Source organism: Bufo gargarizans, chromosome 2 (genome assembly GCF_014858855.1).
Source record: "Bufo gargarizans isolate SCDJY-AF-19 chromosome 2, ASM1485885v1, whole genome shotgun sequence".
Classification (NCBI taxonomy): domain Eukaryota; kingdom Metazoa; phylum Chordata; class Amphibia; order Anura; family Bufonidae; genus Bufo; species Bufo gargarizans.
Genome location: NC_058081.1, coordinates 704,289,681 through 704,361,769, shown reverse-complemented (window position 1 = coordinate 704,361,769; position 72,089 = coordinate 704,289,681). Strand labels below are relative to the sequence as shown.

Genomic DNA, 72,089 nt, shown 5'->3' with positions numbered 1-72,089 from the left:
GCAGGCGCCATTGCGCCCAGCATGTAAAGGGTTAAATAGCCCAGATCGGCACTGGGGAGCAGTGTGGCGGCCCAGCCTAAGGCCCCTTAGTGACCGCCGTAAAAAGGCGTATGGGTGGTCACTAAGGGGTTAATGAATGAATTTTGTATGCACAGTAGGCTGTGTGCTCTCAGAAAATGTAATCGCCTTGCTCCTTGTCAGAATTTTTGAACACACTCTTGTCGATATACTCTTGTGATACACCTTTTTGTGTATACACTTGCAATACATGAGCCTTCACACGATGATGGGTTACTTTCACACTTGCGTTTTAGTTTTCCGATATTGAGATCAGTCATAGGGGCTCAATACTGGAAAAAAAATGCTTCAATTTTGTCCCCATTCATTATCAATGGGGACAAAACTGAACCGAACAGAACGGAGCGCTCCAAAATGCATTCCGTTCCTTTTAGTTGCGTTCCCATACCAGAGAGAAAACCACAACATGTTGTAGTTTACTTTCCATCCTGGGATGCGGAGCTAGACTGATCCGGCATGACCTCCAATGCAAGTCAATGAGGATGGATCCGTTTTCTCTGCCACAATAGAAAACGGATCCGTCCTCCACTGACTTTCAATGGAGTTCATGACGGATCCGTCTTGGCAATGTTACAGATAATACAGCCGGCTCCGTTCATAACAGATGCAGATGGTTGTATTATCAGTAACGGAAGCAGGAAAGTGCGAGTGGCATTTTGAAAAAAAACTTAAATTATAATATTGTGATAAAATGTATGGAAAGGTTGTGGAAGGGGTGTATATCTCACTGGGTGAGATAAGTAAAATCCAGAAAAGCTAAAGTGGTTTCAGAAAGGTATAGCTTGCGGAGACAGTTTTGCTAACTGTTCAAGGGCTGGATTTTATTTGGACTGGGAAGGTAGGTTTGGTAGTGGGACCTCCCCAGTCCACCCCTATTCCAGGGCACGTTTTTCTCCTAACCTGAGGGATCCTCAGCTGTAGCCAGCTGGGATCATTAGGGGGAAATAAAAGCACATCACAGGCTGTCAGTCAGAGCGTTATGCCTGGAAGAAGTCTAGGAAGCCGGCTGCCTGGCTGGCTAGAGATGCTGGCGTCTGTGTGTGACTTGGGCTCAATAGGTGAGCTAGAAACTAATATGTATTAGTTAGAGCCTAGAAGGGCAGGAATTTATTTTGTTTCGTTTTTGTTTTGTGGTGATGGAACTTCACCATACCCAGTGAATTATAACTGGGTTTGCCTGTAAATTGCCAGAATGTCATAAAAATAAAGCAACAATTTGGACTTGAATCCTGTTGTCTGCAAACAAATATGTCACCGCCGCCCTGCTTGAGAGGGCAACACCTTACATTGTGTATATATATATATGTTACATATTGGTGGGGGGGAGAATACATTATTTATTTTTTTTGTTTATGGTTTTATTTATACAAAAGTGCAAAAAACTTCTTTTGTCTACAAGAGATGGACAATGTCCAAAAACCCCTGACAGCAAACAGCTTAAAGACTATGGACACCTTATGGGCATTTTATTTTATTTTTTTGTAATAGTCTTCATTAAAAATAGCCTACTATTTAACTCCTGCAGTGTATCTACATCCTCCCCTAGTTTCTGGTGCCATTGAATAAATCCATCAGAGCTCTGCTCTTGTTTCTGACATCTCTCTGTGCTCTCCCCCTCCCTTCTCTCACCCTGGGTTCAGACCTGAGCGTACTGAATGGAGCGCTCTGTATGCGCGATTGTACGGGCGTTTGCAATCGCGCATACAGAGACAAGCGAACGCCCATTGTCGCGCGTTCCCGCTGAAGTCTATGTACGGGAACGCGCAACAAGACGCCCCAAAGAAGCTCCTGTACTTCTTGGGGCGTCGGGCGTTTTACAGCGCGATCGTACGCGCTGTAAAACGCTCAGATGAGAACCATTCCCATAGGGAATCATTGGTTCTTGCCTGTTGAGCGTTTTACAGCGCGTAGGAACGCGCTGTAAAACGCTCAGGTCTGAACCCAGCCTCAGTGTTAGGCCTCATGCACACGACCATTGTGTGCACCCGTGGCCGTTGTTCCATTTTCCGTGATTTTCTGCGGACCCATTTACTTTCAATGGGTCAGTTGAAAACTCGGAAAATGCACCGTTTGTCATACGCCTCCATGATCCGTGTATCCTGTCCATAAAAAAAATAGGACCTGTCCTATTTTTTTGACGGACAACGGTTCAATGGGTCCGTGAAAAAACACAGATGCACACAAGTTCGGATCACGGACACAGATGCCATAGGCTACTTTCATACAGACGGATCCGAAGATCCGTCTGCATAAAAGCTTTTTCAGAGCTGAGTTTTCACTTCGTGAAAACTCAGATCCGGCCGGGAGCTCCTCCTACTGGTAAGTGACAGATCATTAAGCAATGCGCCGCACAGACCTGTCACTTACCAGTAGGAGGAGCTCCCGGCCGGTCACAGACAGCGCAGCAGGTAAGTATGATGCTTCTAATATTGCTAAGTAACCATGGCAACCAGGACTGCAGTAGCGTCCTGGTTGCCATGGTTACCGATCGGAGCCCCGGACTCCGATCGGAACTCTCCGCTGCCACCAATGAACGGGGGGGGGGGGAGGAGAGGGGAGGCCGCACACTGGCCACCAATGATATTAATACAATAGAGGGCGGGGGATCACAGCCCCCTGTAAGAGATCAGGGGCTGCCAGGCAGCAGTCATGTACACAGTTCGTAGTATATTCTAACTTGAAGCGTCCCCATCACCATGGGAACGCCTCTGTGTTAGAATATACTGTCGGATATGAGTTTTCACGATGTAACTCAAATCCGATGGTATATTCTAACAGAGGCGTTCCCATGGTGATGGGGACTCTAAGTTGAAATATACCATCGGATTGGAGAAAACGCCGATCCGATGGTATAATAGGGACTCCTGACTTTACATTGAAAGTCAATGGGGACGGATCAGTTTGCAATTGCACCATATTGTGTCAACGTCAAACGGATCCGTACTCATTGACTTGCATTGTAAGTCAGGACGGATCCGTTTGGCTCCGCACGGCCAGGCGGACACCAAAACGACTTTTTCCTTCATGTCCGTGGATCCTCCAAAAATCAAGGAAGACCCATGGAAGGAAAAACGGACACGGATCACAGAACTACGGAACCCGTTTTTGCGGACCGCAAAAAAAACATAACGGTCGTGTGCATGAGGCCTTAGGCTACTTTCACACTTGCGGCAGTGTGATCCGGCAGGCAGTTCCGTCGTCTGAACTGCCCGCCGATCTGCTGCTGACTGAAAGCATTTGTGAGACGGATCCGGATCCGTCTCACAAATGCATTGCAAGGACGGATCCGTCTCTCCGCTTGTCATGCGGACCGACGGATCCGTCTTGTACATTTTTACCGATCTGCGCATGCCGGATCCGGCGTTCAGGCAAGTCTTCCGTTTTTTTCGCCGGAGAGAAAACCGTAGCATGCTGCGGTTTTCTCTTTTGCCTGATCAGTCAAAATGACTGAACTGAAGACATCCTGATGCAAACTGAACGGATTACTCTCCATTTAGAATGCATGGGGATATGCCTGATCAGTTCTTTTCCGGTATAGAGCCCCTGTGACGGAACTCTATGCCGGAAAAGAAAACGACTAGTGTGAAAGCACCCTTAGAGATAGCAGCAAGGAGGGGGAGGAGGTTGTACAGGGCAGATGTGTGTGGAGAGGGAGGATAGCATCCAAACGATGGCAGATCACATAGGCTGTCGATAGGGAGGGAGGACAGCACACACAAGGTAGGTTTACAGGGGCAAACAGCAACATCCTGGACACACAGATCCAGCATGTAATACTGGGAGGGACAAGTCCACCAACTAAACCAAGAGCAGGCTCTAAAAGGAATATTAGGGGGTCTGAATATTAAAGAAGAAATAAAGGTTTTTCTTTTATTTAAAAGGGGTTATTGAATGATTAATGTAAAAAAAATTTTAGTACATGACAGTCACTTTCTAAGAAACTTAAAACCAGCCCTGCACCTCACATGGATCCAGAGATCTCCCCATTCATTGCTCCAGTTCTGCTAGATTTATTTCACGTTGGCAGCTTAGGGGACGTCTCCTTTCTACTGCAACTGGTGGTAGTTGAGCAGGTGCTTCTATTGCAGCGAGCCGGACAGCAAAATTAGAAAAAGAGCAAACAGCAGGTGGCGCTATGCAGATAGATTTCAGCACAACTCAGAGGTTATACTACATTTTTAATTACATTAATAGAATAATGTAGAACATTTTTCGTGGGACAAGTCCTTGAGGTAAGTACAATAATTTCTCCATGGGAGAGGTAGCACAAGTTTGTCAAGGTTGAGTTTTTTTAATACTGGGCACAAAAATTGTAAGTTAAGTGCGGCAGATTATGTCAAACACTCCATATACATATAACCTTAACATGTTTTCAGGGTGGAAGTAACGCACACAACATGGACGCTCCAGATTTACACACATTCACTGCAATAAAAAAAAAAAACACAAGAGTTGAAGAATTTTTGGCATTTATTCAAAGTTTTTTTTTTCTCGTTTTGTTTCTGTTAACAAGAAATAAAAGAAAACCTCCTAATCAAATCAGGTCCCTGCCCTGGAGGGAACCGGGGGTATCGCTCAGCAATAGCACGCAGCCCCTCCGGAAGAACATACATTACATGACGATGGTTTTGTAGTTAGAAGGAATACAGAGAGGCCTCAGAAGAGACCACAGGGATACATAATAAATGGCAAGAACCCGATACAAAGGGAAAATAATAATAATACAAGAACTGTACAAAAATCCCAACCCCACAAAGTAAAATCAGGACTAAACATGGTCATACATAATACACAGTCCATTTGGCTTTTGGGGCGGTGTCCTCCAGCTAAACAGTTCTGCCACAAGTGGAATGTGCAGTAACATCTCCCCCAATTGCTTATTTCCGTTGCTTTACACCCACCTACAAATACCAGACATATTGAAAAACACAGTAATTGGCTGGTTCAAAAAATACCCCGAGGACAGGAGGACCTTAGCCGCCTATTGCTACTGTAAATTTTAGCTTAATCATCACCGCCACCTTGTAGTCGGTGCAAACACAAAATGAGACAGCCACACGTATCCGACAAATGATAAAATCATCGATAACAGGTCTTACATTCTCCAGTGTCAGTCTACAAATATTTGGATGTAAAAGCAGTGAAAAGTGGTCATGGCCAATACAGTTTTTTCACATTTTTTTTTTTGCTGTTTTCACCACCATTTTACACTAGGTGGCGCTGGTGTACAAAAAAATATATATTTTCCCTGGAAATAAATTTTCTTAATCGTGTTCAATCATTCTCAGGGACAAATATATAGCCACAGGGACCATCAACCTCTGGCACTCCAGCTGTGGTGAAACTACAACTCCCATCATGCACACACGCTTGGCTGTTCTGAGAAGTCCCATAGCAGTGAATGAAGAATGCTGAGAGTTGCAGTTCCACCACGGCTAAAGTGCTGGAGGTAGCCGACCCCCGACATAGCAGATTCTACACGTGAAGGGTATTTGTTCTAAAATCGCTAGTAAAAGTTACTGGAGCGGACATGTCGATTTCATTAAATTCTCGCCGTTCTGAGCTATAAATCTGCCCTAGTCATGCATCAGATACTGGCGGGAGGAATACTGAATAGAGAGAAGAATTGGATTCCACAATTTTAATATTTTTTTTTATTTTTATTTTTTAAATGTTTGTTCATAAAAATAGAATCTACAATATTTCCTTTATAAATAGATTAGGGAGAATCTCCTGGACTACAATTACGGATCACGGCCTCTTCTACCCGCCTTCAGCTAAAGCCAATAAATCTGCTCTTAACATGCACTAAAAACCTCCACCACCCATACCCTATATACACACTCCACCCGCCGCTTTACAGGAGCCTCCGCTATAGGGGGAGCTTTATGGACACTGACTTCTAGAAATACTAGGGATCCCTTCAAAAAGGGGGGCAAGTAATGATTTTGGAGGGGGACGCAAGCTTAAAGAGGAGCGGTCGTGTCTCTTTTACTAAATGCTTGCCCCCCATGTAATAATTCTGGATCATCTATTCTTGTAACTTCATGTGGGACTAGTCTATTATTCCTGCTAGAAGTTATGAACGAATTGCTAGTCCAGATGGGTGTTACCAGTTGCACGGTGATGCCAATCAGTGCAGCCACACAGCCCCAGTATGTAACACCCCATCTGGACCTTCATTGCAAACGGTTAACAATGCATTCATAATTTCTAGTAGGAATAAGAGTAGATTTTTCCAGAAATGCCATTACATGGAGCATGCAAGTAGTTACTAAAACAAGCATGTCACAAGAGGGGACAGCTCCTCTTTAAGGGAACCCGTCACATTGAAAATTCAATCCAGTCTGCAGGCACCATGTCCTAGAGCAGGAGGAGCTGAGCAGAGATATGGGGAAGGATTCTGGACAACCTGTATGTTAAGGATTGAAACCTCTGTGCATTCTGGTCTTAGGAGTCCAGTGGGCAGTCCCGTCAGGGCCATCCCTGTGACAGTTACTGGTTAGGAATATCAATCTGCTCTGTAACCTGTATCTGCTGCCTACAGACTGGATTGAATTTTCAATGAGCCAGGTTCCCATTGACAAAAAGTTTGAGTCTTTTTAAAGGGCACCTATCACTGGCAAAGGTCTGAAGTGGCATAAACGGCGATGAAAGCTCCGTACTGGAGGAGAAGGGGACTTGCCATGTGCCAGCTTCGCCTTCTGGTACACTATACCCTGGGTGGAGTTCTGCCAGTTTGTCTGGCCTCGGCAGGCGTCTTACTGGTGACAGGTTCCTTTAAATATAAAATACATTTTGCCAGCAAAATTCTATTTTAAAACAAATATTACATCGAATGAAACACTTCTGGTGCAAAAATCGCAGATGTGCAGTCACCGGAGGCAACACTGTTACTGCACTTTTAGTCTGTAAAGGGGTTATCCCATGAAAAGTATTACTATGCAATGAATAGGGCTTTTCAAAATCAATAATTATTGCAACAGACATGCAATAAAAAAAATTCTAAACATTCCGTTTTCCTCTCTGGTAGCGCCCCCTGCTGTTTCTCCTTCTGGTCCACTTTCTCCTGCATTCAGTGGTGGACGGACATGCTCAGTAGCTTCCCTGCTCCCTTCCTCCTCATAATGAGGTAGCACAGACACCTTTCGTTCCTCCCTACTTCTGAATTCATAGAAATAGATGGCTATATTTCTCTGTAGACAGGGGAGAAGGAAATGCTGGGGGCGTTACATACCGTATTCATGTCTGGGGTTATATGCGAGGGTCTGTCTGGGGTTTTATGCAAGGTAAAAAAGGGGTGAACAAGAGCTACATGCAATGCATCCTGGGAGATGCACATGCTTGATGAGCTGCTGCCCTCCCACGGAAAGGGAAGAAAGTCTTCCAAACAAGTAAGAAACTATATTAAAATTCGTGGGATAACCTCCTTTTAATGGAATGTCTACATGCTGCAGATTTACTGCAAAAATAATCCATAGCGTAAACTGACCTGTAGTAGATTTTAAATGAGCGACATGTCAGTTTATACTATGGATCCCACCTTTTGCAAATTTGCTGTAATTCCACAGCAGATTCGCTGCAAAATCCGTAGCGGAAATTCCATTCTTTGTGGCCGTAGCACAAAAGAAATCATTTATTTGCAAATAGTATATTGCAATAAATACTCAAACTGGGATCCTTCCACTTTAAGATAAAAAAAAAAAAAAAGGGGTTGAAGCAGAAACTTTAGGATGCTATCACACATATCAAGTGTCTCCATCGGTTAAAATAGTCAAGTGAAAGAAAAACCCATCCAACCCCCAATAATAATAAAAAAATAAAGTATAATAAAACAGTCCTTACAATAGGCTATAAAATATATGTCAATATGACACATCTATCAGAGTATAAAATACAAAAGTATTTACAGGAAAGATCTGCAGCATTTTCTCATAATGACTTGCAACCCAGCAGGTATTTGGTACGATTGGTAACCTACAAGAGGAAGTAGAAAAGAGGTCGTCGGTGCTTATATACAAGTCCTTCTCAAAAAATTTGCATATTGTGATAAAGTTCATTATTTTCTGTAATGTACTGATAAACATTAGACTTTCATATATTTTAGATTCATTACACACAACTGAAGTAGTTCAAGCCTTTTATTGTTTTAATATTGATGATTTTGGCATACAGCTCATGAAAACCCAAAATTCCTATCTAAAAAAATTAGCATATCATGAAAAGGTTCTCTAAACGAGCTATTAACCTAATCATCTGAATCAACTAATTAACTCTAAACACCTGCAAAAGATTCCTGAGGCTTTTAAAAACTCCCAGCCTGGTTCATTACTCCAAACCGCAATCATGGGTAAGACTGCCGACCTGACTGCCGTCCAGAAGGCCATCATTGACACCCTCAAGCAAGAGGGTAAGACACAGAAAGAAATTTCTGACCGAATAGGCTGTTCCCAGAGTGCTGTATCAAGGCACCTCAGTGGGAAGTCTGTGGGAAGGAAAAAGTGTGGCAGAAAACGCTGCACAACGAGAAGAGGTGACCGGACCCTGAGGAAGATTGTGGAGAAGGACCGATTCCAGACCTTGGGGGACCTGCGGAAGCAGTGGACTGAGTCTGGAGTAGAAACATCCAGAGCCCCCGTGTACAGGCGTGTGCAGGAAATGGGCCACAGGTGCCGCATTCCCCAGAAACAGCGGCAGAAGCGCCTGACCTGGGCTACAGAGAAGCAGCACTGGACTGTTGCATGTCATTCGGAAATCAAGGTGCCAGAGTCTGGAGGAAGACTGGGGAGAGGGAAATGCCAAAATGCCTGAAGTCCAGTGTCAAGTACCCACAGTCAGTGATGGTCTCGGGTGCCATGTCAGCTGCTGGTGTTGGTCCACTGTGTTTTATCAAGGGCAGGGTCAATGCAGCTAGCTATCAGGAGATTTTGGAGCACTTCATGCTTCCATCTGCTGAAAAGCTTTATGGAGATGAAGATTTCATTTTTCAGCACGACCTGGCACCTGCTCACAGCGCCAACACCACTGGTAGATGGTTTACTGACCATGGTATTACTGTGCTCAATTGGCCTGCCAACTCTCCTGACCTGAACCCCATAGAGAATCTGTGGGATATTGGGAAGAGAAAGTTGAGAGACGCAAGACCCAACACTCTGGATGAGCTTAAGGCCGCTATTGAAGCATCCTGGGCCTCCATAACACCTCAGCAGTGCCACAGGCTGATTGCCTCCATGCCACGCCGCATTGAAGCCTCCTGGGCCTCCATAACACCTCAGCAGTGCCACAGGCTGATGCCTCCATGCCACGCCGCACTGAAGCATCCTGGGCCTCCATAACACCTCAGCAGTGCCACAGGCTGATTGCCTCCATGCCACGCCGCATTGAAGCATCCTGGGCCTCCATAACACCTCAGCAGTGCCACAGGCTGATTGCCTCCATGCCACGCCGCATTGAAGCAGTCATTTCTGCAAAAGGATTCCCGACCAAGTATTGAGTGCAGAACTGAACATAATTATTTGAAGGTTGACTTTTTTTGTATTAAAAACACTTTTCTTTTATTGGTCGGATGAAATATGCTAATTTTTTTAGATAGGAATTTTGGGTTTTCATGAGCTGTATGCCAAAATCATCAATATTAAAACAATAAAAGGCTTGAACTACTTCAGTTGGTGTGTAATGAATCTAAAATATATGAAAGTCTAATGTTTATCAGTACATTACAGAAAATAATGAACTTTATCACAATATGCTAATTTTTTTAGAAGGACCTGTACATGGGAGGGAGTCTCACCTGCAAGCTGTGGAATTCAGAGCAGCAATTACACCCTTCGCCACTAGAGGGGGCTGTGGGTGCAGGGGAATAGCACAGGAGAGATTTTGGTTGTAAACTGCCTCCATGGTCACTGCAGGGGAATAGACGCTTACACCGGCTCAGCTCCATATCTGCACGTTGGTTTATAGGATATATCTACCTAATTTCCACTGCATTACCCACAACTCACCACAAGATGGCGCAGTCTCTGCAGACATTGGATCAGCAGCGAGAGGCGAGCTCCTGCATAATATACCTGATAGCTGTGTTGCCCCCTACTCCTTATATGTGCATGCTTGGCCGAGTGTGCATGTGTTCTGAAAAAGCAAAAAACAAAGTTACCTGCTGCCAGACACCGCTGAAGTAGAGAAAAACCCTCATCACACCTATCGGTAGAGAGTTTGGAGGCCCGTTATACACATTAGGCGTTTTGAAATTGGCGGGTTTGCTCAATTGCTAGCAGGAAGCCAACAAGAACTGCAGCTCTAGCTGCGACTGGAGACCTCTTACTCTAGACACCCCTAGAGCTGCGTGAAGTACCGCAATGCAAGCAAAAAGATTTGGACCGGAGCAACTCTGCATGTCAGAATTATGCAACGTGAGCCGGCACTACATAATGGGGTCTACATTGTAGCCCACCGGACTTCCAGTGCCCCCCCAGAGGTAATATCAATGCTTTATTAAACTTGCAGAATTGCCCCTCCAGTGACCGTGGACGAGCAGAACACAATCATGCGACGTCGCGCCAGCCTCCCAGGTTTCCTGCAATACTATGCAATGCAGAGCAAGGGGAGGGCAAATGCAACCTGCAAACTAAGGCAACGCAAAAAAAAAAGTCACTAGAAATCGTATGATACAAGAAGTCAGAAGGCCACCAAGGTACGAATAAATTAACAAATACTCCGACCGCTCGGCCGGACTCCTCTATATACAGAAAAGGCTTTAAAGATTTACAATACATGAACACCCGCTGGATGGGAGGCGGACCCAGATGGCAGCTGTGCCCAATGTAGATGGAGCGCCAAACCACGGCACTGCGACCTCTGCAGCCTTTAGACCTAAACCTTTCCCTTACCAGCTGATGGAAAACTACAAGTCCCAGCAAAGGCAGACCTGACATGCTGAAGAGTCACAGGTTACTCATCGGTGCACTAGACACATTGGGGGGGGGGGGTGTCATCTTTGATGCCGGAGGACGTACCTAATTTATAAGGAGGTGTGCTCCCCTTTTTAAATGAGGCGCCTCCTCTGGCAGTCCATGCGCCTGGCGTGAAATCTACTCCAGTCCCCGATTGGAGTAGATTTCTGAGGTCATTTACGCCTGGAAATAGGCATAAATGTTAGTGAATTTGCCGTCCTTTGGACACCGTCTACGTCACTGAGGAGAGGTTGTGGGGGTTACTCCTCACTGGAGAGGATGGCATAAAAACACCAGTGCGGCTTTTTTTTTTTTTTTTGGAGTCCTAAGGCCGGGTTTCCACACCGTGCAAAACTGGGCAGCCACCCGCCACCGCGGGTGACTGGAGATACGGCCACAGTTTGTAAACCTGGCCTAAGGGTCAACATTTCTGAGTTGGATATAGAGAAGAGGCAGATTGTGGGGGGGGTTCTGTCCCTCCACATATGAATGGATAGGCGGTCAAGCATATGTGCCACTGCTCCATTCATCTCTATGGGAATGTAGTACTCTGCATCTCGTCAGAGAATGAATGGTGGAGCAGCCAAAATGGGTGAGGTGGGCGTACATGGGGCCCCCATTTTTATGATGGGTTAGGGTCCCAATGACCATACCCTTATTCTCCTATGCTTTGGGCAGAGGATCAGTGTCCCTTTAAGGGTCTATTCACACGTCCGTTGTTTCTTTCCTGATCTGTTCCGTTTTTTGCTGAACAGATCTGGACCAGTTCTGGACCCATTCATTTTCAATGGGTCCTGAAAAAAAATCTGACATTGTGCTGTCCGATTTTTTTTCAGGACCCATTGAAGATTAATGGGTCCAGATCTAGTCCAGATCTGTTTAGCAAAAAACGGAACAGATCAGGAAAGAAACAACAGACGTGTGAATGGACCCTTAGTCTACATCTTAAAGGGAACCTGTCACCGGGATTTTGGGTATAGAACTGAGCGCACATCCGCAATATCCAGTTCCCATAGCCCTGTGTGGTTTTATGGTGTTAAAAAAACAGATTTGATACATATGCAAATTAACATAAGAGTCATATCTTCCTTGTGTGACCAGAGTATTTTCAAGCTGACTCATCTCAGGTTAATTTGCATATGTATCAAATCAGGTTTTTTACACAATAAAAGCACACAGAGCTATGGGGGACTGGGTATTGCGGATGTGCTAGCGGCGATCTAGCAACCCATGGCCTCAGCTCTATACACAAAATCCCGGTGACCGGTTCCCTTTAATGACTTGTTGGTGATCGGCACAATGACGAGCGGCTCTAAAATCCATTCTGAATAAGGCAAACATATTGCATAGTCCCATACCCCGTGCCGCCTTCTCTAGCTGCTGCGTCACCCCCGGCGTCCATAAAGACACGCCGCCATCTTCGCCAACAATGAAACTAAGAACATTTTGGTTTGTCGCTCAGTTTTAACAAGTGCTATAAATAAACCCCAGAGCCGCGACTTCAGACGGCGGGCCCTGGAGAAAAGTGATCCCACACATTAAATCGGCTGCCCTAAGCGCCCTGAATTAAAGCGCACCCCAATCTCCACGCACAACGCGAAGCGGCAGACCACAGCATCACTGGGGACTTCAAAGGCTGCAGTGTGCGGGCAATGGGTGCGCCCAAGCCAGAATGTGGGATCCGTGGAGTAATCCAGGTGGCTCAGAAGCGGGGAAGGCACATTTCAAACAGCGTGGTTTTTTTTTCCGTTTTTTTTTAGTCCCTCTATTTACAGGGTTTTCTGTAGAAGAATAGACATTTACAGCACCAAATCAGGAGGGGTATCTGGAGGGGGGTCTTGGAAAGCCTCCAGTCAAAGTCTCTGGTTCATCCACTCAGTCGCGTCCAAAACAAAAAGGTCCACGAGTGTCACTTATCAACTGATGGCGCTGTCTCCGTCTGCGTCCTTCTCAAACTCATCCTGCATCTCGTCGGAGTTCCCTGAGTCGCTGCTGGCCACGGAACTGGTGGACGGAGAGTTCCTGCTGGAAAACGAAGAGGAGCAAATTGTAAGAAGCCAAATAAATAAAAAATTATATATAATATGTATTACTGTAATGATGATATACTGTATGTAAGTGATTACAATATTACAGCAAAAAGAGAAGTTTATTGGGGAAAACTATACAACTGAAAGGCGGCTCTATGATCCTGTCGGGCGCCCCCTAGGCCGGAGGCTAGATGACGGGGCGGCCCCCTAGGCCGGAGGCTAGATGACGGGGCGGCCCCCTAGGCCGGAGGCTAGATGACGGGGCGGCCCCCTAGGCCGGAGGCTAGATGACGGGGCGGCCCCCTAGGCCGGAGGCTAGATGACGGGGCGGCCCCCTAGGCCGGAGGCTAGATGACGGGGCGGCCCCCTAGGCCGGAGGCTAGATGACGGGGCGGCCCCCTAGGCCGGAGGCTAGATGACGGGGCGGCCCCCTAGGCCAGAGGCTAGATGACGGGGCGGCCCCCTAGGCCGGAGGCTAGATGACGGGGCGGCCCCCTAGGCCGGAGGCTAGATGACGGGGCGGCCCCCTAGGCCGGAGGCTAGATGACGGGGCGGCCCCCTAGGCCGGAGGCTAGATGACGGGGCGGCCCCCTAGGCCGGAGGCTAGATGACGGGGCGGCCCCCTAGGCCGGAGGCTAGATGACGGGGCGGCCCCTAGTGTCCTTCGTATTACTAGTAGGGGTGACCAACCGACGTTTGCGATGGCTCCCCAGTTCATCACACAAGTTGGGGCAGTGTGTTTGCTCCACAGCAAAGGCAGGGCTGAAGTGCTTGCCACGAGGCCTCCATACTCAAATGAGACCATTGTCCGATCCCAAACAGAACCTGGACTAGTCGCTAAAGAGGATGCGGTCCCAGTCCCTAGCAGTCCAAGTTTCTTGTTCTCGACACCACAGCAAATGAAGGCAACAGTGGCAGGACACATAATGGACGCGGTGATACTATGTTTCCTTCTGCTAAGTACCTAGAAATGGTCTGGGCAGAGACAGGGGTGTAATGAAGGGGCCACCTGTGTCTGGATGATGGACAATGAAACTGTGGGAGCTGCTCATGTTTGTTGGCGGATCAATGATCCTCTCTCCTGCTGGTCTGTCTGGGTCATACGGAGCCCGCTTTCCACGTGTGTGTTCTCACATAACCACTGCTCCTAACTGTTAGCTCAGAACGGCCAACATAGCGGACAATTAGTTGAAATGTCTTTTCTGCTTCTCTCAGTCCAATGATTCTCCCCCTCTGAAAGTGTGTCAGCCAAAATGTCTTCCAGGGTGTCGTAGAGACACGTCTAGCAGTCAATGATCTATCATCAAGAGGTACACTGCACAAAAGTAGCTTCTGAGAGAATTTTTAAAGGGCAGCGGGGAAGCACTTACGTCCCTTTCTTTGGCAAAACCCAGCGTCTAAACCAGACCACAACCTATAATCATTTCCATATCTGTCTGAGACATAACAGCAGGACGAGATTTGCAGCAATCTGACATTTCTATCTGGGTACGGTATATATATTTTTGGGGGCAATGAATGTAATTTGCATTGTAATCACTTGTTCACCAGATCCCTGCTTGTTGTCATTGAACAGGAACAAAACTTCTTTGCATCCAGAGTCTGAATGCCCTTCCTGATGCGTCTCAAAGCCAAACATTCTGATACAAAGTATCTACAGTAAGAAGCCTGGATACAATGTATCGATGTGGAGTCCAGGCTTCACCTCGCAGATACATTATGGGCTACATAAAACATCAATTCCTCACCTGTTCTGTGGATTTTCTACAGGCGGATGATATATACCAGTGGCTCCCAACCAGAGGCTCAGGAGCTACATGTGGCCCCCCAAGAGCTGCCGCAGGGCCACAAGCACTGGTTACAATACATCTGTTCTGACGATATTGCAGACATATCTTAACCCCTGAACAGTGCAAATATGAATGGTACAATACAATTATCTCAAATTCCACACCGAAATGCCTGCTAGCCCACGATTTCCACGTTTAATACGTCTCGCCCCATGGTTATTTTTCACTAAAAAAAATAAAAAAACGTTTCTCCTGACTACTACTCAAAGTTAATCAAGGTACAGAGGGGGGGGGGGGGGACGACACCTCTGAGCTACAATGACCAGAATTGAATAATACCGAGTGTGAACAGGACTAGGTCATAACTAGCTTTTAGACTCAAGGTGTATGAAAGAATGGCTCCATTCACTGACTGCAAGCAGAGATCTTGATATAACTTTTCTTCATGCAGTGCTAGAATGTACGCTGCACATTTATAATCTGCCATACAGGGCAATTTCCGCTGCTGATTTTTCTTCTTTTTGTATCCACAGTTTTCCAGTATAGGTGCCGTATATATCCTTAAAAGGGGTTGGAGACCTTTTTTAGAAGTTTTTGGCAAATGCCCCCTCTTGGCCTATTAAGGAAAGCATATTGGGTCGCCCACTGCCAACATCCACTTTGACACCGCTGCTGCCAATCGCTCACCACAGCAGTGACCCGTTTCCCTTGGTCACATAACACAAGGGGAGCAGGTCACCGTTAAGGCCAGTGAGTGGCTGCAGCAGTGAAATCCGGAGGAGTCAGCCAAGGCCAGGGAGCGAAGGAGCTGGGACCCAGCCCAAAGTAGCAGGTAAGTATGCTTTCCTCTTGGAGGTCTAGCCATAACGACAAAAGGTTTCAATCAGTGGAGGTGTCAGTGCCAAGACCCCCACAGATCACTAGAAAGAGGAGAGCGAGGGGCTTGTATATTGTGCTCTCTCCTTGCTGCAGGACACGGGCTAAAATGAGTTAACGGGCCGCCCCAATTCAGTCTCCTGCCTTCCTCTCTACTCGTTCTACCAATCAGTGGGGGGGGGGAAGGTCTCAGCACTCGGAGCCCCATTGACCGAAAACATTTGATATGTCTCTATAACATGAGAAAGCTCTGAGACGCTTTAGGGCTTCTGTACTTTACATGCAGTGTATGAATGCAGCCGAATTCCGGTTCCCATGAGCTCCTGACATGCCACACGTCATGGACAAGTGAAGGGGCACCCCGGCTCTCCGCTCTGGCTGACTGGGAGCACCCCTATGACGTTCACATGCCACAGTCAGTGTCCAGGTGCAGTAAGGTGAGGCTGGTGATGTCATTCAGGTTGGAGAATTCTCGAGCTGGTGATTATTTGTTCTGTCAATACTGATGTCCCTGATCCTGCGCTATTAATATGTAGCAGTATTTGGTTTAGTAAGGGCCACGCCCGCAGTATTCGCCTCACCTGTTATTAATAGCCATCCCATGTGTGGGTGCAATCACTGAAGACGCCCCAAAATATATAAAGCAGCAGGTAAACATACACCTCCCCCGATCACCTACACATAGCGACCCACCTGCCAGCCGATCCTTTGATAAGTCTTCGACACGTCTCCATCTGTACGTCCAGACCCCTCTTCATGCTGCACATTTCCATGTACTCGTGCAGATGCCGGTTCATGTCGCTCTTTGCGTTTGCCAATTCCAGCTACAGAAGAAGTGAAATAGCGTCAAGTCATTGCCTACAGGCTATGCTGCAAGTTCAGTGTATTAAAGGGGTTGGCCCATCTGGGACATTGATGGCATATGGCTAAGAAAATGCCCCAAAGTGAAGGGCAGCACACTGCGCATGCGCAACACCTTCTCCATTCATTTCCATGGGCGCCCCGGAATTTTTTCGGAAGTCCTATAGCAGTGAATGGAGAGAGCACCAAGCAAGCGAGGCCACCTCTCCATTCAATGGAGGGAGTCCGCCCATGCGCGGCGGCTCTCTGTTCACTTTGGGCGTCACAGTCTGGAGATAGGGGAGGGTCCCACCTCTTAGGGTCCATTCACACATCAGTGTGTGTTTTGCGGATCCATAGAATGTGCGTTCTGCATTTTGCGGACCGCACATTGCCGGCACTAAGAGAATATGCCTATTTTTGTCCGCTATTGCGGACAAGAATAGGACATGTTCTATTTTTTTCAGGATCGGAATTGCGGACACGGAAGTGCGGGTCCGCAATTCCGAATCGGGGCTGCGCGTTGTGCGGCCTCATAAAAATGTATGGGTCCGCAATTCTGTTCTGCAAAATGCGGAATGGAATTGTGGATCTGTGATTGGTGCCTTAGTGTTCCAAAATGGGCCAACCCTGTTAAAAGGGATTTCCATGATTTAAAGAGGCTCTTTGGGTTCTAGATATTGAGGACTTATCCTTAGGATACCGGTATTGTAAGGGTATTTTTTTTTATGTACTGATTGGTTCTGTCCCCTTTTATTACCACCATTATGTGTAATGTTGCGCCGTGTAATCTAGTACCCATCCCCATTGTGCTGATAAGACCACATTCCTGAGGGATCTCAACATGCATGATGCAGACTGGAGGAGGGGCTGATGGGAATAACTGGTCTGCACTAACAATTAATTGGGATTCAACCAGGCGCTTCATCCTAGGTAGGATGCAAGTATTGATTTGCCCTATCTCTCGTACACCCTGGGGTGTCGGTCATGTCTTATAACGTGGTAGACAGACAGAGTCGCCACCGAATTTAGGCTAGTGATGGATCAGGTTCTGATTTTTTTGTGTTATTGTATATTTTAAATCACATTTATTCACCAAGCCTGCGTAAGCCTATTTATTCTCAGATCTTTTGAATTCACGTTACAATGCCACACCAATATAAGATTGATGGGGATCTGGCACCCGGTAACGCCTCCACTCTGCAGGCACCAGAAGCAGACAGCGCCATACACTGTAGTGGCCGTGCGGGTGTACTGTAGCTCAGTTTCCATTCACTTGAATGGGCCTGAGCTGAACAAAGGCCTTTTTAATGATGGACATGATGTTGCAAGCCGAGGAAGAGGCTGCAGCTGATCCAATAGCTGATCAGTGCTTTGCTGGGAGACAGATCCCCACCGATCATATTAATGATCTATCCTGAAATTAGGTCAGCGATATTTATCAGGGTTATCCCACGATAAGTATTACTATGTAATGAACAGGGCATTTAAGTGAAGTATTACTGGCAATATACATGCAATAAACATTGTTCTATTTTTTTATGTCCATTACTTTTCCCTCTCTGGTAGCGCCCCCTGCTGTTTATCCATCTGCAATCAGTGGTGGACGGACATGCTCATTAGCTTCCCTTCTTCCCTGGACACCTTTTATTCCCATTTGTTTGTCATCTGGATCGCAGTAGATTTTGGGCCTCTTTTGTGAAGGTAAGTGCATGTAGGTGGCATTTCTGAACTTTAGTTTTACGCTTCATACATCTCAGGCTTCGTTGGAGACCGACTTTAGCCACAAATATGAATTTTTAGCAAACATTACAAGAGTGAATGAAGAGCGCCCACAAGTGTGATGTGCTGGGTGCTACTCTTGAATGGGTGCGAGGGTTAATCATGCACATGAATGTATTTTTTTAGTGTCCGTTCAGTTTTTTTTTTTTGCGGACCGTATGCGGAACCATTCATTTCAATGGGTCCGCAAAAAACTGAAGTTTCTGTGTGCATTCAGTTTCTGTTCCGCAAAAAAAATAAAAAAAATAATAGAACATGTCCTATTATTGTTTCGCATTACGGACAAGAATAGGACTGTTCTATTAAGCCCCAGCTGTTCCGTTCCACAAAATACTTCATCCGTATATTTTGCAAATCAGTTTTTGGCAAAATACTTACGGTCGTGTGCATGAGCCCTTATAATTTTTTTTTTTTTTTTTTATATATATTTTTGGTTTTATTTGCACTAGTCAGAACTATGAAGTTTTTTTTAAAGGTTGTAAGTACCCAGCACCACCTGCAGGGGGCACTACATGCTAGCTGGATTCGCCAGTAATTTATGTCCTTGTTACGTCATCCAGCATTTCAGAACCTCGTCTCGGAAAATAAATCAGTAAATTATTGCCGACTTCTGGACGGTTTGATCACTTTAATATCACAGACAGCGTTATATTTCTTTATAGATTTAGTACAAGGCGGAATAAAATAATATGACCTCGGCAGAATTTGATCTGTCCTCTTTATCCTGGTCTTCTAATTGCTGCAGTCGTGCCTGCTCTGGGGTTACCATGGTAACATCAACTGGATACCTCAGCATGGACTTCCCCATCATGTGACCTCAGTCTACTCAAAAGAACACATTCATGGAAGAGAGTATCACACAGGCAGGAAGGCCATGCAGAGTCCTCTTGTTCATGTTACCATGGTAACCCCAGAGCAAGCGCAAGTTTTCATGACTACAGCAGCGAGAACAGAACAAGGCCCGATAGGTTCAGTCTCGTATGCTGAGGTCAGTTCTTCATGCGACGCCCCAAAATCTCTGATTCTGATGACAGACACGTCACTGCTCACCCCCCTTACCTCTATCTGGTCAATGGTTTCCTGGTATTCTTTGTCTCGCGTCTTCAGAAAAGTTTCCGTCTCCTGAATCAGACTGCCCAGACTTTCATCCTGTGAGAGACGGATGATGGGGAATCAGCGACTTAAAACGCGTGAGCACCAGTGTATGCGACAGGCTTGGGATAGTAACTCCGTACAGCAAAACGTAATAGGACAGAAACCTCCGACTGTTCTCAAACTACAACTCCCAGAATCCCCCCCCCCCTTCTGGAATTACTAGAACAGCTGAGCAAGTGTGCATGCTGGGAGTTGTAGTTTCACAGCTGGAGTGCCAAAGGTTGTTGACCCCGGTACTAAAATCTGATGGATGCTGGATTATCAGATGCTCTGGATTACTGAACAGCCATAGGAAGCCCCCCCAAAAAAGGGGGGTGTTCGCTGGGTCCCAGCTCCTTCCCTCCCTGGCCTGGGATTCCTTGCTTGGGTAGGAGGTCCCCCCTCTGTCAACATCCGCTTTGACACTGCTGCAGCCAATCGCTGGTTTCAGCGGTGACCTGCTCCACTTGAGTCAAGTCAACTGGTCTTGTGACGCAAGGGGCTCAGGCCACCGCTGCAGCCAGCAATTGGCTGCGGAAGTGTCAAAGCAGATGTTGACAGCGGGGGACCCAAGCAAAGCAGCCGAAGACAGGGAAGGAAGGTGCCACGACCCAGCGGCAGGGAGTAGGTAAGTACCCATCCCCCCCCCCCCCTGCCCAAGGGTAAACGTAACATAAAGCCTGCTACACCAATACAAGGCTGATGCTCTGCAGTACTGACCTCTTTCTGGACCTCAATGGGGGGATTACAGTTGGAAAAATCTTCCCACAGTAACAAGGTGTCCTCATTTTCTTCCCAGGTCAGACTGTCACAATCGTCGTCAAAATCGTACGTCTCCCGCCTGCGAAAGACAATGGAGAAGAATATTGAACAAGATCCATTTGGTAGAGGTGGACTGTAAGGAATAAAACTGAGGACTCTGGCTATTCTAGATCTGGCCACCTGGTGGCGCTATGACATTAAATGTACTGCAATGCATCCAATATACGTAATGTCTTCTCAACCCCTGAGCGAGATGCGGTGTATCCTGGGTGGGATGCGACATGACAGAGGAATGCGATGACGTCGCCGAGCAAATGTTCATCCCCTCTTAGGCTGCTAAAGTTAACAAAGCCCATCCCAGCAGTCTGTGAAAACCTGGCCTATACCTCATTCAGCTTGCACAGCTGATGGGTTGTTACAATGTGATCAGTCTCCCTTGGGATTAAAATAAATGCAACACAAAGCTCTCTTCTGCCCCGACAGTTCGCTACAAGGCAGCAGTGTCGTCGCAATGTGTCAGCAAACCTTAATTTGTAATAATACAACAGTTTTTCAATGCATTTGACGATTTCATAAAAGTGGAAACGCCCTTTAAATATGGAGTCTGCATAGAAAAGGTCTGTTATCCGTGTCTTGTACATCAGAGGAAGCCATTCACACGACCGTATTTTTGTTCCGCATCCAACCTGCATTTTTTTTTGCGGCTAGGATGCGGATGAAGGACTTATGTATTATTTCAACCGTATTAACTATGTAACTGAAAAAGCGGACAGAACACTGTGTGCTGTCCGCATCCGTATGTCCGTTCCATAGCCCCGCAAAAAAAAAAGACAGAACATGTCCTATTCTTGTCCGTTTTGCAGACAAGGCTAGGCATTGTTACAATGGATCCACACAAAAAAAAAAAAGTAAACGTATTTTTAGCGTGTGAATGCACCCTTATGCACAACATCAGCGCTATTTTGTCACATCATCATAAATCTGGTTACGAATAGGGCGGCACTGCGTGAAGGTATAGGTGCGCGGTTAGCTGCTGCTCACATTGTTTTGATAAAGGCACTTGCATGTGTCGAAACGCACGTCACCTATTCTATGAGTGGCGAATAAACTTGATAATTGCATTATAAAGGCGTGCCGGTTCCCATCATCAGAAATCTGTGATGTCATCAGAGGCCGCAGCATATAAATCCATACAGCACGAGTGAGGTCACCGACTACACAGAAGATACGAAGCACGCCGCCCTCGCCCCGGAGAGATGCCGGCTGTACATCAGCGGCTTGCATTTGGCAGACTATAACCATGATGCATAAGGACGGCCAAAATAAACCAGCAGACAGGACATCGGGGAGGGCGGTATTTTAAGATGTCGTACAGCTTGGTCAGCATTCTTCGAATAAGCTTCCCCCTCCCCCGCAACTGCTGTTCCAGATCCGGGAGAAGCTGCAGACTTGGCCCAGACCTCTAGGACGTCCGCCAGTCACATCCTTTTCCCAGGAAGACGATCACCGTCTGGAATTGTGCTAATCGCAGGAAGCCGAGCCGCGTAATACAGGGGAATTCACTGGAGAATACAGGACGCTCCACGATCCATTGCGGAATCCGATTAGTAGGGTGAACTGGGGTTCTTTTGGCATATTTGCTCCTCGGCCCAGCAACCAGTCTTAAAGGGGTTATCCAGAAATTTGATATTGATGACCTGTTCCTCAGGATAGGACATGAATATCAGATCGGCGGGGGTCCGACAACCTCGACGATCAGCCGTTTGAAGAGGCGGCTGCGCTCACCAGAGCTCCGGTGAGCATGGACAGTCTCTTCACAGCTTACCAAGAACAGCGCCGTCCATTGGATAGTGGCTGTGCTTGGTATTGCAGCTCAGCCATATTCACTTCAAGTGGACCGAGCTGTACCTTTTCCACGTGACCAATGCACGGTGACATCACGTGGCCTAGGAAGAGGTGCTAAGGGCTCATGGAAGTCTGTGGCGTCGTTGAACAGCTTCTCAGCAGGGGTGTCAGGCGGCAGACCACCGCCGATCTGATACTGATGACCTATGGTGAGGATCAATATCAAATCCCCTTTAAGTTGGCCATACATCTTAGATAGCTTTCAGCAAAATGGCAGCCATATTTTATGACCGCCTTCCCATACACGCTCAGCTTGGCAGAGCATGCATGTATGGGGTTAGAAGCTTAAAGGGGTATTCCCATGATGGCAAATATGTAGGATATGCCATTAATGTCAGATAGGAGTGGAACCCACTCCTAGCTCCACAACGGGGCTCCACAACGGGCGCGCCCCCCCCCCCCCAAAAGTGAAGGACCTTGCACTGCGCATGCGTGGCATGCTCTCCATTCATTGCTATGGGAGTTCTGAAAACAGCCAATTGATCTGCTATTTTTAGAAGTCATATAGTGGTGAATGGAGAGCACTCTGCCCATGCACGGCCACCTCTCCAATCAGCGTTACGGGGGATGATAGAAATGGTGGCTGGACTTGTGTGGTGTGCTCTCCTTCACTCGGAGGGGCCCGTTCTGGAGAAAGGAGTGGGTCCCAGAGAAGGAACCTGCAGCCAACTTACATGGATGGCATAGATCGGAGTACTCCTTTAAGCCCATGCTGGACACTTCTGGTGGCAGCTTACATCATCAAGAACAAAAGGATTAGACATGTTAAAATTTAACTGCCCAATCCTTCTAGACATTTGCTGTTGGAGGGAGATTTGGAAGGTCCTCATATACATGGTCAGCCAGTGGGTTCAACAAACATTCATCTAATGTGTATGGTCAAGTTCAGGTCCAGGCTACATCTGGACCGAGCTGAGGTCATGTAAGGAGTAGGGAGGGATTTATTTTGAATATTGGTGAGGGACTAGAGAGGACTCTATTACATAACTAGAAGCCCCCCATCCCCCACCCTGGACTTACAACTGGTTGAACATCCTCTTCATTTCATCCGTTATGTTGAGGGAACAACTGACTTCATCATCCGAGAAGCGCCCAGCGTCCCCGTCCGGCTCTGAGATGTCATCTTCTGTCGTTCGCTTCCGCTCCTTCTTTTTAGACACTGTTCCCACCTTCAGGAAGAGAAGAAGATCGGCAGCTCATGGTTACTACAGAGCGATCTTGACCAACCACCACCAAGATGAGCCTATGGGTTTAAGTGCATTAGCAAGCTGCAAGACTGTGCCACCAGCATTCACCCACAGAGCACATTCAGTGGCAGCCTGGGCTAAGCATGCAGTGAAGAGCGGGATGCATGGTAAAGAGCAAGCCCTGCCGTAGAAAGACCACGACTACTCAAGAAAGAAATACTGACGCAAGGATACAGGACAGGATGGAAAGAACCACAGACACCAAGAAATTGAAGACGAAGTGTATCACTTTACTGATATGCGTCATAGGTTACACCAGCAAGGAGGACACAAAGTGGAGCTGAGAGAGGAGCCTATCCTACCCTCCATAATGAAGGGACCTCACACTAAGCGAAGGGGTGAGCCTAGCCTACCCTCCACTGTAATGAGACCTTACACTAAGCAGGAAGAAGAGCTTAGCCTACCCTCCACCATAAAGAGATGTTACACTAAGAGAAGAGGTGAGCCTAGCCTACCCCTTCACCATGCTGGGACCTTAAATGAGCAGAGAGAGAAGCCTAGCCTACTGTCCATCATGATAGGACTTTACACTGAGGGGAGAGAGAACCCTAGCCTACCATCCACCATTATGGGACCTTAAATGGAGCTGAGAGAGGAGCGTATCCTACTCTCCACCATAAAGAGACTTACACTAAGCAAAGAGGTGAGCCTATCCTAACCTCCACTTTGATGGGACCTTACATGAGCAGAGAGAGAAGACTAGCCTACTGTACCATGATAGGCCCTTACACTGAGGGGAGAAAAATAAATAAAAAATAGCCTACCTTCCACCATGATGGGACCTCACACTAAGCGAAGAGGTGAGCCTAGCCCACCCTTCACTATAATGAGACCTTACACTAAGCGAAGAGGGGAGCCTAGCCTACCCTCCACCATGGCGAGACCTTATGCTAAGCAGATAGAGGAACTTATCCTACCCTCCATCATGATGGGACCTTACACAGAGCCGAGATGAGCCTAGCCTACCCTCCACCATGATGAGATCTTACACTGAGGGGAGAGAGGACCCTAGCCTACCCTCCACCACGACGGGACCTTACACTGAGGGGAGAGAGGACCCTAGCCTACCCTACACCACAATGGGATCTTACACTGAGGGGGGAGAGGACCCTAGCCTAACCTCCACCACGATGGGACCTTACACTGAGTGGAAAGAGGAGCTTAGCCTACCATCCACCACGATGGGACCCTACACTGAGCGGAAAGAGGAGCTTAGCCTAGCCTTCACCATGATGGGACCTTACACTGACGGAGGTCATGTTAACTAAAGAGTGTATGAGCGAGAAGGAGAGGCAAGGCTCTGTCACCTGAAACATCTTGGATACGTCTTCGGAATTGCGCTGCTGTGCTACATCACACAGCTTGGCAGTGATATCAATCCTCCGGCAGATATCCATGTCCACCTTCATAGCTTTTTCCTGGATCTTTGAGTCGAGGTCAGTCATTGGCTGCAGGGGATATTTGTACATTACCTTCTCTAATAAGAATGTCAAGATTTACCCCTGATCATTAACAGAACATCCAGACAGGTTTACCAGAAAAATAATAAAATTTTACATTGCCCTGCTCCAGTCACATCTAGAGCAGCATTCAAAAGTTCTGTTAGATTATGGTTACTAGAGAGCAGTGGGAGCTTAGAGAACCTGCCGGCACTCAAGTCATGTCTGTTTTGGTAACTACATGCATTCCTCCTAATACAATTCTGGAGGACATTTTTCTGTAGAAACCAGTGCTGTCCCTCTGTTATTCTTCCTAGACATTCATGAATTAACAACTGGGTGTTATCAGTTGGGGGTAGGGGGGGGCCTACATGGTCTGACACTGTCCAATCAGTGCTGACAGTGTCAGATTGTGTAGGGACAAATTCCTAGGTGAAAGGTAATAACCAGTTGTCTATTTAGTCAGAAACTGCTAGTAGGAATAACCGAGGGACGGAGATCTAAAACCAGATGCTCCACTTTAAAAAGATTTTCCCATAATCCCCATTTATCACCCATCTACAGGCTAGGGGATAAGCGTCTGATCGATAAGGGTCCGACAGCTAGGACCCCCACCAATCAGGGGGTTCTCGTCCCTGGAACTACTGGAGATTGCTCGCACCTACCGCCTTTCGTGCCCAGCGCCGCCTTTCCAGACTATTGCACCGCCTCCTAATCCTCTGTGCCGCCTCTCGCTCTCCTTCTCCCCCCCCCCCCCTCCTCCTCCTCCTCCTGCTGCTGCTGTAAGATCTCGCGCGTGTGCACAGGGCTCTGAGAGGCTGGCGCCAGAGTGCAGGTCATACCTGGGTTGAGCGAAGTGCCGGCGCATGCGCACTTCGCTTTAAGAAGCCAAATCGAGAAGTCTGCACGGGCACATCAGGCAGAGCCCTGTGCGCACGCGCGAGATCTTACAGCAGGAGGAGGGGGGAGGGAGAGGCGGCACAGAGGATTAGGAGGCGGTGCAAGTAGTCTGAAAAGGTGGCGCTGGGCACGAACGGCAGTGGGTGCGGCCGGCACCTTGCATCCCTTGACATCCCCTTGGGCACCTTATTTCTTTGAGTGACAGGTTAGTAAAACCTGTTTTTTAGCAAAATAAGGCTACGGATCAAATTTAGAAGCCCACATTAGGAATCCTGATGAGGCCCTGAACATCAGCATATGTTTAGCTGACAGGGGTGAAACCTGGTGACAGAATCCCTTTAAGTGACAGCTCCATAGCAAGGGTCCTGGTCATGGCATCGACTACAAAGGTTAGTGAATGCAGCTTTAGGCCTCTTTCACACTTGCGTTGTCCGGATCCGGCGTGTACTCCACTTGCCGGAATTACACGCCGGATCCGGAAAAACGCAAGTGTACTGAAAGCATTTGAAGACGGATCTGTCTTCAAAATGCTTTCAGTGTTACTATGGCAGCCAGGACGCTATTAAAGTCCTGGTTGCCATAGTAGTAGTGGGAGCGGGGGAGCGGTATACTTACAGTCCGCGCGGCTCCCGGGGCGCTCCAGAGTGACGTCAGAGCGCCCCATGCGCATGGATGACGTGCCATGCGATCACGTTATCCATGCGCATGGGGCGCCCTGACGTCACTCTGAAGTGCCCTGGGAGCCGCACGGATGGTAAGTATACCGCTCCCCACTACACTTTACCATGGCTGCCAGGCCTTTAGCGTCCCAGCAGCCATGGTAACCACTCTAAAAAAGCTAAACGTCGGATCCGGCAATGCGCCGAAACGACGTTTAGCTTAAGGCCGGATCCGGATCAATGCCTTTCAATGGGCATTAATTCCGGATCCGGCCTTGCGGCAAGTCTTCAGTTTTTTTGGCCGGAGCAAAAAGCGCAGCATGCTGCGGTATTTTCTCCGGCCAAAAAACGTTCCGTTCCTGAACTGAAGACATCCTGATGCATCCTGAACGGATTTCTCTCCATTCAGAATGCATTAGGATAAAACTGATCAGGATTCTTCCGGCATAGAGCCCCGACGGCGGAACTCTATGCCGGAAGACAAGAACGCAGGTGTGAAAGAGCCCTTAGATGTGACTGGAGGAGCATAAAACATGATGTAACTTAGAACTAGATAAAGTAAACAAAGTATCTACAAAAGTTACCATTCTTCTTACGGAGTTCTGAATTGTAACAAGTGGAGCAGCACTATAGGGAAACGCAACCCGGGCTTTCTGTAGCCCTGGGTATGTGTCTGGGCTACTGTCCAAGGCTCTGCCCTGTAACAAGGGTGTCAAGGACTGTATGTAATAGGTGCTTGTGTTTTTCGTTGCTTAGATGATTACTACAACAGGTAAAGTGTCCACATACACAGGTAATCCAGCCTGCGGCGCCCTGAATAGCCCGAATGCCATTGTGCGGTCACCTCCCTTTTGTCCTTACAAGACGAACTGTCAGCGTGAATGATTATGTAAAGAGGTGTCCTGTATGTAGGGCAGGTCCTCCACCCCCGATACACCCGACTATCCTGCGACTGTACTCAGACACATGAGCAGAGCATGTGACTCCGTCCGGAACGTACAGGCCTCTACACCCCGAGCCCTTCCCACCAAGGCTTATGTAACTTCATTCTACGGTAAGTTACCATCGCAGGTTTACATCCACAACGCATTCGGAAAGTCTTTAGACCCTTTCGCTTTTTTCACACTTTGTTATGTTGTGGCCTATGCAAATAAAATAATGACGTTTTCACCATCATTCTGCAAGGTGGTCATTTACAAAAACGTTAAATCCTGGTCTGTTTCCCCCTTGCGGTGCCAATAGATTCCAATAATTTATGACAAGGCGTGTGTGCCACGTTATAAATTGGGTACACCTCCGGCAGTCCGTGTGCCTTGAGTGGAAACTACTCCAGCCCCTGACCGGAGTCGTTTTCTGGCCGTTCCCAGATATTAAAAAAAAGGCCGATTTGTCAGGGCCCAAGCCCCGGACAGGACCCCACCGATCTGAAGTGTCAAATACGCTTGCAAAAATGCCTCTGTGACAAAATATTGTAAGTATGGGATCTTGTGACTTATGGCAAAAAGTGGCATGGAGGGGGGCAGAGTAAATGACCCCCAAAAGCTTTGCTAATTTATTGGAAAGGAAAAAATCTTGCATTGCTATTAGTTGTTCGAAACTCCTTCCATGTAAGAATTATGGAGGTCGCTGTGCTCTTTGGAACCTTCAGTGCAGCAGAAGAAATGTTTTGTCCCATTCTCCAGATCTGAGCCTCCACAAAATCCATCTCGGAGCTCTACAGGCAGTTCTTTCCTCCGATATGTATAGTCAGCTGTGAGATATGATACAGACAGGGCTGTGTCTTTCCAAATCCTGTCCAATCACCTGAATTTACCACAGGTGTCTCCAATCAAGGTGCAGAGACATCTCAAAAGATGATCAAGAGAAATGGAAGGCCCCAGAGATGTGTCACAGCAGAGGGTCTGAAGACATATGTCCATGCAGAATTTTAGTTTTTTTCTTTTCAATAAGGGCTCATGCACACGACCTTATGCATTTTGTGGCCCGCCAAAAAACTGATGGAGTCAGTGTGTATTCCGTATTTTGTGGAACGGAACAGCTGGCCCTTCATAGAACAGTCCCATCCTTGTCCGTAATACGACAATAATAGGACATGTTTTTTTTGCGGAATGGCAATACGGAACAGGATTGCACACGGAGTAACTTTTTTTGCGGACCCATTGAAATGAATGGTACCGTATACGGTCTGCAAAAAAACATAACGGACATGGAAAGAAAATACGTTCGTGCGCATGAGGCCTAAGTTTGAAAAAATTCTGCCGCTTTCACTTTTTTTATGGGGTATTTAGTCCACATGATCATGCTGGCCGCGCCTAGTGACATCATTAGTGATAACACTGCACGCGGCCAATAAAACTTGAAATGTTTTATTTTAGCAGAAGGCCGCGAAAGGGTCTGAAGACTTTCTGAATACTCAGGTTGGGAAACATGGTCGTGTGTTGGCCACATCTCCTGGACCGGCGGTCAGTGTGGGAGATGCAGCCAACACACGGGCCATGTTTCCCACCCTGAGCACGATCGTGTGTCAGACCCTACTCTACAAATCATGGTTTACACTCCATTCACATCCAGAGCTGCATTCACAGTTCTGCAGCTTTCTAAGATCCCTGCTTGGTGTCGGTGAATAAAAACAGCAAGAAGATGAAAGGCCATCCTGCTCACAAGGCCGAGGAGCTAGTTGCAGCGTATCAGTTTTTAGGTAGCCTATGGTCTAAGACAAGAGAGAGACTTGTGCTGCTGTGTTGAAGGGGATTACTTTACATAATGTAAAGTAATCCCCTTCAAGTGTCTGATGGATGGTGGTCCCATCACTGGTTAGGGGTCGTGTCCCCGTCAAAAAGCTGGTGCGGCATTTCAGCATGGGCACTGCCCTCCATTCAAACACTATAGGATGGACGGAGTTGCTTTCAGGCCCATAGAGTTTGAGTGGAACGGCAGTGCACAGTCTCGACCACCTTGTGAATTAAACAAGGGACATGGGACCCCGAAACTTGTGAGGGTCCCAGAGGCCAGACCTCACCTATCCAACATGTATCTCTTTGAAATTAAAGGGCATCTGTCAGCAGTTTTGTCCCCATGACACTGACTGACCTGTTACATGTGCACTTGGCGGCTGAAGGCATCTGTGTTGGTCCCATGTCCATATGTGTCCGCATTGCTGAGAAGAATGATGTTTTTCTACATGCAAATAAGCCTCTAGGAGCAACGGGGGCGTTGCCATTACACCTAGAGGCTCTGCTCTCTCTGCAACTGCTGTGCCCTCTGCACTTTGACAGGACCAGGCGGTGTAAATATGATCACACCTAACCCTGTCAAAGTGCAGAGGGCTCGGACAGTTGCAGAGAGAGCTGAGCCTCTAGGTGTAATAGCAACGCCCCCGTTGCTCCTAGAGGCTAATTTGCATATATTAACACATCATTGTGACCAACACAGATGCCTTCAGCTGCCAAGCGCACATGTAACAGGTCAGCCAGTGTCATAGGTACAAAACTGCTGACAGATGCCCTTTAAAGAGGCTGCGCCAGAACGATAATTTATTGTATACCCAACTTAGTCTGTTATACTGTAACAAACCCTCAGCTGTGTGAGCAGGATGTGGTTTGCATGCATTGCCACAGAGTCCATGGTACGGCAGGATTTTAAAGAATGGAGTTTTTACAGGACCCTGCGAACCGATTCCAAATGGCAACAAGCACATTTGTAAATGCAGCTTTGGATGGGATTGGAGAACAAAAGAGGCGGTAAATGGAGACCAATCATTTTCAGGGTTAGAGATATACTGACAATGAAGAGGTTTAGAGCGTCTTCCAAGGTAAAGCCCGCGAGGCCATGAGCCTTGAATGACTCCACAAACCGCACAAAAGGTAAAAATAGAAAGAAAAACCTAATGACTGATGACCTGGAACAGAGACAATGGAGCCTTGTCCGCGATAATCTGACTATTAACTCCTTCAGGACTAGGCTGCAGGCTTACAAAGTCCAGACCCCGATGCGGGATGATCAAATCCCAGGACTATTTCCTATAATCGGCTCGTAGAGGAGATAACGCAGCAGACGGACACTGGGAGAGCAGACAGACGTTTCCTTCTGGTTAACCTGACGCCGATCACAGCCGGGGAACGAGCCATTACTCATGCTATTGTTTCTCTTGGCGGAGAATCCGAATATGGCTTCAGTTTTCATCTGAGAACCCGTTAACTAGATCATGGCCAGAAGAGGTTTTAGAAAGCCCCGATTCACTGATCCCAAAACTGAAGACAAGGGGTAGATGGGAGAGCCAGCACCTAGGGATGGGGGCATGTGAAGCCCCTCTATCACCCATAGGGGAGACCCTGGCATGCTTGCTGAAAGCGGGAGGTTGTGCGGACCACCATGTGCCGTACATCAGGTACCCCAGCCGATCATGAGGAGCTCATTGTAATGAAAGGGGTCGTCCAAGGAGGGCATCTCCCTTCACAGTGCAAAACTAAACCCCCCTCCTATACCGTTCCCATAGCATTCACGCCCCAAACTGAAGGTGGCCATAAACATTAGATAGCCTGCAGCTACTCCGTCCGCCCCCCTACATTCACATGTTCTCCATTAGATGGAGTAGAGTAAGCTGGGCACCTCTGGCGGCGGCTTCGATCTTTGGACGACAACGGGATCGGACATATTGAAATCAAACATGTCCGATCCTTCTTCTCCTCGACAGCTACCAGTAGAAGAGAGTTAGAACATCTCCATACACGTTAGATTCGGACAACATATATCCTAATGTGTATGGCAGGTATCATATGAAGGGGGGGGGGGGGGTTAGTGTCTATTCACACGTCAGCAAGATGGCTCCGCAATTTTGCAGAACAGGTGCAGACCCATTCATTTTCAATGGGACTGGAATGTGCTGTTCGCATCCGCACAAAAGTAGAACACGTCCGGACAAGAAAAGGCATTTTCTATGAGAGTTCCGGCGATGTGCGGATCCGCAAAACACATATGGACGTGTGAATGGATGGCATGTGAATAGATGGCGTCCGTGCGCGTTCCGCAATTTGCGGAACGGCATGGACAGCCTTTAATATAACTGCCTATTCTTGTCCGCAAAGCGCAGACAAGAATAGGACAGGTTATATTTTTTTTGTGGGGCAACGGAACGGAGCAACGGATGCGGACAGCACACGGAGTGCTGTCCGCATCTTTTGTGGCCCTATTGAAGCGAATGGGTCCGCATCCGAGCCGATGCAGAACCAAAACGGCCGTGTGCATGAGGCCTTAGTGAAAGACGAATGGTTTTTAAAGTTTACTGTAAAGAAAGTATAAAAAAGGCTCGTCGGTTAAAAGTAACTGGCAAACAGCGAGGAAGGGGTAAACTAATAAAACCAGTAACGCTTATTGGTTTCCAGAAAAGGTGTCCATGTACCACAAGGGACCACTGCAGCCAATCACTGGTATATGGTACGAGACTGGTGGCATATCACCAAGAAAAACTGGACCAATGGTGGTGCTGGAGCAGAGGGGGGTTTGAACCAGTAAGAATAGGTTTTTTTTAAACTCAGACTGCCCCTTTAAAGAGGTTGTTCGATTTTATTTATCTTGATGACCCATCATGCCTTCACAAGACCTAGGTGCACCTCAGCCTCATTCAAGTGAATCCCCCTGAACTGCAATACCAGGCGCAGCCACTACACAATGTATGGCGCTGTGCTTAGTAAACCACAAGGTGGTCACCGAAACACCCTGGCTTCTTCAAACAGCTGATCACCAATTCTGAGGATTGCCAATATTAAATATTTGAAAAACCCCTTTAAAGAGGACCTTTCACCTGGAAAAACATTGTGAACTAAGTATCCTGACATATACAGCGGCGCCCGGGGATCTCACTGCACTTACTATCCCTGGGCGCCGCTCCGTTCTCCTGCTGTGCCCTCCGGTATCTTCGCTCACTTTGTTATAGTAGGCGGAGTCTGCCCTTGTTCTGCTGGGCGTCTCCTTCTCCCATGCTGTAGTGCTGGCCAATCGCAGCGCAGAGCTCACAGCCTGGGAGGTTTTTTTTCTCCCAGGCTGTGAACTCTGCGCTGCGATTGGCCAGCACTACAGCAGGGGAGAAGGAGACGCCCAGCAGAACAAGGGCAGACTCCGCCTACTATAACCAAGTGAGCGAAGATACCGGAGGGCACAGCGGCCGAACGGGCCACTTAGTTCACAATGTTTTTCGAGGTGAAAATGTACTCTTTAAAGAGGACCTTTCATCAGTTTGTACTTTCTAAAATCAATACCTCACTTTGTAGGCCAAGATTAGGAGATGGTGAACAATTTTTTCTCAATGGCCGTGGCACAGTCTGCTGCGATTGGACATCTCACAGCCAGGGAGAAGGAGACGCCCCCTGAGAAACACTGCCGTCTCCTCCTCCCTATACTGATGCTATTGATTAGCATAGAGGGCGCCAAAACAGAACGGGAGGCAGAGTGCCGCAACAGAGGAGCAGATCAGTTTAAAAAGAAAAAATTATAATTGCGCGATGACATCACCTAATCTTGGCCTACAACATGAGGTATTGATTTTAGTACAAATTGATGAAAGGTCCTCTTTAAAGGCTATGTACACCTTCGGAGGCAATTTTATTTTTTCATGATTGCATGTTACTCATTTTTGGCTAAAATTGTCCTTTATTAAAAATATTGAGCTGTTCTGTCACAAAGGTATACCGTTTGTCAAGCTGTGTGACTGGTATTTTCACTTTCACTTTGTGCCCGGTCATCTAATAATCCATATCTCTAAACCTCTAAGAGGTCATAAAACACGTATTTAAGCCACAGTCTTATCAGTAAGATAAGAACTGAGCTATAATGAGCGTTTAGAATGTCAGAGAGCAGAGATAAGGAGCCCGTCAGCTCCTGGTCTGATGAAGCAGAGAGAAAATCCACAGGCTGCTACTAGAGCATCTCAGCTCTGTACAGAAAAAAGGGCTCCATATTTTTAATAAAGACCAATTCCAAAAAATGTTTTAGCTCAAAATAAGTACAATGCAATACTACAAAAGAAAGTTGCCCCCAAAAAGGTGTACATAGCCTTTAAGCTTTCTATAATTAACAGGGTTCAGGGGCAATCGGCACTTTGGACAAAACTTGTTACAATTGTATCTAGTCTAGACAAGCAGCCTGCACTCCAGACAAATTGTAACCAACAACCAGGTCAAGAAAGGAATCTGCGCTGCCTGAAGTGTTCAGCTCACAGAGAATTGCCTAGACTGGATACGATTGTAACAAACCCTCAGCTGTGAAAAGTCAGGAAGGATCTGTGTATTAGAAATGTGTTGAACTGTTCACTAGGAAAGCTGAGAAAACCCCAAGTTAAATATCAGCAATTAAATCGATGATGGATTTACAGGACTACTTTACAGGAGATGGACCGGATAGTAATTGTAGATGGGCTGCAGCGACTACCCACAGAAGAGTGTCAGCTCACATGCTCCGTCCTGGATGCCTGCAGAGACGCCTTCATGCATGTAGCATCGGTTAGTCACACACAGCAAACAGTGTTCCTTCTCAGGGTCGTCCACCACAAACCTAAACCCAAGATGCAATGAGCCCATTCAAGTGCCAGACCGGCTAATGGACAAGCGGGGTGAGTGGTCTATAACGAGGGGGTGGGATGAGATACCATTACAGCTCAGTATCTCCCACAGAAGAAGCGGTGAAGGTTAAACATTCGGCAGTGATCACATGGATGGGACTTACATCACTCATCAGACCCTTGAAGACCACCAGCTCGGACTTCAGCCGCTCGATCTTCTCGTTGAGCTCATCATGGACACTATAAGCCTCTTGGGCCTCCTGAGGGAAACAACGAGGAGCCATGAAAGCCGCGTTTACACCTCCGTCGGGAGAACGTCTCTGCAGGCTCCCCATCACTTACCTCTTGGAGGGTCTCCACCATGGATTGTAGGTTTGACCTCTTGGCCAACTCTTCCTCCCACCTGCAAAGAGAAAAAAACAAAAACAAAACAGTAAGGAAACTGGTGAAAGGTTGGACACACACTTCAGGATCATTTTATATCTAGTTACATCAGGCATATCCAAACTGTGGCCCTCCAGCTGTTGCAAAACTACAACTCCCAGCATGCCTGGATAGCTTAAAGCTATTAGGGCATGCTGGGAGTTGTAGTTTTGCAACAGCTGGAGGGCCACAGTTTGGACATGCCTGATCTGCGGTTCTCTCAGGCTGTAGTAGCTCCTGCTGGTTCAGTGTCTGCAGTACAGAGGCCTCCAATCAATGGCTGCAGGGAGCTCCAAAACCTCTACATCTCCTCCAGGGCAACGTTATTAGGTGTCATGCACACGGCACCATCTGTGCAGCTGCCATAATAGATCCAAACCCATTCAGCTTGAGGATCAGCATGTCGAAATTCGACGCACACACACACCACTTTCGCCCGTGACAAACGAACCTGAGCCGGACATCTTACAATACAAGGATCTCCAGGAATCGGAGGTTCTAATGTGTATGGACTCCTTAAAGGGTTACTCCAGCTTATAAAAGTCACTATTCGAATTAGCCAGCACAGCACTGACGTTGGAGCGAAAAAGGACACGCCTGCGCCCCGCTCCATTCCAGCGCTGGGAAGTCCAGTCTGGATACTTCAAATTCCTGGCCTGTGCACATCTGGACAGGGTCACATGCACTACTGCAGCCGACCACTGGCCTGACCCGGGACATGTCTCCAAGCGGCATATGACCCAGCAGCGCCGCTTGGAGCCAAAACAGAGCATCAGGGAGCAAGTGAGGGGCTTTACGATCAGCACTCTACCGGCCAAATTGATATAAAAACTGGAATAACCCTTTAAGTAAAGCACATGTCATACAAAAAAGCCGGCGTGGACTGCAGCCGTCACAGGATGGCTAGTTAAAAAAAAAAAAAAAAAAAGCCATAAGGGGCTGTCCGGGATTCAAAAAACAGCCCCACACCTGTCCTTAGGTGATGTGTGGTACTGCAGCTCATCCTCATTCACTTCAATGGAGCTGAAATATCTATGGAGGAGACAAAGCCAACACTCAAGCCCCAATCAATGCGTTCCCATCGATACGTATTCCGGGGCGGGTCACCTACACAGGGCCCGTCCATCGATCCTGTGACGCCATTACACAGCAAGAGAAAGATCACGCATGTGGATACAAATTGGGGGGGGGGGGGGGGGGGGGGACATCTTACATTTCTCTCATGAACCAGGAAGCTCAGGATGAATTACACTATAGGCCAGTGATGGTTAACCTCGCTCCAGCTCCAGCTGTTGTGAAACCTCGACTCCCAACATGCTCCATTCATTTCTATGGAGTTATGAGAACAGCCAAGCAAGAGTACATCATGGGAGTTGTAGTTTTACCAGAGCTGGAGTGCCGGGGGAGGGGGGGGGGGGTCAGCCCATCACTGCTATAGGTTCTGGCCTGGGCTCGGTGCAGGGAATTGTAGGACAGGACAGGAGACAGAGACCATTAATGGCGACTACATGATGGACGCTCCTATTCGACTATAAAGGACGTTTAGGGAAGCTGATAATCATGGACGTTTTCTGCTCCAGATTCTGTTTCGAGCACAGACTAAATTTAGAAAAGTCTTTCAGAGTCAAGAAAGAAGAAGATGAAGAGATCGCCTTCCTCAGCTCTTGGACGGCTTCCAATCCCCCAGGAGGGCGGCAGTCCGTGGCTCCATATTGCGGCATCTGAAATGTCTCTATTTTAGCCGCATTCCAGGCATTTTATGAGCAAATGATTTATCAGAGAGTGGAGACTGATGCAATATTCACAAGGGGGAAAGAGACGGAGCGCAGCTCTGGAGGACACTGCCGCTCACGCATTATTCCACAGGCAGGCTGCATCCTAAAAAAGAACCTACACGGATCGCTGGTGGAGGAGACCAAGTGACCAACAAGGGGGGGGGGAGGTGGGCGCGGGAGGAGAAGAACTGCATCCTAAAAAGAACCTACACGGATCGCTGGTGGAAGAGACAAAGTGACCAACAAAAGGGGGGGGGGGGGGGAGAGAAGAACTGTATCCTAAAAAGAACCTACCCCAGTCACTGGTGGAAGAGACCAAGTCACTAGCAACAGGGGGCTGTAAATCAGTTCTTGCACTATGTCCAAAACTGTAAAAGGCATCTGTCAGCAGTTTTGTACCTATGACACTGGCTGACCCGTTACATGCACGCTTAGCAGCTGAATTCATCTGTTTTGGTCCCATGTTCCTATGTGCCCGCATTGCTTGTTTTAATATATGCAAATGAGCCTCTAGGAGCAACAGGGGCGTTACCATTACACCTAGAGGCTCTGCTCTCTCTGCAACTGCCAGCGCCCTCTGCACTTGGAATTGACTTCAGGAGAAGTCAGGGCCAGGTGTGACCACATTTATACTGCCTGGCCCTGTCAAAGTGCAGAGGGCAAGAGAGCTGAGCCTCTAGGTGTAATGGTAACGCCCCCGTTGCTCCTAGAGGCTCATTTGCATATATTAAAACATCATTTTTCTCAGCAATGCGGGCACATAGGAACATGGGACCAACACAGATGCCTTCAGCTGCCAAGTGCAAATGGAACAGGTCAGCCGGTGTCAAAGGTACAAAACTGCTGACAGATGCCCTTTATAATGTAGTTCTACGCTCCAGTACACACAGGCCCACATTTTGGCGACTTTGGTGCGAGACATACTTTGCATAACCGAAGATCACAAAGTGACTTGAGTCATCACAACCGCGGAAATGCCCCAAATTTGCAAAACGGCCACCTTAGGTACTCCAGGGCGGCAGGTACAATACCCTGCACAAAGGGCGGATATTAACGGCCTTGCACGGCAGTGTTTTCTGAGGACGGCGTTTGCCGAGCCCTGCAGGAAGGGACATGGGCGCAGCGTCAGCTTCTAGATTCCCTTTGATAAATGACAAGCAGAATTAAAATGATAAGCGGCTCAGGCATGCTATGTAACATTCCTGCCGCTCATGACTAACCCCCAGCAAGAAGCACCTTGTTCACACATTACACACAGTGCTGGAATGTAAGTAATCAGCACGAACCCCTGAGGAGGGCGACACTTCCCGAATACAACACAAATACTGCGCTAAACACAGGACGTCACCAGGAGGTACACAATAATATGGTAACCAACAACAAGCTGAACCCATGATATAGTCTCTATGTAACATATAGCAGGATGACTGTACATACATTACTTATCCTGTACTGATCCTGAGTTACATCCTGCATTATACTCCAGAGCTGCACTCACTATTCTGCTGGTGCAGTCACTGTGTACATACATTACATTACTTATCCTGTACTGATCCAGTTACATCCTGTATTATACTCCAGAGCTGTGCTCACTATTCTGCTGGTGCAGTCACTGTGTACAAACATTACTTATCCTGTACTGATCCAGTTACATCCTGTATTATACCCCAGAGCTGCACTCACTATTCTGCTGGTGGAGTCATTGTGTACATACATTACTTATCCTGTACTGATCCAGTTACATCCTGTATTATACTCCAGAGCTGTACTCACTGTGTATATACATTACATTACTTATCCTGTACTGATCCTGAGTTACATCCTGTATTATACTCCAGAGCTGTACTCACTATTCTGCTGGTGTAGTCACTGTGTATATACATTACATTACTTATCCTGTACTGATCCTGAGTTACATCCTGTATTACACTCCAGAGCTGCACTCACTATTCTGCTGGTGCAGTCACTGTGTACATACATTACATTACTTATCCTGTACTGATCCAGTTACATCCTGTATTATACTCCAGAGCTGTACTCACTATTCTGCTGGTGCAGTCACTGTGTACAGACATTACTTATCCTTTATTTATCTGGGGCTGCAGCCGGCATTATACTTCAAGGCTGCGCTCTACCAACATCCTCTGCTTGTTCAGTGTCTGCACGGAGCCAGTCTCAGTCTTCACACTAGGCACTGTACAGTCTTCTCCATTACAGAGAGATAGCTGCCCCCTTCATTGTAGAGACTCGGTTTAGCTGTTGCAGGTGTTAATGGACAAGCTTTCTGATGGCTTCCACAGCGCAGATTGGAAACTATGCCCAAGGCTCAAGTATCCTCTATATCGGCGGAGGGCGCGGTCTGTCACATTCATCAGCAGGTGGCCTTCAGTACAATATTGTATTTTGGGGGGCGACAATCTTTAGTACAGAGACCTGCAAGAACTGCTGTCCGCACCGCTGGTAATCCCATTGTACAGGCGGTCAGCGCTCTAAGCGTCCGCCAGTCCTCGCAGTCTTGTAATCACAGGCCGCCGAGCCGCCAGCTGCTGAATTTTAATCCAAGCTGCATTTCCTGGACGATGTCCAAAGGAAGCATTAAACTGATAAGAGCCCCTCCTCGCCGGCCGTAAATCACTGCTCAGCAAGGGCACCTGGCCTGCCGATGGCGGACTGGGAATACGACCTACCTGTGCAGTCATCGCATGCGAAGGCCGGCAGCCTGGCACGGGAAGTTAACCCCTTCCCTGCCCTCCTACAACTGAGCATGCCGTACAGCTTAGGACTCATGCACGCAACCGCAAGTATTCCGCGGTCTGCAAACCGAAATATAGATACTGGTGGCGTGCATGCCGCATTTTCCTCGGGCCCCATAGTCAAAACGTCTGTTCTGTCTATTATTTTTTTTCCAGGACAGACATGCAGATAACACGCAATGCGCTGAAGTTTTTGCAGAAATTAAAATCGGTCTAATGCGTAACAAATGTAGCGCGGTTGCAAAAAGACCTCGTTCTATTTTTTTTTTTTTTTTTTTTTTTTTTTGGCGGTGTTACAGAACGGACATATATATGCGTGAAGTTGTATGAATGCACTTGAAAGGACTGTCTGGAACTTGTACTTTTAAAGCAGGACCCCACCTAAGGCTACTTTCACACTAGAGTTTCTATTTTCCAGTTTCCGTTATGCAGGGGGGGGTCCTCTCCTGCATAACGGGGACGGATCCGTTTTGCAGCCCATAGACTTCTATATGACGGAATGAATAACAGAATGCCTCTAAAGGCATCCAGTCATAGAATTGCGTTATGGTCTGTGGTAGCGGAATTCACCTTTTACCAGTAAACGAAGCGTGAACGAATTTCAAAATATGAAATCAGCTCATCTCTAGTTATTTGATTTAAGGGCCATAATGAAAATATGTTTTTTTGGGGGGGGGGGGGGGGGTTAGGCAGACAACCCCTTCAGACCATAGGCATTTGTAGATTTAGGCATCCAGAGGAACCAGTCTATATACGGCCCGAGGCCGGGAACCTCCTCACATTCCAGCCCCGGGATATTTACCAGACAGCTGCAGCGTGAAATTCATCGACATACCATCTAAGCCGAAATCTTACAAGGGATCCTTGCAGGAAATGAGAACCCCCGACTGCGTAACCAAGAAGGGAACGCGTTGGGGTCCATTCACACGTCTGGATGAGTTTTGCAGATCCGTAAAAACACAGACACCGGCACTGTGCGTTCCGCATTTTGCGGACATCACCGACACTCTTATAGAATATCCCTTTTCTTGTCCGCAATTGCGGACAAGCATAGGAAATGTTCCATTTTTTTTGCGGAACGGAAGTGCGGATCTGCAAATGCAGATGCAGACAATGAATGGGTCCGAACCTGTTGAATGGATGCGGACCCGTGAATGGACCCTTAAAGGGTTACTCCAATCTGAGCCATTGATGGCATAAAGCTAGGATAGGCGTTCGTGCCACAGATTGGACCTGCACCATCAAAGTGAACAGAGAACATCTGCGCATGCGCAGCCACCCTCCGTTCACCACTTCGGGAGTTCAGCAAATAGCTGAGCGCTAGGTCGTTTATTTCCTGGCAATCCCATAGTGGAGAACGGAGCATTGGCTGCGCTTGCGCGGTGCGCTCTCCATTCACCGCTATGGGACTTCTGAAAACAGCCGAGCATGCTCTGTTGACCAGTTTTCAGAACTCGCAGTTAACAGGAAAGGTGGCCTGCGCATGCGCAGCTATTCTCTGTTCACTTCAGGGAGTCCCATACTGTAGATGGCAGCAGCAGGCTCCAGATGTGGGAGCCCCACCTATTTTACATTGATGGCATCAATGTCCCAGATGGGCCAAGCCCTTTTAGCTTTCTAAGGCCGGGGCTAAGTGGAGATCTTGGACGCAACACTAGCGCAAATTGCATCGATTGAGACGCCAGAATGGTGAATACTGCTAGATCCACCCCCCGATTCTACAGTGGTGGCATCTTGAGCAACGCTGCAACCACATTCAGTTTGGCGGCTGCACTATTACATGTTGCTCCGTTCCGTGGTCCGCAAAAAAATAAAAATAAATATGACCTGTCCTATTCTTGTCCGTTTTGCACAATGTTCGTGTGCATGTAGCCCAAGTCAATTCCTCACCATAGTCATGATCTCTGCTTGCCATCAGTGAATGGAGGCATTACCATTGACATCCAGCAGCTGTAAACCTGTCCAGAACTAAAATGTCACAGCTGAGAGTTTGCTACACTTGCATGAAGTCTACCCGGAAAGCCTACAGCTATTATCCTACAGCCGAGCACGATGGGAGTTGCAGTTTTACAACAGCTGGAGGGCCGCAGGTTGAGCATCCCTGGTCTAGACAATTCTCTGAGCTAAACCCATCAGCAGCACGCATCTCCCTCCTGTTCTGACAGATCATTACAATGTATCGGCGCAGATCGTTTCAATGTATCAGCGCAGATCGTTACAATGTATCAGCGCAGATCGTTACAATGTATTAGTATATGTAGAATGTAACAAACTGTCCAGGGCAGTGGAAATATCTGACGGGTTTCGCTCACAGAGGATTGTCTAGACTGAATACAATGCAGCAAAGGCGTTGTTCCCATTCACTGCCAGCAAGTTCTTTCTAAAGCCAAACAACCTGCCATTCGGGAATACGGGAAAGCTGGATACTAGACCCCATGGAGCGGGATGGCTGTCACCCAGCTTTCCCGGACACCTCTGGAACATAGACACTTCTAGTTTTTTGGTGTTCTGTATGGAAGCATGCCAGTCTCCGTACAACTGCCTCGCCTAATGGCGCTTTTCTCTACAGGTTTCCTCTCCACTCCGGTGTCATTCACTGCAGGAAGCGTCGGGATAATGAAGACAAATGATGTAATCCATTAAAGAGGACGGAATCAAAAAGTGCTTTACTCAACCCTGCAAGGGCCGTCTGCGCCGAGATCGGAGGAGATTTACAGGGATTTGTAACTGTCAAGGTGTTGGGCACGCCCGATGGGACACACCCCGGTGATGAGAGAGCATGACGCCGAGCGCCAGAGGATTCCCGATGAGTCCTGGCTTCGGATCACTTCATGAAAGCAATCGGCGCACGGTTTCCAATGGCGGATTCCTCCCGGCGCCAATATATTACTCACCCCTCACTACAAGCCGATCCATGATCCGACCCGTCACTTACATTACAATTCTTGAAGCATGACCGACTCCTTAATGGTTTTAGGGAGATTGCAGCTAACAGCAGCTCGTCATGCAACTACAACTCCCCTCATCCACCCTCCGTAAAAATGGTGGCACACAGTTTGAAGGGGTTTCTGCTGGCTGTCGGTGAATGGGAACACTCATTCCTTGCATTCAAGCATGTCTGTAATAATTCTCACAGTTGGTTTGTTACAATTGCATCCAGTCCGGACAAACCTCGGAATAAAGTGCTGTTCACATTTCTGTCTGGAACACAAAAATACTGCGGTGGTATCCGAAATTGTGGCGGGGAAAATAATGCTGCATGTTGTGCTATTCTTCCCTTGCAATATAGCTAGGTTCACACATAGGATTTTGGATGAGGATTTGGGCGCCGATTTCGCACTAAAAATGCATGCAGAACTTCCCCATGGAGTTTAATGGGGAATCTGCAGGTTAAACCATAGTTTAACCAAGCACGCCACGTTCTCTCCGTTATTTCGGATCCCTCACGCACATTGTAGTCTATAGGTCAGGACATGGATGCTCTCCGAGTTCGGTCAGGGCTTTACATAGACCACTAATAGGGGGCGTTCTGGAAACACATTTTCAGCCTAGCAGAGTCCATGAAATAGGGCATAAAAAAAAACGGATCCTTCACGGATGAACCACTGACCATCAAGTCACAGATGTCACAGTGTGAATGAGGCCTTAATCTGCAAGGTTTGCTACCGTACATTTTACTAGCAGTGATGCATTGTATCAGTCTGAAGTCCTGACTGGATACAACTGTAACAAACCATCACCTGTGAGAGGCATTACCTTTTGTACAGGTTTTCAGCCTCCAGCTATAAACAATGGGGAAGATTGATCAGACTGGTATGAAGTAGAACTGGCCTAGTTGTCCAGTGTAGCCAATCAGATTTCACCTGTCATTTTTCAGACCTCCAATGAAAAATGAAAGCTGGAATCTGAGTGGTTGGCTTAGTGGTCCACAGCAGCCAATCAGATTCCACCTTTCATTTTTCAAAGGAGCTGTGGTTGCTATGGACAACCAAGCCAGTTTTCCTCTACACCAGTTTTGATAAATCTCCCCCAATGACTGTTCCTCAAATAGTAAAGAATTAAAATGCAAAGAAAGAGTTTTTTTTTTTTATTACAGAACTTTTCTTCACATGATTGTCAAGAATTAGAAAACCCCTTTCCGTTTTGCGCCATGGATATTAATGTGTATACAGACACCCCCCCCCCCCCCCATAGAAACCACTTCCTCTGGGCTTGATCTCCTCATCACTGCTCTGCACCCAGTTACTTCCTCCCAGTTCATGCCAAACCCTAATAAGAACATTTCTAATTAACACTTTCATGAAACCAGCCGTCTCCCAAAAGGGAACAGGAACAGTCAGTGGCTGAGATTAGATGTTTCAGAGACGGAAACTAGTCCTGCTCGCAGAGCTGAGGGTTTGCTACAATGAATCATCATCATAAGCAAAAGCCTGATACGATGGTTTGGAGTTTAGAGCCCCAATGGGGAAAGGCATTGATGTCCACCTCTGTGCAGCGCTGCGGTATAGGTTGGCGATATAGAAACGATTACCGTAAATCTATAACTCCAGAAGAGGAGAGATCCGTGCGGCTCACGCATTTAGGAATTGTCTATGTGGATTACATGGGACAGGCTCATCAGCAGGGAAAGCACGTATAGGCAAGATATGTTTTAGCCTCCATTCCAAGACAGCAAGCAGAGCTGTTATAAAAAGAAAATTATATAAAAATAATAAGTAATATTCTAGAACACATTTTTACTTCTAGAGTCAGAGGGAAGGGATGTGGCAATTTTGCAATTTATTTTTTTGGCACTGATGCAGCGAAATACGTGGGGATGGCAGGGAATTGGGCAATTCAATGAAGCTTTCGATATTCTGCGGTGTTCCCCTTTATGGTAACAAAACATAACGCAGAGTCCGTCGGTCACAGGAACAGATCTGGGAATGGGTTCTGGAGAGTTTCTTCCACGTGAGGTTGTTCCATGAGGTGGATCCACAAGTATGCAGCCGGAGGGTTTCTATATGTGGGATCAGGAAAAACACGTGACCTCAGCGGAGGGCCTCCATATACAGTCCTGATACACAAGCTCCTCCGTGTGCGGTTTACAGGACGCTGCCTGGTAACGGAGCCGCAGCAGACTGATCTGCATCCATCCCTCCATGGCTGCTCTAACCAAATCACTGCAGGAGGGTTTCCTAAAGGACGCCATTAATAGAACAGAAGCTAAGGAAAGGGGGGGGGGGGAGAATGTCAAGGAACAGCAGGCAGACACGGCGAAATCACTTAAAGGGGTAGTCCAGTGGGTAAAAATTAAACAAATCTATCCACAGATGGTCCTACTGTTGTGGAAACCGGAATACCCCTTTAACTACTTCAGTACAGAACATGACATTCACTTGTCTTCGACCAGATACGTCTTATGGGAGAACTCTACAAAGGATGAATGACCATCAGGTTTACCAGGCCATGGCTAAGTGACGCTCACATCTGGCGGCTATGCTGCAGATTTTCTGCTGCACACTTACCAATACTGAAAGTGTTAAAACCAAGACATTTAAAGGGGTATTCTAGTTATCTCCTAGCCACAGGGTAGGGCAAAGTCAGCAACCTTCCGACACCCCAGCTGCTGTGAAACTACAACTCCCAGCATGCAACCATGCTCAGCAGTTCTTATAACTCCTGGAATGCTCCTAATGGAGAATTCTGGGAATTGTAGTTTCTGAACAGATCGGAGTGCCGGAGGTTGCTGATCTCTGGGATAGGGGATAACCATCAGATGGGTGAGGGTCTTACCACCGGGACCCCCACCGATCACAAGACGCGAGAATAGAGTTCTGCCATCCCAAGAATGCCCATAGAAATAAATGGAGCAGCCGCACGAATATGTGAACAGCCGCTACATTCATTCAGAGGGGCTGCAGTGGGTACGGAGCCCCCGTTCTTGTGATCAGTGGGGGTCCCAGAAGTAGGTCCCTAACCGATCCCATAGGTAGGCAACCTCCAGCTGTTCTGAAACTACAATTCCCAGTATGCTCCATTAAGAACTGCTGAGCATGTTTGCATGCTGGGAGTTGTAGTTTCACAGCCGAGTACTGAATGTTGCCCACCCCTGCCCTATCCCGTAGATAAAGAAAAATCAGAAACTCTGCATGTACGGCGTACAGATTTTGCAGCAATTCCCACCGATTTCGGCAGGAGGAGGCTACATGCACACGTACCGTATGGGTTTTGCGGTCCGCCAAAAAAAAAAAAACAAAACAAAAAAACATTGTAATAATGCCTAAAAACAGACAATAGGACAGGTTATATTTTTTGGGTGGGGCTACAGAACGGACATACTGTGCTGTCCGCATTTTTTACGGACCCATTGAAATGAATGGGTCTGCATCCTATCTGCAAAGAAAAAAAAAACACGGAACGGACACGGAAACAAAATACGTTTGTGTGCATGAGGCCTGAGTCAGCCATGTGATGCGCATGGAGGTGGAGGGGGTCCTGATAGCAAATATTGGGGGAAAAGAAGGATCAGGTCATGTTGAGATTCAGCATGTATGATCCTATGTTCTCAAGTAAGATACGCTGCCTAAGGTATCTGGGGGTATACCTGTATAGGAGTCTGGCAGAGCCTTAAGGGCCTTTTAAATAAATAGAGGGGTGATGGCTCCCCGTCACCGACATACGAGTCAGTTTGATTTGCCTGGGAATAGAACATCAGAAGGCCATACATAAATGGGACACTAATATTTTTCTCTTCCACTTTGCCCATCTAATCTACGGTATCTCTCTATTACAGGCTTTGGATGTGATGCACGCCTCCACCTGGTAGCGCCGACATGAGTCTCCTGCCTTTTATAAGCATTGGGGTGTGTGGAAACACGTACAGCCGCCGCTCCTCGCCCGCAGGCCATCTCACCGACCGTCTGCAGAAAGGAAACTTAAGTAATTGAACGGCAATTAAACTTGTTGCCGATTGTGTTACATTATGAAGCAATCAGATTAGGAAATCATCCAAGACCCAAACTGATGTCACCGGCGGCGGCGAGAGATGAGGTCACAGATGACATACCGCTACCTCACACCGCATAGAAGGTAAATAATTAGGACCATCTCGAGTTACGGGTCTTATGCTCCATTCACAGCCAAAGCTGCATTTACAGTTCTGCCGATCTGATGTTAAACTGGTCACAGTTGGGCCTAATTAGTCGGCTATAAGTAGACCCCCGTGCCACAGGGTCTCACCCCCCCCCCCACTGGTCGGCAGAGTACGCCTTGCCTTGGTGAGAGATGGCAGGTTTATGGTTTTGCATTTTATGCATGCTCCACAATCTGTTGGGGGGGGTGCCAGCACATGCAGCTTTGGATGTGACTAGAGAAGACGAAGACATGATGCAAGTTCCAATCAGCATAGTGAAGCAGACACATCATATGGAGATTTCACGATCAGCAGAGGAGCCAGCTTCAGCTGTACATGAGAAGCTGCCCAGTCAGGACATCGGGTACCTCGCGCCTCAAGGACGGGCTGCATCTCATGAATAATGCAGCACAACGATGGGGGTTTGCAGCTCTTCTGATCAATAATGGTTTAACATTGTGTAAATGCATTAGAGGACCGTGTAGGGGTCAGATGCTGCATGAACCCCACCGCGGCTTCCAGGACGGAGCGACGCCCGGGCTTCATACCCAGCACAATGCGCCACTGGGAGAGTCATGACAGTGATCTCAGGCAGACGATGAGAGCACCATAAATAGTTACAGGAATAATAGGATTCTGTAGAACTAGCTCAACTCCAAACAGACCTTTAAATAGTTATAGTGCATGTCCGAATATATATATATATATATATATATTTTTTATTAATTAAGAAAAAAAGCATACGGATGCAAATTATTATTTTATTTTTTTTTGCGGACTGCAAAACACATACGGTCGTGTGCATGTAGCCTTAACGCGGTCTTTGGAGACAGAAAGCAGCGTCATTAGTTGTCTCCTAGCTGCAGCATTAGGTCTCTTTCACACGGGCGTCACGTCTGAGGGCTGAATAGGATGCGAGCGCAAAGCATTTTAAATTGGTTTTGCACGCGGACCCGAACTTCTTCACAGAAGTTCAGGTTTGGGTTAGGTGTTGTGTTGATTTTAGTATTTTCCCTTATAACATGGTTATAAAGGAAAATAATAATGATAGTCTCCTAGCAACCATGCGTGAAAAAAAAATTCAAAAAAAAAAAAAACACATACACACCGCATCCGCTTGCAATTTTCACATGGCCCCATTCACTGCGTTGTGTGAAAAAAGCACAATATAGAGCATGCTGCGATTTTCACGCAACACACAAGTGATGCGTGAAAGTCACCGCTCATGTGCACAGCCCCATAGAAATGAATGGGTCCGGATTCAGTGCGGGTGCAATGCGTTCTCCTCACGTATTGCACCAGTGTGAAAGAGGCCTTAGAGTTAGGGGGGGGAGGGCAGATTATAGCTATAGATCTACAGGAGCAGGTAAGTGGCCAGGAGGAGCTCTCCGTGACAACAGTAGGCCACACAGCACGCTAGCGATTTGTGGTCGTCACCCGATTCAGCCGTGGACTCCAGCCTGAAACAAGCCATGGAAAGTCAGCCAGGTGTGGCATAATGGAGACTAAGATCAAAGCGCTCAGGACTTCAGGTAAGAATTTACATAGACCCCGTTGTCCATAGGAGTTCCTCTTTAAGTGTAAATGTGGTGAAGAGACTTTTGTGGAGAATTGAGGTACACTGGCCAGATGGAGGATGAAGTCCATCGGGCTCATACAACGCTACGGCCAGCTGTGGTGAAACTACAACACTCAGCATGCACAACTGCTTTACTGTTCTCAGACCTCTCATGGAAGTGAATAGAGCATGCTGGGAGTTGTAGTTGGAGTGCTGGAGGTCGCTGATCCCTGGTCTAAAGGTACGTCTCACGTGTGATGTGCTCCGGGCCGAATATAGACAACAACAAGATGGGGCCTTGGGACGAGTTCTCTCCAGACGTGAAAGGGGCGGATAATAAAAGGAATCCGGCAGTTTTACCCCCCAGGTTCAGCCTGTCAGTCACGCAGCGGCGCCCGAGAACATGATATCACATGAACACTACAAAAGCCTCCATGACAAAGGACGCATTTATTGGTACTTATAGAAAAGGGGGAATCAAAAAAAATAAAAATCTAAACCGCCCCCACCCCAAACCTACAAGCATCTGCACGCTATTCTGTCAGCGGGAGATTAAAGGACAGGTGATCGAGGGAAACTGCCGAAAGCTGAACGTCTTGGTGGATTTAAAGGGGTTGTCTAGGACTTTGATAGTGAGGGCGTGTCCTCAGGATAGGTCTTCAATATCTGATCGGTCCAACACCCCTACCGATCAACTGTTACCATGCGGCAACGGCAACAGAACTCCACAGCTCCGTCCATTGTAGTGCAGAACTCTTCCCATGGAAGAGAATGGAGGCAACAATGCTGCAGTTACCAGTTCTGTCCACTACACAATGGAGGGAGCTGTGCAATTCCCGTGTCGACTTCCGGAGCCATAGCTTCAGCTTAACAGCTGATCGTCAGGGGTTGTGACCTGTCAGACCCCCACCAATCTGATATCGATGGCCTACCATAGCAAAATCCTGGACAACCCCTTTAAAGGTGATGAGCAGAGTTCTAATGTGAACCTTTATTATGCATTTCATATTTGTTTATTTTATTTATTAATTAAGGAAGTTTAAGACTTATTTCTTGCTATTTTTAGGATCCCTGCTTGCCGTCAGCAAACGGGAACTGTGAGATTTGTGGCACTGACTAGTTTCTCATCCACCCTGGATACAACCGTATCAAACTCTACGGTGAGCAGTATTGCATCAGGACGATTTTCAGCCACCGACAGGAAGCAGAGATCTTTAAAATGACGAAGAATTGAAAGGAAGCGGTGTGTCAGTGCAGCGCTGGCTGTGACTAATGCTCTAGGAGTCATCCTGTAGCCCATGTTACTAGGAGGAGAAACAATACATTGTTGCAACAATCTTCAATACACCCATCATCACTGAACAGCTCCAGGTCAGAAGGGGCACCGCTCATAAAACATAGAATGAAATAAAAAAAATATTATAATTTAATAAAATATATATATTTTACCCTTCCTCTCTTATATTATAAAAATGAGTGTCTGTCTGTTCTTTATGCACGACCAAACGACTGGACCGATCTTCACCAAATTTGGCACACAGGTACATCAGGTGTCCGGGAAGGTTTTAGACCGGGTCTCAGCTCTCTAGGACGTACCGTTCCTGAGATATTCCCAAGAAATGATTTGCAAGCCTTTCTCTTCATATCCCAACTGCCATGCACACGGTCAGATGTCCCTTATCAGCCAATAGAAGCTTGCAGGTCCTTAGCCTCCACATACACACAGTTTCACTCCAGGTTTCCATAACAACCCAGACATTTTTCTTCACTGCTGTAGTCCAGCTTCAGGCTAGGGCTACACGACAACAATAAGACGCACGACACATAGGGCACAACTACATGCATCCATCTTGGATTTTTGCTACTGTCATGTCACAGCATATCGCAGTGCGACACCATAGCCTATCATTATAAAAATGTCGTGCGACACAGGTCATTGTGTAGCCCTAGCATTAAAAAGGGGCAGGCACTGGGGAGGTCACCGTTATGGGGGATACTGTCGATATCTTTTAACGACACACACAAACATTAAATAGATGAAATATACCGAAGCCGGGTCCTTCTGCTAGTATGTATATTATATAATTGTTGACCAGAAGAAACAAAAGTCTGCACCATTAAAAGGAGTGGGGTTTCCCTTTAAGACCAGTTTTCTCCCCTTTAAATCTTCTTATACCACTGATTTAGAGGCGCAGACCGAATGTGAGAATTTTGACCTGAGAAACTTAAAAAGGATGGCCCCATCACTAGGATACGCATCAGTGTCAGGTGCAGGTCCCACATCTCCAGAACGGGACTGAACGTGAAGGGGAGCACACTGCGCAGGCGCAAGGTGCCCTCCATTTATCGCTATGGGAGTTCCTTAGATAGCTGAGCAAGCATGTTCGGGCTATTTTCAAGAATTCCCCTACAGAGGGTGTCCGCGTATGCGCAGTGCTTCTCTTTCATTCTGGCGATAGCAGCAGGTACCAGACGTGGGGACCCACAACTGTCTGACACCGACAGCTTATCCGAGCTATGTCCTAGATGGGAGTACCCCTTTAAATAGCTTTTTAATTTCCAGATGTGAATATTTTATGAGCAAATATTCACACATCCACAAGTGGTGGGAGAGAAAGGTACGTCTGAGACTAGTCCCACAGTCATATCCACCTAGAGACTCATTTACTCTCCCATCTACCTGGAGCCAATCCCACAAAACAATTAAATATATATAATATTACATTTTATTTTTTTTTCTTCAAAGAAACGCAAGGCTGGAGAGCAGCAGAGATCCCGGGACATGTGAACAGGAGCAGCAGGCAGAAGACACAGGCGCCGCTGATCACACAGCCATGTGATTTCTGGAAAGTGATGACTGCGGAGCGCTCTCCAGGATTCTTGGCATCAGCAGGGGGGATACAGAGTCTCTGTGCAGCATGCCTCTCCATCATCATTCTGCAGTCACTTCCTAACAAGGGGGGCTGTTCTTACAGTCAGACATGCTTTCTCTATGCATCACATCCCCCAGCAGCTCCCCCATATTCTATTCCTTGCTGCTGGTTTACTTACTCCTAGCAAACAATCCTTCTGTGTAGTTCTCCATCCCCTGACTTCCTGCAAGGATTGTGTTTCTACAACACAGCAGACATGCTAAACAAGCAGCGCTTCAGTGTAAAGCATAGGGGAGCAGCAGCCTAAACCAATGATGAGACAGGGATGTGTGTCTCACACCCCAAGTAGGTAATGCAGCTAAGCTGGAGCAACTGACCACAGACAAGGAGCAACCACACAAGAATAGTAGGAATCAGTCATCTGGCAAACGATTGCAAGCTCACAAGTCGACATTCACTTTAAAGAGCAGCTGTCCCCTCTCCCGACAGGTCCGTTATAGTAACTACTGCATTGCCTCTATTATCCCTGCTAGAAGTTAGGAATTAATTGCTAGTAGTCTGCACTGAAGGTCCAGATGGGTGTTACCAGCCGGGGGGGGCGTGTCCCTGCATAGTCTAACACTGATTGGATAATGTCAGACTGTGCATGGACACACCCTAACTGGTAACACCAATTCTTTCATAACTTCCAGCAGGAATAACAGAGGAACAATCATAAGACTAGATGCTCCCATGGGGGGAGGGAATGCAAGTAGTTCCTAGAAGACAGGTTGGGAGAGGGGACAGTCATAACTGTGTGACTGCCAGCTGACGCCGTCTTAGGTCAATGGTCTCATACACAGAAACGTGGCGCCCTTAGGGCGGCTAGATATGGAGATTGTAGAATATACGTATATTTTACAATAAATACGCAACATCCCTCTAATGTGTATGCGGGGGGCCTCCTGACCTCACCCCGTGGACAGAAGGGTCGGGTGGGTTAGATGTTAATCGCCCCATCTTTATGCTCTCTGGTAGAGAAGTCGCCGGATGTCTGGCATCAGCCATCTCCCATTAACACCAGGCTGAGCATGCACCTACAAGGAAAAAAAAAAAAAAAAAAAAAAAAAAAAGGAGATGGAGAAGTGATTCCGCAGCAACATCAGGGAAGCAAGATGTTTTCCAGGGGCAGAACAAGTGAATCGGTCACCACACCCCATGAACACAGGGGCCCCTCTCCGCACACCCGCTTCTGTCCACAGTGAATGTAAAGCTCCCGACACAAGATCCATCTGGGAATCCTGAGAACAAAGACGAGGGGAAGGAGAATTCCTCAGGACAAAAGGGCCTGAAGTTCACCCAGAAAGGAGAGAGTCTGCAATCCACCGCATTGAGAAGATTCAATGGGGCATGGAGGCGAAGTGCGCAGGACGGTAATCTGTCACCGCCTGATGGCGTCACCTTCACCATGGCGACTGCACGGCTGTGGACAAACATTATCAGCAGGGGCCGACAAATGCCACACGATCTACAGGAGATAAATCGCTCAGGACCCCAAAGATCCCACCCCCCTCCCCTAAAAAATAAAATGGCACCCCCCCCCAGGACTCTGCAGCTTTAAGACGGTCTGACCTGAGTGCTAATGCCTGACAATAGCGCTGACACAGGAAAACCGCTCCGCAGTGCTGCAATCTCACCGCCTTCATACACGGAGGGGGCTTAATGCCAGGACTCTAGAAACCCAGGCCAATTACTTATTAATTACCCCGGTACAGCAGCTGTGGCCATTACCGGGGGGTCAGGTACTATTACAGGCATGTACTAGGGGGATTTTTTGGGGTGTATTAATTGGGTAGTAGTCCCCCGTATCGGAAAGATATCAAGGCATAGAGCTCATTAGAGGCCCAGTCCCCCCATATTGGGAGGATAGCAGGGTACAGTCCCCCCCCCCATATTGGGAGGATAGCAGGGTACAGTCCCCCCCCCCCCCATATTGGGAGGATAGCAGGGTACAGTCCCCCCCCCATATTCTGATCATACTTGGAAGCGATACTCGTGTCTGCCGAGTATCAGGGATTAGGTAAAAGGGCCACACACACACACACGTCGATATGGACACAGATTTTCCATGTTCACGGCTGTGATCCGCAGGTAGACGACCATTATGTGGACAGTAGAGCACAGAGCAGTAATGACACTGAGGCAGGAAACGCGGTGACACAGCAGACATACATTGTTGGTGGGGGGTTGGGGACCCTCCAGGGACCTCCATGTAGCAGCATAGAGCGCGGCGGCCTCTCTCTCTCTGCAGGACTTCGCTCAGCGCCGTTTACTTACACGAACATGTCCGGAGATCTCAGGGGCAACGTCCTCAAATACAAACTGTGCTGAACCCTCCAGACGACCCTGGGGCAAAAAACTGGAAGACAAATATAACATACACGAACCATATACTGTGCCAACAGCAGGACCCCGCCGCCATACTGGGCGACCGCAAAGGGGACCCCTGGATCCCGGCAGAGGATGCAAATTAGAATGAAAATTCAACTTAATTCCTAAAAGTAATGGACGGCTCACAGTCATACGGATAAAAATAAAGATTAAGTCAAATTACGCCAAGTACTCTCACCTCGCCTTACAGACCAGTCCAAAGCCAAAAAAGTAATCTATATATTAAAAGGTCCTAAAGGCAAAAGTATTCATATTTCTCAGTGTACAAATCAGGAAAATATAAAAAAAAAATATATATAATCCTCCCCCCTTTACGGCTAATATACACAAATCATGGCTCAAAAATACATCTACGGTAATGTGCCCTAATATATACGCAAATAAAATCTAATAAAACACAGTAATAGTATTAGTACTGCAATCTCAGGTCCAACAATGAACCTAGCCGCTGTACTGGAGATTACCAATAACGAGGGCTCATGCGCAAACAGCTGCTCCATAATACACATTCACTTGAATGGATCCGCAATCCAGAAGATACGGAGCGGAGGCACGGAGTGGAAGGCCATGGACGCACTACAGAGGGCTCCCGGAGCATTTGTCTCTGTGCCTCCGCACCACAAAAAAAAAAAAATATAGAACATGCTCTATTTTCTTGCGGCGCAGACCCATTCGAGTTGAACGGGTCTGCATCCGTCAGCACCGGCCAGACTGTTGCATGCAATTTGTGGTGCCCAATGCACGGCAGGCTGAGCGCACATCACTGTTATTTTTCCCGTTCTTTTGATCAGTCAGAAGAAAAAACGGATCCTGTGCATCAGTTATGCTTATTTGGCATCCATTTGAGCCATTTCCTTCTGAGATCCGTTATTTTAGTCCTGCATGCAGTACTTTCTTCCCCCCCACATCTACTGACTGATGCACATTCACACTCGCGTTTTTATTTTCTGGTATTGAGATCCGTCAGAGTCTCAATACCGGAGAAAAACGCTTCAGTTTTGTCGCCATTCACTGTTAATGGGGACAAAGCGCAACTGAACAGAACAGAGTGCTCCAAAATGCATTCCGTTCCGTTTGGTTGCGTTCCCATACTAGAGAGCAAACTGCAGCATGCTGCGATTTTCTTCCCGTCGTGGGATGAGGAGCAAGACTGATCCGTTTTCTCCGACAATATAAAACGGATCCGTCCCCCTTTTACTTTCAATGGAGTTCATGACGGAACAGTCTTGGCTATATTACAGATAATACAACCGGATCCGTTCATAACGGCAAATTTATGCCTTTTTGAGGCATGAATTGTGTACATTAGTGATAATTTAAAATCACGACAGGCAAAAGCAAGTGGCTTGGCATCAGAGCTTACAATCTAAAGGGATCAGCATATCCCAACCCGGGACCTCCTACACGGACGCATTTCCCTACTGAATGCTGCAGATTGTGGGTGCAGAGACGTGCGCCAACACCCCCCATGGCCAGCAGATAGAAGCCGATGAAGTCATCATCCACAAGTGAAAGCCTGTCAGCACCCACGGAGTTAACGTCCCCACATTCCTTCACCGTGCCTCAGTGACAGGTGGGGACGCTGTAACCCTTCCCCTGCCAGGAAGAGCACACCCCCTAATAATCATCATCATGTATTAGAGACATCACTGTGTAACTTAGGAACACTCCACCTGCGCCTCCGCACAAAGTCGCATTTCCTATCCGGCCGATATCGGACGCCATCACCGTGATACAAAAATGTCGACCGTGGCAATACTAAAAGAAAGCTACAGCGCTGCGGACTAGGTGGGCGCTATAGGAGCTGCAGGGAGAAATACAATGATGAAACGTAGATGTTAGAATGTAACCGGAGGGACTCCGCATCCCCCCGCGGGAATCAATGATCAGTAGGATTTGGGGGCAGGTGAGGAGTTAAACCCGATGCTCACACCAAAGACAAGATGGACGTCAAAGGCGTCTCCTCCAGGTCTATTTCTGGACTTCCGCAGGATGAATACAAATCCAATAGGAGCAAATCAATCAGTCAGATGTGGGTGGGGGAGGGGGCGTCTGTACAGCATTAGGCTGCTTTCACACTGGCGTTTTGGCTTTCCGTTTCGGAGATCCGTTCAGGGCTCTCACAAGCGGTCCAAAACGGATCAGTTTGGCCCTAATGCATTCTGAATGAAAAAGGGATCCGCTCAGTTTGCCTCCGTTCCGCTTTGAAGACCCCAAAACGCTGATTACGAAACTGAGCCAAACGGATCCGTTCTGACACACAATGCAAGTCAATGGGGACGGATCCGTTTTCTACGACACAATCTGGCACCATTGAAAAAAAAATAAACTGATGCAGTCCTCCATTGACTTTCAAAAATGATACAAACGGATCCGTTCTGAACGGACGCGTGCGGGTTGTATTATCTGAACGGATCCATCTGTGCAGATTATCACGGATCCGCACCAAATGCGAGTGTGAAAGTAGCCCAACATGTGCAAGAGGAAAGGCACCACTTTACGGCACTACAGCAAAGGAGCAGCAGTCACACGACGTCACCTGGAGGGAGGAGAGATGAAGGTCACCGCTCCTGGTGCATTGATACATTGCAGAATTCTGACTGTTAGAGCTCATGTATATATATGTCAATTTCCGCATGGAACAAAAAAAATAAAAAAAATTAATAAGTCACCGCCCACAGCCACACGTCGTAAAATAATCAAAACCTGGAGAAAATTAATAAAACCACAAACAAATCCATAATTGGCCCCAACAGATATTTTTCACAGGCTTTAATGGAATTGCTGGAAAACATTAGGGATGCGCAGTTACAAGCCCTTGACTTTAGTGATACCGGCCCTTTAATTGACCGCTATGTCATTGAAAACCCACCAGTCAGCAGCAGGGCCTTCTCCGTGACATCATGACGACAGCTCAAGTTCAGATCTCTGGAAGAAAGCAGCCGTTTTCATCCTTGAGCGGTCTGAGGACGTTTCCTTGTAATAAATCAGGCCGGCTGGAGCGGGGAGGGGTACAGACCACCTCCACCTGATCAACCTGTTTTGGTCCAGCAAAGTGGTATTTTTGTAAATATTTAGCAAAAAATAAATTAAAAAAAATCCAGACACCGCCGAAGCCAATCACTGGCCTCTGGTGGTGACTGCATTTACAGGGGGAACTCCCCAGCAATAGCATTCCACCCTCTATTGTATAGTGAGGGAGAGGTCACCCTGTAACGACACCTCAGCTCTATATATGGCCTGGGTCATAACATTTATTTTGTAGGTGGACAGGGACGCAGACAATACAAGTGCATGATGGGAGGGAGCCCGGGGTGACGACATTGGTGACAGCACTCAGCCCTGCAAATATTCCAGGAATGCTCATCACCACCCATCAGCATCTCCCGCAGTCAGAGGCTTAAAGGGATCGCCGAACCCCATTTTACAGACAGAATTAAAGGGGGTTTCCATTATTACATGAATCAAGCTCCATTGCTGTATAACGAAAAATTCTACAACTATCTAACAGGCTTGGTGTTCGAATTGCTCATCACTTAAGATCTCTGCTTGCTGCGGTTGAACGAGAACACATGTTTCCATGCAGAGGCAGTAAACCTACTAGTCCTGCTGAGAAGTCAATACATTGCATCCGATGCAGACACAGCCCTGGGCACAAGTCTACAATGTATCACTCTGGAGACTAGAGCTGCATTCACTATTCTGCTGGCTTCACAGCTGAAATCTCCCAGCATTCCTCGCTACTAAGCATGTTTCATGACACTGTCCACCCCTGCCCTCTTTCCTGGGGACAGGGCCCCCCCCAGAACACATATGACTTTCTGAATTAGTAGTCACCAACGTTTTGGGAAACTACAAGTCCCAGCCGGCCATGGAAGCTGCAGACAGTTGGGGGATGCTGAGATGTGTAGTATTCACAGCAGCAGTGTTACAGATGAAAGTAAAAGTCATAGTGAGATCTGCTGACAGATGCCGGGCTGCGAGTCATGAGGATTCACTGGGAATGTAGTGGATGGGAGTGATAGTCTGACAGCGGCGGGCAGGCATTTACAGGCGTGGAGCAGCTCCGCGTACCGGTCCAGCCCTGGACGCTCCGCTTTACGACGAGTCCCTGCTGCCAAATTACAGGGAGGAAAGATTTACCAGGGACTAAAGAAATCCAATAAAAGTCCCAAATCAGCGACAATGAAACTACTTCTGAGGAATCATCATCCGCAGGCCAATCCTAACCGATTCTCACAGGGCAAAGTCAGCAGAAAGTGGGCACAGACAGGACATCCTCTGTCAAATATGAAAGGGGGGGGGTCAGCAATTCAAAGCTCTGGAGTATAATACAGGATAAGTAATGTAATGTATGTACACAGTGACTCCACCAGCAGAATAGTGAAGTGCAGCTCTGGAGTATAATACAGGATGTAACTCAGGATCAGTACAGGATAAGTAATGTAATGTATGTACACAGTGACTGCACCAGCAGAATAGTGAGTGCAGCTCTGGAGTATAATACAGGATGTAACTCAGGATCAGTACAGGATAAGTAATGTAATGTATGTACACAGTGACTGCACCAGCAGAATAGTGAGTGCAGCTCTGGAGTATAATACAGGATGTAACGCAGGATCAGTACAGGATAAGTAATGTAATGTATGTACACAGTGACTGCACCAGCAGAATAGTGAGTGCAGCTCTGGAGTATAATACAGGATGTAACGCAGGATCAGTACAGGATAAGTAATGTAATGTCTGTACATAGTGACTGCACCAGCAGAATAGTGAGTGCAGCTCTGGGGTATAATACCGGATGTAACTCAGGATCAGTACAGGATAAGTAATGTCTGTACACAGTGACTGCACCAGCAGAATAGTGAGTGCAGCTCTGGAGTATAATACTGGATGTAACTCAGGATCAGTACAGGATAAGTAATGTAATGTATGTACACAGTGACTCCACCAGCAGAATAGTGAGTGCAGCTCTGGGGTATAATACCGGATGTAACTCAGGATCAGTACAGGATAAGTAATGTCTGTACACAGTGACTGCACCAGCAGAATAGTGAGTGCAGCTCTGGAGTATAATACAGGATGTAACTCAGGATCAGTACAGGATAAGTAATGTATGTACACAGTGACTCCACCATACAGATGCAGCTAATGTGACAATCTGGTGAGGAGGACATCTCAGACAGGACCATGTACCAGTGCAGATAAAAGCTGTTCGTTTAGAGTGCACAGGAGATTTGTGGTTGCCGAATTCAGCTCAGGGGGTGTACACCGCTACAAACTCTCTGCCGTTAGCAGTTACACCAATCCTCAGATACTTCTGTGGAGAATCAAGTGGAACCTACTTCCAGGTTCCTGTGTGGATCCCATCCGTCCTCCTGACCAGGGCAGGTCCTGGAATAATTAATAAGGCTACTTTCACACTTGCGGCAGAGTGATCCGGCAAGCAGTTCCGTCGCCATCTCATGGCATTAGTAAGACTGATCAGGATCCGGAACAGTTTTAAAAAGGCCTGGTCAGAAAAATGCATTGGAATGCCGGATCCGGCACTAATACATTCCTATGGATTCAGGCAAGTCTTCAGGTTTTTTTCGCCGGAGATAAAACCGTAGCATGCTGCGGTTTTATCTTTTGCCTGATCAGTCAAAATGACTGAACAGAAGACATCCTGAACGGATTACTCTCCCTTCAGAATGCATGGGGATAAAACTGATCAGTTCTTTTCCGGTATTGAGCCCCTAGGACGGAACTCTATGCTGGAAAACTAAAACGCAAGTGTGAAAGTACCCCCAAGCCATTGTTTTCTGCTGTCAGGCGGCTCGAAACCTTCGCGGTGCGAGGCATCACTGCTTCCCAGGGCACAGCCCTGAGGTCAGACTGACCCCCCTGAGGTCTGTGGGGTCCTCACACGGCACGGCTAGGACATTTTCCGTAAAAACATTCCCTATGGGTCTGCACCCATCCCAGTAATAGCAACTGGAGGAGAAATTCCGCAGCTGCAGGACAGAGGCCGGAAAAATCCGGGGCCCCAGCGACGGGTCAGAGTTCAGCAACTTTAATACATTGAGTATTTCACTCTATTTCATGATCAAGAATCTTGATCTGGAGTATTCAAGATCTCTGCTTGCAGTCAATAAATAAGAACATTGCTGGTACAGCAAACCTACTTCTCACTGCTGAGGGTTAAGCCCCATTCACACGTCAGTGTTTCACGGATGTGTGCTGTACGTGTTCTCCACGCACAGCACACGTCCCTGTTCATTTTAATGTGTGTATTCAGACATCAGTGTTTTAGCACGATCCGTGGGTCCGTGTTTTTAGCACGGATGCATGCTCTGTTGTCCGTGTTCACGGATCCATCACGCCCATTATAGTCAATGGGTCTGCGAAAACCACAGACAGCAAAAAAACGGACACGGATCATTCACGGACACGGACGTGTGAATGAGGCTTTAGTTACAATGCGTCTGAGCCAAGCACAGCAGCACCACCAATCCATCTCCTGCACTAATAGTTTTGCTACAATGTATCAGCGCAGGCGGACTGTACCCGTCTGGTCTGTGCAGTTTTTAGAGCAAACTTAGAACATTTGGTCGGGATCCATGACTAAACAGCCCCGCAGACGTCACCTGATTCCTGCGCCAATTGTTCCCAGGGCTTCACCCTGCGCCGAGATGATTACAAGACGATTATCATGTTTATCCGAGCTCGGTTATTTACAGAGAGCTCGCTCCTGCGGGAGCGTGGCCCTGACGCCACCGCAGACGGGATTAATACAACAATGGACGGGACAGGTCCGAGCGCGCCTACAGACGACTCCGCTGCGCCGCCGCTCCCTACGTGCAATATATAGATTACATGAGGTACAGACGACTATGGAGGGCCAAAAAGTTACTAATATTTCCCGTCCTCCGTGGACCACAATGTCAGGGTCGGACCCTACAGAATCCATAGGAACTCTACGAGTTTTCATCCCCCCATTAGTCACTGCAGGGAGCATGCTTTACATGGACATCGACTGACTTCACAATGAAGACCCCCACACCCACCCCGATGTCCAGAGGGTCCGGACCAGACAAATGACAGACCATGGATCGCTTACATCATAGAAGTTATACATCAGGTTTACTGGGGGGCACGCCCCACCCCCTTTACATTTTCAGCTCTGTGCCTGGATGAAGCAACCGCCTTTATCTCTGACTTCAAAGCATCGAACCCTCCGCCCTGCGGGACACTGACCTGACCGCGTACAGTACGGGGTAAAGGATGGAAGGCATGGGGGGGGGGGGGTGGACTTTGGTTAAAAAGCTCTACAGGGGCCATCACCCAGCTCTCCTGGACCCCTGAACGGCAGAAGGTGCATTCACACATGGCAGATCCGCTGCAGAAACTTCTGCAACTTAAAGGGGTTGTCCAAAGTTTTAAACTTGGGTCCGGACCCCAAAGAGAAAGAGGATCCAGTGAAGGGAGCGTATATATATATTTGACCGCTGCTCCATTCATCCAGAGGGCACACCGGATCCCCACTCACGTGATGTCTGGGGGGTCCCAGAGGTCAGACCCACCAATCAGACACTTGGTCCTGTGCATAAGGGGTAACTTTAAATCCTTCGACAACCCCTTTAAGGTCAGTGCTGAGCAGGCGGGGTGGTTTCTGCAAGCCCCATGTGGATGGGCAGGACAGGAGCAGAAAACTCTGCCCCAAACCTGCTGTGTGTAAACACCCTCTGAGGCTACTTTCACACTCGCGTTTGGTGCGGATCCGTCATGGATCTGCACAAACGCATGCGTTCAGATAATACAACCGTCTGCATCCGTTCAGAACGGATCCGTTTGTATTATCTGTAACATAGCCAAGACGGATCCGTTTTGTGTTGAGCCAGATTGTATCAGTGAAAACGGATCCGTCTCCATTGACTTACATTGTGTGTCAGGACGGATCAGTTTGGCTCAGTTTCGTCAGACGGACACCAAAACGCTGCAAGCGGAATGGAGACGAAACGGAGGCAAACTGACGCATTCTGAGCGGATCCTTTTCTATTCAGAATGCATTAAGGGCCAAACTGATCCGTTTTGAACCACTTGCGAGATCCCTGAATGGATCTCCGAAACGGAAAGCCAAAACGCCAGCGTGAAAGTAGCCGGGGAGGACAGGATACTATGAGTCAGGAGAGGTTTCCTGTCAATCCCTTAAAATAAATCCTTGCGCCTCTACAGAGGAAGAATCTGCCCCCCCTTTAAATATTTCTCCAAGAGCAGAGTAGCTTTCACTGGCCAGTAGCATACGGTGTGCTCCAGGGCCGTGAAGGGTTAAACAGCGAAATCCATGGAGAGCGGCGGCTGAGCTGTAATCCCAGGAAGAGGCGAACGCACAGTGCCAGGCGGAAGCAGCTGCCCGGTAAAGCCCATCACATGGCACCTAAAGGATCGGCTACAATGTATCAGGACTGATCTGTCACCATGGTGACAAGAAGTTCTGATATAGTCACAGTGATAACTGACGATTATTATGTACGTGGAGACAGGATGATGGGAGTTGTCAGTCAGACAAGAACTTTTCCAACATTGACTCTGCAGGCCCTAATATAACCACAAGTCTGTGCTAAATATACATGTACCTCCATGCTGACAGCATCCACATACACTACACAGGACATACATATACACTACCTCCATACTGACAGTGTCCAGTGTCCAGTGCCAACATTACTGGCCATAAGGGGGCACTGGGGGGAAATTACTACTGTGGAGCATATTTCTACTGTAGGGGCAGTGGGGAAGCAATTACTATGTGGGGGGGGGGGGGGGGTTTAATCTAAGGTTTTATTATTATTACTGGGGGCACTCTAGGTGGCATTTATAATTGCTGTAGATTCACTATAGGGATATCACTTGTAGTGGGGTCACTTTTTTCAGCAGTACAGTACCTGGTACAAAATTGGGGGTGGCAGCAGGAGGACACTGTGGGGACACCAGGATGGGGAGGTTGATGGAAAAAAAAAAATTAAGAAATCTAACGTGTCTGTGTTAGGCTACTTTCACACTAGCGTTCAGAACGGATCCGTCTGCATTATAACTTAGAAAAATTTTCTTAGTCTGAAAGTAGCCTGAGCGGATCCGTTCAGACTTTACATTGAAAGTCAATGGGGGACGGATCCGCTTGAAGATTGAGCCATATGGTGTCATCTTCAAGCGGATCCGTCCCCATTGACTTCCATTATAAGTCGGAACGGATCCGCTCGCCTCCGCACGGCCAGGCGGACACCCGAACGCTGCTTGCAGCGTTCAGGTGTCCGCTCACTGAGCGGAGGCTGAGCGCTGGCAGGCGGATGCATTCTTAGTGGATCCGCCTCCACTGAGAATGCATTAGGGCCAGACGGCTGCGTTCAGGGCCGCTTGTGAGCCCCTTCAAACGGAGCTCACGAGCAGACACCTGAACGCAGGTGTGAAAGGAGCCTTACAGACTCTGTAGAGACGAGATGCGGCTGAAAGAATTAGTCATGGCGGTCAGGGTCTAATGGAGGAGAAGAGGAAAGAGAAGATCTACATGACAGGAGAAGTAACAGGAATGTGGTGCTGTATTCTCCTGTACGTAGAGCTGGCTCACTACTGTGACCTGCGTCTCATCTTCTCCTCCAAGTCTTTTTTTATTTAGATAATATATATATTAAATTTATTTTATTCAGCTTAGGGACCAATGGCTCCTGTTTAAATTTTTTTTTTTGTCTGGATCCCTGCACTGTATGCAGTCAAATCATAAATACCTCCATGCTGATAACATCCATCTGCATTATGTAACATATACAAACATTTTTTGCACAACCACCATTCCTTGTTTGCCATTTGACAGTTCTTGTTAAGACCACATAATACCGCCATGTGGTGCCCAAATAATGCTACCATACATCACTACATAATACTGGATGGTTAGACATCCACCTGCTCCTCCATACTGACAGCTTCCACTCCATCCCCCTGCTCCTCCATACTGACAGCTTCCACTCCATCCCCCAGCTCCTCCATACTGACAGCTTCCACTCCATCCACCTGCTCCTCCATACTGACAGCTTCCACTCCATCCACCTGCTCCTCCATACTGACAGCTTCCACTCCATCCACCTGCTCCTCCATACTGACAGCTTCCACTCCATCCACCTGCTCCTCCATACTGACAGCTTCCACTCCATCCACCTGCTCCTCCATACTGACAGCTTCCACTCCATCCACCTGCTCCTCCATACTGACAGCTTCCACTCCATCCACCTGCTCCTCCATACTGACAGCTTCCACTCCATCCACCTGCTCCTCCATACTGACAGCTTCCACTCCATCCACCTGCTCCTCCATACTGACAGCTTCCACTCCATCCACCTGCTCCTCCATACTGACAGCTTCCACTCCATCCACCTGCTCCTCCATACTGACAGCTTCCACTCCATCCACCTGCTCCTCCATACTGACAGCTTCCACTCCATCCACCTGCTCCTCCATACTGACAGCTTCCACTCCATCCACCTGCTCCTCCATACTGACAGCTTCCACTCCATCCACCTGCTCCTCCATACTGACAGCTTCCACTCCATCCACCTGCTCCTCCATACTGACAGCTTCCACTCCATCCACCTGCTCCTCCATACTGACAGCTTCCACTCCATCCCCCTGCTCCTCCATACTGACAGCTTCCACTCCATCCCCCTGCTCCTCCATACTGACAGCTTCCACTCCATCCCCCTGCTCCTCCATACTGACAGCTTCCACTCCATCCACCTGCTCCTCCATACTGACAGCTTCCACTACATCCACCTGCTCCTCCATACTGACAGCTTCCACTCCATCCACCTGCTCCTCCATACTGACAGCTTCCACTACATCCCCCTGCTCCTCCATACTGACAGCTTCCACTACATCCACCTGCTCCTCCATACTGACAGCTTCCACTCCATCCACCTGCTCCTCCATACTGACAGCTTCCACTCCATCCCCCAGCTCCTCCATACTGACAGCTTCCACTCCATCCCCCAGCTCCTCCATACTGACAGCTTCCACTCCATCCCCCTGCTCCTCCATACTGACAGCTTCCACTCCCCCTCGGCGCCATGTGCCGCTCCTTCCCCAGGGGCGGCAGTCCTGGCACTGACAGGGGGCACTTACTTTCTCCGGTACTCGTCCCGCTCCCTCTTCACCTTGGCCAGCACGTTGTACAGGGCCCGGATCTCCGGGGTGATGGTGTCTATCTGGACCCCGACTCCGTCCGGATGGGTCCAGGACACCCCGGGCCCCTGCAGCGTCTCCAGGCCGCCTCCGGTGCGCCGCACGTGGGTGTAGCTCCAGATGGTGCCGGGCAGGCGGCTGTACCGCAGCTGGTTGGCATTGGGCAGCTGGTTGGCGTTGGGGGGCTCCGGGTCGGTCTGCACCGCCTGGTCCCGGTGGAAGGTCTTGCCCCGCAGGCGGCGCTCCTGCTGCTGCCGGCAGTGCTGCTCCTGCAGCTGCTTCTCCAGCAGGCGGTTCCGCCGCTCCAGCTCGTGCACCTTGGCCAGGAAGCAGCGGAACCGCACGTTCAGGGTCTTCAGGACGTGGATGTTGGAGCCCAGGTCGTTGCGCAGCGCCAGGGTAACGGTGGAGCCCTGCGAGGCGCCCGGGGACAGCGGGGGCTCCAGGTCCCGCATCATGTCCCCGAAGACGGAGGAGTTCATCATCCTGCCGGTCATCGGCTCCCGAGCACACAGGCTGCTCCTATGCGGCTGCTGCATAAGGCACGTCCATGGCGATCACCGGCTGATGGGGCGGCGGATCCTGCGCTTTGTACACTACGCCCCCGATGCCAGGCCCGCCCTATAGCGCACGGCAGGCCCGCCCCCCGTGACGTAAGCGGCCGCCGGGCGAAGGGATGGTGCGGGAGCCTGGGCTGTACCATATGTGTCATCTATAGGGGGCTGCGCTGTACCATATGTGTCATCTATAGGGGTCTGCCTGCGCTGTACCATGTGTACGCTGTATAGGGGGCTGCGCTGTACCATGTACTGGATGTATAGGGGGCTGCGCTGTACCATGTTTGTCATCTATAGGGGGCTGAGCTGTACCATGTGTGTCATCTATAGGGGGCTGCGCTGTACCATGTGCAGGATGTATAGGGGCTGCGCTGTACCATGTGCAGGATGTATAGGGGGCTGTGCTGTACCATGTGTACGCTGTATAGGGGGCTGCGCTTTACTGTGTGTGTCATCTATAGGGGCTGCGCTGTACCATGTGCAGGATGTATAGGGGGCTGTGCTGTACCATGTGCAGGATGTATAGGGGTCTGTGCTGTACCATGTACTGGATGTATAGGGGGCTGCACTGTACCATGTGCAGGATGTATAGGGGCTGCACTGTACCATGTAATGGATGTATAGGGGGCTGCTCTGTACCATGTACTGTATGTATAGGGGGCTGCGCTGTACCATGTGCAGGATGTATAGGGGTCTGTGCTGTACCATGTAATGGATGTATAGGGGGCTGCTCTGTACCATGTACTGTATGTATAGGGGGCTGCGCTGTACCATGTGCAGGATGTATAGGGGGCTGTGCTGTACCATGTGCAGGATGTATAGGGGGCTGCGCTGTACCATGTACTTGATGTATAGGGGCCTGCGCTGTACCATGTGCAGGATGTATAGGGGGCTGCGCTGTACCATGTACTGTATGTATAGGGGGCTGCGCTGTACCATGTACTTGATGTATAGGGGCCTGCGCTGTACCATGTGCAGGATGTATAGGGGGCTGCGCTGTACCATGTACTTGATGTATAGGGGCCTGCGCTGTACCATGTGCAGGATGTATAGGGGGCTGTGCTGTACCATGTACTGTATGTATAGGGGGCTGCGCTGTACCATGTACTTGATGTATAGGGGCCTGCGCTGTACCATGTGCAGGATGTATAGGGGGCTGCGCTGTACCATGTAATGGATGTATAGGGGGCTGCTCTGTACCATGTACTGTATGTATAGGGGGCTGCGCTGTACCATGTACTTGATGTATAGGGGCCTGCGCTGTACCATGTGCAGGATGTATAGGGGGCTGCGCTGTACCATGTACTGTATGTATAGGGGGCTGCGCTGTACCATGTACTGTATGTATAGGGGTCTGTGCTGTACCATATCCTGGATGTATAGGGGCTGCACTGTACCATGTACTGGATGTATAGGGGGCTGCGCTGTACCATGTACTGGATGTATAGGGGGCTGCGCTGTACCATATCCTGGATGTATAGGGACTGCACTGTACCATGTACTGGGTGTATAGGGGGCTGCACTGTACCATGGAGGTGGCTGTACTGCTCCATATGTTGTCCATGAAGTCTGTAGGTTACTGCAGTGTGTGTAGATGAATGTTTTTCTATGGCTGACAGCACTGTATATCCTCTGTAAGGGCTCGTTCACGCGAACTTGTGAAGCCCGTGCTGTGGACCGCAAATAGCGCTCTGCAATGTACGGGCACCTTCCGTGGGGCAGCTGCATGGGGATCGCAGACCTATTCACTTGAATGGGTCTACGATCCCTCCGTTCCGCAAAAAGATAGAGCATGTTCTATCTTTTTGCGGTGCGGAGGCACAGAAAGCACTCGGTAGTGTTGAAGTGAATGAGTCCGCATCCGTGATGCGAAATGCACACGGAACGGTGCCCGTGTATTGCAGATGTCCACAAAACAGCAACGGGCAGCACACATTCGTGTGAACGAGCCCTAAGTGTGATCTTTAGGTGATTGCTCAGCATGTTGTGTCCGTTTTATCGGGTACATTATAGTACATGTGTTCTGACTGAGGCTGTATAGTGCACACTAATGGCACAGACCCTGCAATAACATTTTGTGCCAGATTTCCGTAGGTCCGTCAATATCTGATCAGCGTAGGACCAGTCCCTGCCAACCAGCTCCTCACAACTTACCAAGCACAGCGCCATCCATTGTATAGTGGCTGTGCTTGGTATTGCAGCACGGTTCCATTCACTTGAATAGGACTGAGCTGCGCCTAGGAAGAGGTCACAGTGTTCACCGGAGCTAATTGGCTCTCTAGATGTCGGACCCTTACTAATCTGATATTGATGACCTGTCCTGAGGATAGATCATCAGCATCAAAATCTCTGACAACCCTTTAATACGTCTCACAGCTGAGGTTTTGTCACACCTTCATCCAGTTTAGACAATCCTCCAGACGGATACATTTTACCTGCACTGATACAATGTAACAATTATCAGGACACTGCGCCAACAGTGATGAAACTAGACCTCACCGGTGGTGCAGTATTAGATCAGGACAGGGTTTTAGGCTTTAAAAGTAAATAATAATCTTTCCATTCACTGACAGCAAGCAGAATACCCTGGCAATAAATGTATTTACTGAGCAATGGCAGGAAACAGGTTTTTTTTTGTTTGTTTTTTTCAAAAAGTGACTGCAGTGGTCAACCATAATGGGACCTGTTGTAGGACAGGAGGGGCCCGTGTTTTGGGCCTGGTCTGGTACACGGAGAAGCTGGCACCCACCCAGACTGCTTTGTGTGTAAATGAGGTCACACATCGTATAGAATGCTGACGTCTATAGAAAGCACATCTGAATAAGAGTGATGCAACCGACATCGACATCATCTCCTCTCAGGTCTTTACCTGGAAGTCCAGGGACACCCTACCGGAAGAGATGGAAAAGGGGTCCTTTGGGGGAGGGGGAGTGGGACAGGGCACCTGAATCTCCTAAACTGGAGGGAATCCTAAATATATTACACTACGACCAGACTCAGTAAATCCCATTCCTCACCTCCCTGCAACCCCTTGGTTACCCCTTCTGAGGAAGCCAAACCTAGATGGGTGGACACCAGGATCACAACATGGCACTTCCTAAGCTTCTGCGAAGGATGGTCACCTACCCCTGACCCTTGCAGGACCTTCTGGCTTGGAGGAATGGGTAAGAGTTTATCGGGGCCCTTCTCTTTTTGGATTGGAGTTGCAAAAGGAGGCCACCTACCCCAAAAGATGGGCACCTACCCTTGCAGGACCTTCTGGTTCGGAGTAATGGGAAGGATTTATGGGGTCCTTCTCTTTTTTTTTGGAGAGGGCTTGTAGTAAAGCAGGGATGCTCAATCTGCGGCCCTCCAGCTGTTGCAAAACTACAACTCCCATCATAAATGGACAGCTTACAGCTATCAGCCTACAGCAGGGCATGGTGGGAGTTGTAGTTTTACAACAGCTGGAGGGCCGCAGGTTGAGCATCCCTGTAGTAAACGACAGCCTGGGGCACTTTTTATTTTTTTTTGGGCAGCAAGAAAAAAATATATATTCACAGACTGAGGGAGCTCCCGCATAAAAAATATAATAATGAAATATAAAAAATATAAAAATGGCCAAACAGTTATTTATGAGGAAGTGCGCGTCGCCGGGCCCTAGTAATAAGTTATTTATGACTGTGTTTTTGGACGGTGTCTTGTTCAATGGATATTATTGTCCACGTATAAAAAGCAGCGGCTTCACTGCAGCTAATCCCATATGTCTATTTTTTTATGTTACATATATCCGTACATATGGGTGTAAATCGCTGCACCGGCTGACATTCCTGCGGCGTCAATTTGGATGTGAGTGGCAGGGTTAGCGGTATACGTGCGCTGTGTCTCTGTATTGTTTAGAATAGATTCACATTAAGCCGGATGGGTTTGTTTGGTTACTCACGACCACGTTGTTTTCCCACCTTTCGTGACTCTCCCCGCTGTATCTCTCTTAGTCTGGTCTGCGTGGTTCCCACTCGACTTGTGATCAGCTTTACGGCTCCACTTTCCGCCGTCTCGGGACACGAGCGCGCTCCTCCAAATCTTCCCAAAGCGCCTTGTGTCAGCTTAATAATGTTCCAATTGATTGAAAAATAAGTCTCTGTCCACTCTGTCTTTCTGTCGGCATTCACCAGACGCGTTTCGAAACAATCCTGTTTCTTCCTCAGTGGTATATGTTCAAATGAGTATAAACCTGGGACTCCATATTGGATCCTTTTTTTAAATCATCTTAAACAAGGTGAAATCAAATACATGACCTGGATCGCTTTAATGAATGTATCATTCACATGGTGCGTTATTAAATCAACGATTAACCGCATCATATCTCAAGTTAATAATATATAGTAAAGACAATACGCAATATTGCTTTTAGATGTATATACACTGCCCTGTCAAAAACAAAAAAGTCGCCACCAAAAATATTTTGTTGGACCGCCTTTAGCTTTGATTACGGCAGGCATTCGCTGTGGCATTGTTTCGATAAGCTTCTGCAATGTCACAAGATTTATTTCCATCCAGTGTTGCATTAATTTTCACCAAGATCTTGCATTGATGATGGTGGAGTCTGACTGCTGCGCAAAGCCTTCTCCAGCACATCCCAAAGATTCTCAATGGGGTTAAGGTCTGGACTCTGTGGTGGCCAATCCATGTGTGACAATGATGTCTCTGCTCCCTGAACCACTCTTTCACAATTTGAGCCCGATGAATCCTGGCATTGTCATCTTGGAATATGCCCGTGCCATCAGGGAAGAAAAAATCCATTGATGGAATAACCTGGTCATTCAGTATGTTCAGGTAGTCAGCTGACCTCATTCTTGGAGCACATACTGTTGCTGAACCTAGACCTGACCAACTGCAGCAACCCCAGATCATAGCGCTGCCCCCACAGGCTGGTACAGTAGGCACTAGGCATGATGGGGGCATCACTTCACCTGCCTCTCTTCTTACCCTGATGTGCCCATCACTCTGGAACAGGGTAAATCTGGACTCATCAGACCACATCACCTTCTTCCATTGCTCCAGAGTCCAATCTTTATGCTCCCTAGCAAATTGAAGCCTTTTTTCTGGTTTGCCTCACTGATTAGTGGTTTTCTTACGGCTACACAGCTGTTCGGTCCCAATCCCTTGAGTTCCCTTCGCATTGTGTGTGCGCGGAAATGCTCTTACTTTCACTATTAAACATAGCCCTGAGTTCTACTGTTGTTTTTCTTTGATTTGATTTCACCAAACGTTTAAGTGATCGCCGATCACGATCATTCAGGATTTTTTTCCCGCCACATTTCTTCCTCGAATACGATGGGTCCCCACTATCCTTCCAGTTTTTAATAATGCGTTGGACAGTTCTTAACCCAATTTTAGTAGTTTCTGCAATCTCCGCAGATGTTTTCTCTGCTTGATGCATGCCGATGATTGGACCCTTCTCAAACAGACTAACATCTTTTCCACGACCACGAGATGTGTCTTCCGACATGGTTGTTTAAGAAATGAGAAGCAACTCATTGCACCAGTTGGGGTTAAATAACTTGTTGCCAGCTGAAAGATAATCGCCCATGCGGTAATTATCCAATAGGAGGCTCAGAACTATTTGCTTAGTTAAATCCAGGTGGAAAGGCAGTGTATATTGCCATTTGAAACATGTTCCAATGTATCTTGTTACAAAGAAAAATTGGGGGTCAGTCAGCACATCCAGTGCGCAGGTGAGCGTTGCCATGGCTGAAAGCACAAAAGCAAAAAAATATACAATGCAACAGCACTCTGCAACCTAAATAAAGTACAATAATGCCAAAGGAATAGAAAGTATTCTGGTGCTAATGCTACGCTTATAAATTTGAGATGTTTGGCAAATACATTTTGTACAAAATTATTTGTGCCCGTCTGCCAAACGTCAAGGCGATCTCAGTAAGACGGGAACCTAACACTAAATACCACATTAACTGGTGCCATACCAGCCTCCATTACATTCAGGGAATGCAGGTTCCACATGCATGTCGAGCCCACGTGCCAGTGAGGCACCAAAGAGGTATTATATAGTGTGGGTTCAGCATGTATGTGGAGCCTGCATCCCCTGAATATAATGGAGGCCGGTATGGCACCATAAGAGGCGTAATACAATGTGGGCTCGGCATGCATGTGGAACCTGCATTCCCTGAATGTAATGGAGGCCGGTATGGCACCAGTTAATGTGGTATTTAGTGTTAGGTTCCCGTCTTACTGAGATCGCCTTGACGTTTGGCAGACGGGCACAAATTATTTTGTACAAAATGTATTTGCCAAGCATCTCAAATTTATAAGCGTAGCATTAGCACCAGAATACTTTCTATTACTTTGGCATTATTGAACTATTTGGTTCGCAGAGTGCTGTTGCATTGTATATTTTTTTGCTTTAATGTATCTTGTTAATACAGATCACCCGTCACTATTTTCTTTTAGCAATCTTACTATAAATGGCCCATGTCTTTTATATAGACGGTGCCTGCTCATCAAACTTTATGGTTACATATTGGCCTAATCTACACATATAAATTTACATATATCAAGTTAATGGCAACTTATTTAACATCAAATATGTGTATTATTATCCTATTTATAACTAAAGAATTGTTAATATATGTGTATGGTCATAGTACACTAGATGCATAATGATTAATAAATTTTGTTTTTGTACAATGTTTTTAGTCATGATCACGTTCTCACCCTGCATTTCTTTTAGGGTCCATTCACACGTCCATATGTGTTTTGCGGATCCTCAAAACACGGATACTGGCAATGTGCGGTCCGTATTTTGCGGACCACACATCGCCGCCGCTCTCATAGAAAATGCCTTTTCTTGTCCGCAATTGCGGACGGATCTGGAAGCGTGGATCCGCATATGTGGATGCGGACAGCACATTCTGGCCCCATTGAAAATGAATGGGTCCGCACCTGTTCCGCAAAATTGCGTAACGGATGCGGACCCATTCGAAAGGCAATCAAATTCCAATCATCATTATGGTAACACATTTGGCTACAATCTGTTTGTCACTGATATAGTTTTATAGTTTTGCTGCCAGAGCCAAATGTGAGAATAAGGGGTAAAAATAGAAAATAATAATGATAAAAAAATAATAAAAATACTCTTTAATGATGTGTTCATATGCTACTATGGCCTCTTTTTTAGTATTTTGCGGTCTGCAATAAAACGGATCCGCAAAAAATAGGGAAGACGTCCGTGTGCATTCCATTTTTTGCGAAACGGAACAGCTGGCCCCTAATAGAACAGTCCTATCCTTGTCCGTTATGCGGACAATAATAGGACATGTTCTATCTTTGAACGGAACCTAAAAACGGAAACAAAAGGCAGATCCATTGAAATGAATAGTTCCGTATACGATCCGTATACCGAACACAAAAAAAGGAACGTAAACGGGGAAAAAAAGCATTTGTGTGCAAGAG

The 72,089-nt window shown here is 47.7% G+C and overlaps 1 protein-coding gene across 2 annotated transcripts; it reads right to left on the bottom strand.

The window, feature by feature from the left end:
* Positions 1–11,914: 11,914 nt before the first annotated feature.
* IFFO2 (intermediate filament family orphan 2) lies at positions 11,915–64,652 on the bottom strand. 2 transcript variants are annotated; one of them, XM_044282504.1, is made up of 9 exons: positions 64,021–64,652; positions 34,286–34,346; positions 34,108–34,203; positions 24,701–24,841; positions 23,167–23,315; positions 20,200–20,320; positions 19,405–19,494; positions 16,417–16,547; positions 11,915–13,052 (listed from the first exon to the last, which is right to left on the bottom strand). In XM_044282504.1, the coding sequence occupies exons 1-9, from the start codon at positions 64,617–64,619 to the stop codon at positions 12,944–12,946; spliced, it is 1,497 nt and encodes a 498-aa protein (XP_044138439.1). In that variant the 5' UTR covers positions 64,620–64,652; the 3' UTR covers positions 11,915–12,943. The 2 variants fall into 2 exon arrangements, with proteins under 2 accessions (XP_044138439.1, XP_044138440.1); XM_044282505.1 differs by having other exon boundaries at positions 11,915–13,049.
* Between the last annotated feature and the right edge of the window lie 7,437 nt (positions 64,653–72,089).

Bases quoted from the DNA above. Each gene is read 5' to 3' on its own strand.
- IFFO2 (XM_044282504.1), bottom strand. From the start codon at position 64,619: ATGCAGCAGCCGCATAGGAGCAGCCTGTGTGCTCGGGAGCCGATGACC. The intron at 24,842-34,107 runs GTAAGTCCCATC...TATCCCCTGCAG, and splicing joins TCAAGGGTCTGATGAGTGAT to CCAATGACTGACCTCGACTC. The intron at 23,316-24,700 runs GTGACAGAGCCT...CTCTTCCTGAAG, and splicing joins ACGTATCCAAGATGTTTCAG to GTGGGAACAGTGTCTAAAAA.